This window comes from Desmodus rotundus, chromosome 13 (assembly GCF_022682495.2).
Source record: "Desmodus rotundus isolate HL8 chromosome 13, HLdesRot8A.1, whole genome shotgun sequence".
NCBI lineage: Eukaryota > Metazoa > Chordata > Mammalia > Chiroptera > Phyllostomidae > Desmodus > Desmodus rotundus.
The window spans coordinates 50,143,975-50,216,063 of NC_071399.1; the positions used below are offsets into that span (position 1 = coordinate 50,143,975).

General features: G+C 40.6%; 1 protein-coding gene across 4 annotated transcripts; it reads right to left on the reverse strand.

The window, feature by feature from the left end:
• Positions 1 to 863: 863 nt before the first annotated feature.
• On the reverse strand, positions 864 to 22,483 carry SERP2 (stress associated endoplasmic reticulum protein family member 2). 4 transcript variants are annotated; one of them, XR_008425959.1, is made up of 5 exons: positions 22,428 to 22,483; positions 22,013 to 22,130; positions 17,131 to 17,203; positions 7,692 to 7,935; positions 864 to 1,370 (listed from the first exon to the last, which is right to left on the reverse strand). XR_008425959.1 is itself a non-coding variant. In XM_024567458.4 (3 exons), exons 1-3 carry the CDS (start codon positions 22,295 to 22,297, stop codon positions 1,330 to 1,332), a joined length of 399 nt encoding a protein of 132 aa, XP_024423226.3. In that variant the 5' UTR covers positions 22,298 to 22,386; the 3' UTR covers positions 871 to 1,329. The 4 variants fall into 4 exon arrangements, 1 of the variants encoding a protein (XP_024423226.3); XR_006656650.2 differs by lacking the exon at positions 22,428 to 22,483 and having other exon boundaries at positions 22,013 to 22,386; XR_008425958.2 differs by lacking the exons at positions 7,692 to 7,935; positions 22,428 to 22,483 and adding an exon at positions 3,683 to 3,831 and having other exon boundaries at positions 866 to 1,370; positions 22,013 to 22,386.
• Positions 22,484 to 72,089: the final 49,606 nt, after the last annotated feature.

Sequence of the window (72,089 nt, forward strand, 5' to 3'; positions counted from 1 at the left end):
CCTACTTAAATGTGAAGGTGAGTACCTTTAATCCTGTCAGAGATCTCTGCAGCTGTCTGTGACTCCCTTAGGTGACATCAGAAGTCTCATTGAAAATCCTGTTCCTGTCCCTTCAAGAATAATACACTTTGCTTACGAACAAGTTTTGGGTGCCTTCACTGCTTGGAAATGGGACGAGACCTCTAGCTGAGCTTTCTAAAGATTGTGTCCCTCAAGAGTTAGGGTACAGAAGCCTTACGCAGGCTTGTAGCGAACATTTATTCTCAGCCCCACCTGCAGCAATTAGGAATTGGCAGGTTTGAGGTGGAACCCAAGAACCTGCAGTTTGAGATGCTTCTCCCCCATGCCCAACGTGCTGAGATGCCAAGATGCAGGTAGACCACACTTGGAGAGGCTGTGTGGAAGACTGGGCAGGCAGAGGTGGTCTCACCCACCAGCCCTGGGCGTCACCCCCCGTCCTCCCAGCTGACCACCCAGAGCAAAGCACACTTCTGCCTGCTCCATGCTCTGTGTCAGGGCAGGGCTGGACCCCAGGTTGGACAGTTTTCACAAAGAGGCCTGTGATATCTGCTTCCTGGCAAACTCTGAGGCAGGCCACAGGGAGAGTGGCAAATCAGGACCTTAACACACATTGTAGGTGCTTTTTGTGGACTAAGAAAAAGAACAATAAGAAAAAAAGAGAGAGAGAATGAGAGAGAGAATTGTCAAATGTGTGGAAAACTCAAGGTCATTAGAGCCATGGGGTTTGGGGGCTTCCTTTCAGGCAAAGACCTTGAGGTTCACCCAGCACCCTGCTGGGTAAATCTAGATCTGGCTCCAGGCCACAGATTTCCTGACTGCATCATCAAGTTCCCCACCTCCAGCCCCTAACCCTCCTGGAGCTATCCTGACATCTTTTTACTTCAGTTTTCTCACTGTAATCCACACATGATATACAGTTGAACAAACACATTTATTTGTAAAACCAGTTCCCAGTGGAGAGATTGTATCCATAGATTGCGAAGTGGTGATCATTCAGAGGGCCACATGCATACATTCCTGAAACCAAAGGAAAAACCAAGCAGAGCACTTTGCAGACACTGGGGAGCTACCAATCCTACCAACAGAAAAGCAAAATGTCTTTTCCGCTCCAGAATACGGATGTACCAAGATGTCCTATGAAAAGGCAATTTGGTCTGACATCCACGATGAAGTGATCAGGGAACAATTGCAGGAGCCTTTTGTTTTTTCTACTTTGTGTGGCCCGTTTGCTTCCCACAGATACCCGGCTAAGAGCTTAAGTGGTCCTCCACCCTCCAGCAGGAGGGGCAGTGTCAAATCCCGGCCTTCTCACATGCCCATCCTTATGCTCTGAATGATCTGAAAGATAGCTGAAAGAGGAAAACAAAACAGCTCAGACACCAGACAGCACACAGCTGGAAACCCAACCCCACAGGAGCCATGCTTCAGCTGACCCTGGGCCCTTGACACATTAGCACACAACTGATTAGATATTTCCTAACATGGAGTTAAGTTAACAAAAGGTCAGTGAACTTCTCTAAAAAGGCGGTAGTGCTGTGTCTGCTGATGGATGCCTCAGGGATTTATAGATAACTCCTGCTAAGTCCACCAGGAGGAAAGGCCAGAAGTCCCTCAGGGGCTGAGAGATTTGGTGCCCTTCCCTACAACATTCTGCTCCTGCTGGGGACACAGCTTTTGCGCAGGCGCTGTGCTTGTTTAACAGGGCAGTGAGGCCGCCTTTGCAACAAGGCTCTGACCTGGAAAACAAGCAGTCCCAGAGCTGGGCAGAGGGCGGGTGCTTATAGAGCAGATGCACGAAGCTGAGCACCTGATGCAAGGGACTCTTCTGGCCACTTGTAACTTTCTGAAATGTGCTTTCTGCCATTGGAGCAATGCTGACTCATTCAAGGCTCAGTCTTCACCAGACCACCTCCTTCACCTGACACTGAGGGGTGGGCAGCCTGTAAACCCCACAGAGAATTCCTGAGGCCTGCACTTATTTCTGTAAGAGCTGTTTACATAGCTCCCAAGATGGTTCTAGCTGTTGGGTTTAAATGTGTCCCAGGAGAAGACGGCCCCGATTGCTTTTGTAAACCCTCCCCAGTGGGCAATACTGGTCAGTCTGGATGAAGACAGCGATAATAGCAACTACCACCCAGTGAGGTGATTTTTATTTTTGAGGGGAGACTAGGTATCATCTCATTTAATGTGTAAAAACAATAAACACTGAGCGCCCTGGGGTCTTGCCCCTTGTCTCCTTCATAAAGTCATCCTGGAATATACCTGGGAGCGCAGCTTCCTAAGCGACAACAGTAAAACAGTTTACCCAGAACCCTCAGGGAAAAAAGGCATTTGACATTTCATCACCTAATGTTAGTGAGTGCATGCTGTCTGCCAGGCACTGTGCTTGGGGATCCGCAGGCAAATAATGCTGAGGCCCCATAATCTCAAGGCAGTGAGATTTGAAGGCTAGGTCAAACACTAATGCATTTTTTGCTTAAAAATAAAAAAAATAAAGAACCCTGCACACATCATCACTACTTTCCTAAACTGGATATATGACATAAACTAAACATGACCTAACGTTAACTTCTCATGAATGCTCAGTGTGGCCATGATGTAAAGCAGTAGTCAATCCGACTCCACGGTAACGATGCTGTGGAGAGCGCACAAAATACCCTGGTCAGCTGTACTTCTGGGTCCTTGTTTCTGCTTCTTACTGTTTTTTTGTCTCAATTATTAATATCTCTGAAGTTACTACACTAATCTGCAGTAGGCTTTCTTCTATTATGTCACTGTGGACTAAGATGAAAACAAAGATTATTAGAATTATGTGTAAAATTAGAGCAAACCTATTCTGTGTGACCATGGGAGGGGCTCTTCTTTAGGTCCAGCACATGAGTTAATTCACCAACTTGTGACATTTAATTCTGGTGGCACTAGAGGTTTTCTTGGCCTAGTCTGGGGTTTGTGGAGGGTCTTGAAAGAGGAAGTTGCTACATGCATGAGAAAGAACCTTAACACAATGAATAAGCTCATAGAAATAGCTGATGTTTCTGTCCTTCCCTCCCAAGGCTGACCGGAATAAAAATTAAATAAACTTTTGGTATTCAGGCTCAAGAGAAATGCTGGGAGGCAGCTGTACAGTCAACAGTAGGGAAAAAAATATTTGTATCTACCATGCCTCAGGCTTTGTTTTAGAGATCAGGAAAACACCCCTAGTCTTGACAAAGTTACTGTAGAGTGAAATGTCAGGGCCAGGTGAAACTGGGTTTGAATTCCAGTTCTTCACTGGACAGATAATTTAATCTCATTGAGCCTGTTTCCTCTTCTGCACAATGAGGACCACGGTACTTGCAGGATTGTTCCAGGAAGAGATGATATGACGTATGGGATCTGTCCAGAAGGTATCCAGCCATGTGATATGAAAAATAGAGACATTTATTGAAGAAGATACAAGAAACATTGTACATAGGACAATGATGCCTCAGTCCCCTTCAAAGTGGGCACCTAGGGACCTCATGCAGTTCTCCCAATCGCCATCAGCTGCCCCATTGTATTTTCCTGAATCTCATTGATGGTCTAAAATATCTTCTCTTTCAAAGGTGGTTTTAGTTTTTAGGTTTGGGGAAAATCAGAAGTTGCAGGGTACCAAATTTGGGCTGTAGGAGGGCTGAGTTACCTGGGTGATTTGATGTTTCACCAAAAAACTCTGCATAAGACACGATGAATGGAGCAGGTGCATTGTCCTGATGAAGCTGCCAATCACCAGTTGCCCATAGCTATGGTCTTCTGAATCATCCGAATAGTTTCCATGGGGGAATGTTCAAGCTTAATGGAAAATTTGGTGCAGATTCATTGCTCTACTCACTCATTTTGAATGCAATGGCCACACAGTACACATGCTCACTCAACAGCATCTCCTGCCCCCACTGACTAGTACGTTGAAGTCATCATTATTCATGCATGCACATTCCAGTCCACTCTGCTTGGCTGCCAGGTTACATCAATGTCAGGCAAACCGTTGTGCTTGTCATATTAACAATGGCTGGAAGTTTTCTGGACAGACCTTTTATATGAAGCCTCCTTGTACATCCAGGATTGGATGATTGGGACTTAGTACTATTATTCCTACTATTACTATTACTTCAACAATGACTGCCACTTGTCCATGTATGAATATGAAGACCAGAGGTCCAGAGCTACCTGACACTCTCCAGAGGTGGGCACTTGGGGAATTTACTGAACACTTTTGAGCCCTGGTTTCTTTTTTAAAAATTATTTTATGGTTGTTCAATTATAGTTGTCTGCATTTACCCCCCACGACTACCCCCCGTACCCCAGCCATCATCCCTGATTTCTGTATTTGAAAAATCTATAGACCGTATGTACCTCAAAGGATTGCAAGGAATCAGTATAATGACTGACATAAGTGAAACATGTGCTTATAAAAGATGCTCAAAAATGTTCTTTCTCCCTTAATTTTATCTTTAGATAAGAAATCATTTCAGCAGGATGTAGATCAACAAATAGAAAACGGTATGTGCCTTTAGTCCATCTTACTCCACTACATTAACTCATGACTTCAAAAGTGCTAGGTAGTGATAAAACCACTCAATTCTTCTTAAGGAACTGGAGCAAATTTCTCTAAAGAATCTTATACAAAATTTGCTTGTCTTAGAGTAGTAGCAACACATATTAAAACAACCTATCTCTTTCTGAGTCTGCTTTAAAAACTAAAGATTATTCCCAACCTTAACTGAGTCCATGTAAAAATCTGATAGTCCTTAGTATGTTTATATGTGATCCTTTAAAATTAAACCCTCTTAGATAAATTATTTTGAATAGTGTATTTTAAATTTACCATTTGCCTCCACATCTAAGCTAATGGAGAGATGATTGTGTTTATTATTCCTTTTTCAGTTGTGTCAATGTGTTTAAGAAGCCTTCAACATCCTATACCAATTATATTAATTGTAATTCTGTGTGCCTGCCAATAAGGACCCACAAAGTAACCCCAGCATTCCAAATGCTGACTTTCTGAGGCAGCGAACAGGAAGGGAGCCAACAGTGCTTTCAAAGTGGGAAAGGAAGTGGGGAGTCTAGACCCTGACAAGTTAATAACTTAACAGTGGGTGACCAAAACTGAGAAAACAGCTGAGCAGGCTGCAGGAAAGGAGCTCTGGGCAGACAGGACAGCAGGGAGGAGAGATGCCAAGGAAAGGAGGGACAGCAGGCATTCCATGTCAGGGGCTCTGGCCTTGGGTGGGTCATGGAGGTACAGAGAAATTAGGCTAGAGCAGAATCTAGCCTCTCACTTTCCCACCTATGTTTAGGATCCTGGTCCTCAGTAACCTGCGAAGGTCACATCCTTCTTTTGTTCACCATCCCCTTTCAATGAAATCCTTAGGCTTTAACATGCAAGAATCACTCACACTCAAAAATCAAATGACCTAGAACAATCCTCCTGACTCCACATTCCTTCTCTAGTCACCATTGCCAAGCACTCCCTCCTTGAAACTCTTTCTTCCCTTGGCCTCTGTGACATTGTCTTCTCCTAGTTTCTCTTTTCCTCATTCTCTTTGGCTCTATACACTAAAGGTGTTTTATGGGTTCATCCTAACTCCACCTTACCAGTAAACAAGAATGGTAAAGTTTCTCAATGAGCATTCTGACTTTCTTCTCTTCATTACATTCTTTCTCTCAGGATGACCTCATCCTGGCCCATGATTTCAGTTGTCACTTAGCTTTTGATGACTCACTCACCCATATGTATTGCCAGCCCAGATGTCTCCTCCAAGCTCTAGAGCCAGACCTTCAACCATCTTAGGTAGCTCAAAGGCCCGTCAAACTCAACAGGACCTTCTCATGATCTGTTCCCACTGTCAAACTGGGCATCATTATCCTCCATCTTGCATGTAAAACAAAACACTAGAGTCATCCTTCACACCTCCAATTGATAACTGAGACCTGTGGGCTTTACCTAAGAATCTTGTGAATAGGCACCTTCTCTCCGTTCCCCCCAGAAACCCCCCCTCATCCAAGGGACCATCATCTTCCTTCAGGTGCCTGTGGTGATCTCCAAAGCTGCTCTACTCTTACAACCCTTCAATCTTTTCACCATCTTACAGGTAGATTTGTTCTTTAAGTAAAAACAAATAAGATTGTGTCATCCCTGTGTTTAAAGCTCATCCAAAGCTTCCTTTTGCCTAGTCCTGGATGAGGCCTCCATGACCTGTGTACCCTGTATCCTGTCAACTTGTCCAGACTCATCTTTTATCACTCTTCTCCTCTCTTGGGTAATCCCTCCTGTTTTCAAAAGCTCTCTGCTCTTCCTACAGGGCTTTTACACATGCCATTTTTTCCCTGTGCGTAATGCTTTCCCCAGCCCACCGTATTCCTTCATAATTCAAAAGTTATATCTTCAGAGAAGGCTTATTTGACCATCTGGAGCAAGAGTTTTCAAACTTGAGTGTGTATCCCAATCACCTGAGGACATATGAAAACATATATGCTAGACCCTACCCCCAGTGTGTCTAATTCAATGGGTCTGGGGTGGGAAATGAGAATGTGTATTTTTAACTAGTTCCCAGGTGATGCTAAGGCTGCTGATTCAGGGACCACACTTTGAGAACCACTTACCCAGAGTATCCCAGCCTTTTGTATTATATGCTTTCACATCCCTATATGCCTCTCCTCACACACTTTAATGTCTGAAATTTTACATGTTTTAGCATAATTACTTGATTACCTCACCTTGCTTCCCTAACCAGACTATAAGCTACAGGTGCCTTGGACGATTTTGCTCATGACCATACCCCCAGGCCTGGCTCAGCTCTGGGCACATGGTAAATATTTACTGAAGGAATGAAAAGTGAATAATTACAAAGGTTATGGAGGAAAATACATATTAAAAACTTCAAATGCTTAATTTGCAAGCCAAGAGTCAGCATCAAGTAGATACCTTTAGATTAAATGTCCCAAGAGCTCAGTCCCTAGAGGGGAAGCTACGTCATGACAGACCAACAATTCCTTAAGGCCTGGGACTGTGTCATCCTAACTCACTCTTACCCTGGGGACTGACCTACTCCAGTTAACTAGGAGTGAGAGGACATAGGAAATTGTCATAAAGCTGGACAATAGGAAGGGCTGCCAGAAAGCTGTCCTGTCAGAAAATAGGAAGCTTCAGAAAGCCACTTTTATTTAAAATAAATACTTGATAGGAGAGATCAGGAAGTTCCCGAGAGATTGAGACAGACCTTTAGGAGGATAAGACAACTCTAGAAATTACACAACTTGATCTTTTTTTTTTCATTTAAAAAAAAGAAAGAAGAGCTGGTAAGAAAAGTATGAACCCTGTAAGGTACAAATAGAAATATTAGGAGATGAGACATTGCAAAGATGGGTCATTATGCTCTCTCAAAGAATCAGTACACAGAAAGTCAAAAGCAAGGTACCATTTTCTGGTAAGGTTTCCTGGTGGCTTCTCCAGAGATAGTAAAGAGGGCTAAGAGACAGATGCTAGGGACAGGTAAAGGCAGGAAGATGCTGTTAAAAGAAAGGATATTATTATTAAAGAAGGTGATGCAGACAGCAGAAACACTCTTCTGAGAAGGAGACCACACACAAACCCAAATGCTCCATGGGCACAGGGCAGATAGTGGCACATGACAAGGGAGGTCACAAGTCACCTTGTGGGAGCCAGTGGCTGGTGAGTGCTTCTCCAGATTGTCCACATCAGATCTCCAGGTAGGAGTTCCAGAGTAGACATGCGTCTTCATCTTTCCTTGGTGGTGAAACAGAAGGGTTTTTCTAGGGCTGCTCTGTTCCTCAAACATCACACTGGCCAGTCTTGGGGGATGACTCCCTCTGCATGTCACAATTCTAGGAATGTGCTGGTCGTCTCCAGCAAAGGCCAGTGTCTATGTGGTTGACCTGCAAACATGGTAAATTTGAATCTGTCCTGCAGCACGTGTCCAGGAAAAAATAAGGTGATGGGTGCCTGGTGGCCCAATCAAAAAGCAGCCCTGACTTGGTGAAGGCTTTATCTATCTGAAAGCAGACCCAGGATGGCTGCCCATCTGGTATCTCTGGACAATGCACCTTTGCTGGCCGGGAAAATAGGAGATGTCTTAACAGAAATTCTTTTCAAGACACAGTCATATGCTAAAGGCTGAAAGTTGGTAGAGATTTGTGGACACTATTTGCAAGAAAATGTAAGAAGGAGGGAACGCAGGGTAACAGAAAGCATTTGGGTTTGGAGTTCAGGTTTGGGTACTAGTTTTCTCATTTCTTAGCATGGGATGCTGGCTGATTTCCTCTCTGAGCCTCAGTTTTGTGTGAGTAGAAGGAAAATGTATGTGTAGGGCCTGGCATGAAGAAATGGCAGCCAAAGTAGCTATGTGGACAGATCCTGCTCACCTGCATGGTCTAGTTTATAAAGAGTTCTTTCTAGAAATAGAGAAGAGGCTCCAGCCGCTCCTGCAGAAGTGATGCTACTGACCTCTGGCTGACACACCCTGCTCTCTACTTGTCCAGGTATGGCTGGAGTTCATGCAGCTGTCTCGGTATCAAAGAACTATGCCCCTCCACCCCAGGTGTTCTCATGGTCACCAAGCAATGCCACAGAAAAGTCACAATGGTATCTCTCTTTCCTTGTAAGCATTCAGAATCTTGGTCAGAATCTTGCCAAGGAAGTTAAGAGCTGGGGAGATGGTGTGACTAAGGACCATCAACAACATAATGACAATAACAACAAACATTTACAAAACCATTAACATGACCCCACTAAACATTAGACATGCATTAACCCTTAGGATTAGTTTTCATGAGGATCCTAGGAGTCAGAAACCAGTACTAACCCTTTTAAGAGTGGGAGAACTGAGGCTTAAAGTGGGCATGAGTAACTTGGACAAGGCCACACAGCCAGCAGGTGGCAAAGCTTGGTTTCAAACCCAGGGAGGCTGGCCCTGGAGATAGCACACATGTGAGTTAGTCCTTTTCTTCCTCCACATTATCCTTAACAAAAACACTGAATCCTACCAAGGGTGGGTGTTAGCTCTTCCAGAAATGGAAAGGCCCCAAACCCATGTAGAGAGGGGGACAGATGGGTGATTTGAAACATGAGGCTGAGAGAATGGGAGAAGTTGAGGCCCATCTGAGAATATCTCAGGTAATCACTTCTTCATACCTCTCTGAATAGGTTATCCTGAAAAACACCTATCTGTGACATTATCGCTCTTCCCACCCCACCCCCACAGGTAGAGTCCCTGGAGGATACAGGAGACTAGTACAGTCTGTGAAGTGATGGACAAAAGGAATGTCCCTGCCCAGAAACAGTGTAGCTGCTCACAACTGACGGAGCCAAATGAACCTGGCTGGTTCCTGAAGGGTGTGAAGTGCAATAGCGGGGGCCTGCTCGGGGCCACACAGTTTCCTATCTGAAGGGCAAAGAGGGTACAGATGGATATTCACTTCTGCGGATGAAAACATCAGAATATCCAGCAACACAGGGTGTACCCCATACACAAAGACACACATATGCACACTACTCACACTCACACACAGATCGCACTTCAACCAGAACAGCTGCTCTTTCATTTTTTTCTCTCTAGGATTCGAACAAAGAGTTTTGCTGTTTTTTTTTTTTTTTTTTTTTTTTTAAAGGCTACAAACCACGAGGCTAGAAGTTTTGTTGTTAAATTACACTTAATTTTTTTCGAGTATAAAAGTGACTATGCTCATTGATGAAACTGGAAAATATAGAAAATTATGAAAAAAGTAACAGTTGCTAGTTAATTCGGTTACCCTGGAGGTTTCCCTTTGATGGGAGATATAAGCTTCTCAGTTTCGGGAACACCCAGGCTTCAGTAACCACTGAAATTCTCATAACTACTAACTAGGAAATGAAGATCAAGGTTGGTCAGAGAGAGAGAAAAATAAAACTGAAATCAGGAATACATGAGGGAGAAACAGTCCAAGGGAGGGCACTTGGGAGCGGCTGGTACAAAAGAGTCCCCATCAGAATCAGAGGATGGTGACTCTATTAATCCCAGCTGAGGCCTCAATGAGAGAATGGAAAAGGATACAACCACGTTGCAAAGAGTCACGTCTAAGATTGCTGCTTCCTGTCACCGCACAGTGTCACACGAGGACTTGGAAAAGGTAAATAATACTACAGGATCACAAGAAGCATGGATATGCTGACTAAATGACCAAACTGTCGGAACAACTGGCATGGTAAGGAAAGGACCTAGTTTCATAGAGTCCAGGAGGCATTCTAGTCAAAGAGGTAAGTTGAAAATGCAGAAGACGGTTGTCCTGTGATTGCTGTGGCACTTACATTGTGAAAAGGTTAGACCAGGGGCAGCAAAGATGAGCATGGGACCTTTGCTGTTAATACCGCAGTCATGACAGACATGAGTAATCAATTGCAGCACATTTTCACATAAAGTTTTGGTGTGGCCTCTGTATCTTTCTCACTAAGACTTTTAGTAAAAGGCGAAAGATTTCTACGATCTTCTCACTAAGGCTTTTAAAAGAGCTGAGGATAAGAGGGGAGAAAAGCCAGGGCTCTGAGCACAAACAGTGGTAACTGGTGTCGTTAGTAGTCTGGGGAAGGGCATCACGACTGCTAGTGTCTTGTGAAGACAGCAGTCTTTCCTGTCTCAGGCAGACACTCCGGGTCACACTTGTCTCTGAGTCTCAAGATAAAAACAAGAGCTCTTCAGAAAATATTAAACAGTTCTCCCCAAAAGGCAGGTTTTGAAACCAAGGACTGAGAGAGCTGGGATGAGCTGCTTATCTGGAGAGATGCCCCATTACTAGCAGAAATGAAAGATAATGTTTTTATAAAAAGGGGGGTGTTTAGATCCTTTGGGCTTCAATGTGGATCTGGGGTGCTAGAAGATCAAATGCAGGTAAATGTAACCAGTTAAAAAGGTTCCAGCAACACAAAGTCCCAGGCAAGACTTGAACAAGACAATTTTCTGGCTTATTTGGAATAATCACCTGAGGGGGCCCCCAAACAGGGGTTTGAGAAGAAGGTCTTGGATTTCTGACAGAAGGTATATAATATTAATACCAATAAAGCTGTTTACTAATTGAGAAAAACACAGCACAAGATGGCCCTGGGATGTCCTGTGTGGATAACATTGTGTCTCAAAAGAACACACGGTCCCCAAGCCTTTCTATCTCACAAAGAGAACTTTTATAATAAAACAGTGGTGTATGTAGGTTGTGTTAAGGAAATGAAACACACATTTCACTTCTGATATTCAACTTAAAATACAAACCCCTAGTCATTGATTTTAGTCTGCATGCGGGTGCTTCCTTTTTCTTGCATGGGGAGGTCTAAAAGATTTTGATGGTTTATCTTGGGAAAATAGTCTCATGTACCCAGAGTGTTACCACTTAAAATTGTTCACACTTATCCTTGGAGTGAAGAGGCAGGGCCTACTGCTTTCTGAAAGGTCCAGAAAAATGTGATGGCTGAGCCTGCCAATTAAAGGCTCAGCCTGGGAGGATGAGAGGCGCCTGCCGCACGGCCCACCATCCATTCTTGGGGCCACTCTTTTCCATGAGGACTACAGGGGCAGAGGTAGTGGACGCTGAAGCTGCAGGTTTCAAGCATGTTGCAGGTCAGCACTTATATCCCTGGAAACATTCAATACCAGGACCACCTGTGGAGGTGCTCCTGTATCCCTACTTGATCAGTAAAGGAATCAATACAGAGAGAGTAAATAACGTGTCCAAGGTTATTCAGCTGATAAATAACAAATCTAGTCTTTGAACCCACATCTGTCAGATTCCAAAATTCTCCCCTCCTATGAGGCCTCTTATTCTACAACTGCCAACTAGTCAGTTTTCAAAGAAGTGTTTTGCCTAAGAGACCTTTTGCAATAGTGGAATGTGGAAATTTACTTCCGGTGAGGGGTCAATTTAGGTAAACCTTCTTCAACTGCCTCTTAACAGGGCAGGGTATTAGAGATCACCACCATACACTTGCACTTGGATCTTGGGGTCCTTGGCACAGCCCCAGTGCTCTTATCCAATTTCTTGGTGAGGTGGTGGGTGTTCCCTTGGTGCATGCTTGGGCTGGGGGTCTCTGGGTCCCTTGCCCCTGTACCCTCACTGTTCTCCAGGTTTCTCTTCCTTTGCTTTCATTATCTTGCTCTTTATCAGCACTGTAGATATTAGAGGCAGAAAGGAGAATATAGGGAAGAGACTGAAAAGTAAGGGGTCAAAGTTTGCTGGGACACATCACTCCCCATAATAAAGGGATCCTGCAGCCTCTTGCAGGTTTGTTAACTCATTTTTCCACATAAAATAGAGTAAGGGTAAGCAGTAAGGGAGCATGTGCTTAAATACCAATATTTAACCAGCTTTAATTCTTTCTCGGAATATAGCTAGGAAGACAGATAAGGTATGCGTCTCTTATTCCTTGCCTGACCTGATTATTTATTTACCCTAGGTATACCAACACTACTTTTAAAAAGAGCACTTTGCCCAACCAATCATCAATTAGAAATGTGGGTTAGTAGAGTAAGGTAATGAAAGCAAGGGGGTCTTTCAAGAGAATCGATCAACATCTTCATTAATATTAGAAGGTCTCATATTTTCCCTGTCTGTATAAAATACACAAAATGGGAATAACCAATGACGTGATCTCCGAGAGGACAAATGACCTTAAAGGTATCACTGGGACTCGGTGAATTGGAACTTTACCCTGGCACATGGGAATATCTTGTTCAAAGGAAAGAGACCCTAGGGACGTGAAGGGGTGTGTGTCTGTAGAGGTATGGAAACTCCACCAGAAACTACAGTGCATTTTGTGTGAGTGTCACAGGAAAGAGCGGAAGTGAGGGTGTGCATGGCACAGGAGGGTGATTGGTTGTGAGGTGTGGATGATCTCTCCTACTTTGGATCACAGAAATGGGATAGAGGTGAGAAAGAACAGTACTAATGGGCTTCAATCACCCTCTGACCAACAAGGCTTACTACATAAAGCAGAGGAACTGGTAAAGGGAATGGCTGGACTTGAGGAAATCATATTCCTTTAAATGTAGAGAGAAGATAGGTGGGAACCTGTGGCCTGTGACCCTAAGAAGGGAGAAACTCAAGAGTGATAGTGGGCTCTGCAAAATGAACTGAATTGTGGTTAATCCCAGGCAGGGGGGAATGGGAACACATCTCAAGGTGCTGTTGTGTTTTTCATGACGTTTGGTTTAGAAAAGGACACATACAAAGATAAAAGGAAGGACATAGTACCAAGGACAAATGGAGAAGAGTCACACATTTCTGTGAGTAGTGCCCAACTTGAGCTGACACTTGCAAAAAATTGCTGAAGTTGAAAACAAAACAAAATGAAACAAAAACCAAAACAAAACAAAAAGCATGGTGGTAGTGGATTATTCTTAGTTATGATTAAAAAAGGGATGAGGCCCAGGACTTAGGGATCATGGCAGCATGTAAACAGGGTAGAGAAAGTAAGATGACCTGACTCCCTTTCTATGTCTCGCCTCTCCATAAAAACACAATAGTCTGAACTGGGAAGATGTAAAGAAGCAGCATAGGGGAGAGTACAGGACACGAAGGCAGGGGGATGTGGCATGCCAACGAGTGCTGTTTTTTCTTAGTCACATTAAGTCCAAATCTCCAGGCCCTGTGGTCCCCCCTCCAGGCCTCTGAACAATCCTACAGAACGAATAACAGAGCCAATGTGCTTGATCCCTCAAAAGACTCCTGCAGACTGGGAGGGTTCCAAAAGAGTGTCCCAATTTAGCCAAGGGAGAAAGATACAGTTCCTATTATATGTAAAAATGTAATTTAGAGAAGATTTTTTAAGCCCTTTCAAAAGGATGACAATTGAGAACTAGCACAGGTTTGAGAAAAACAAGCCAGACCAAGTAACTCCATTGGCTCCCCTCCCTCCCACGCAAGGGCACAGGCCGGGGAGGGCTGTGTGATGACCCGGCTTTGGCCATTCCTGAGCCTGGGGCACTATCTCAAGCCTCTGTGCCTTTGTTACATAGTGTTCCTTCAAGTGGAATAACCTTCCCTTCGTCTGGCTGTTTGTTTTTCAAAACTCAGCGGCATCTCCTCTGGGAAACTTCCTCTTCTGCCCAGTATGATTTAGAAGTCCCTCCTGTAGTCTGATTGATTGTGTTCTCCCAAATCCACACGTTGAAATCTCCAATGTGATTGGTAGAAGGTTGGGCCTCTGGGAGGTGATAAGGTCCTGAGGGTGGAGGCCTCAGGAATGGAATTAATGCTTTTAAAAAAAGAGGCCCAGAGAGTTCCCTATCCCCTTCTGTAATACGTAAAGGTACCATATGAAGATACAAGGAAAAATCTGTGACCAGAAAGAGGGCTCTCACCTGACCATGTTAGCACCTAAATCTGACTTCTAATCTCCAGAACTGTGAGCAATACATTTCTGCTGCTTATAAGCCCTTCAGACTGTAGTATTTTGTTACAGCAGCATGATTGGACTGAGACAACCCCTTATCCGTGCTCTCCAAGCACTCTGGGCACTCTACTATCACAGTGCTCTCTCGCCGGGTCACAACAGACAGCTTCCTTATCTGCCTCCTCCAGTGTCTGCAGGTCCTGAAGAAGGTTGTAGTTTCAAAGCCTGGCACAGGGCCAGGCACACAGGGGACCCTCAAGACATGGTGATTGTTGGCAAGAGTTCTGTTGAGAGGTTCAAAGTCAGCCTGAAGGGAGTTGTCTCTAACTGTGTTCCAGGGACTTCTGCAGGTTCAGACTTTTACCGGTGACTTGGAGAAATAATATGCTTTCAGAGACCATAAAGCTGGGACAGAAAGATAATTAGATAAAAGGCTCAAGGTTCAAGATCTAACAATCTACAGTCTGGCCATAAAACTTGAAAACATAGACAAGTTTTTTATACTGATTGATTTTTTATTTTTCTGTGGCATGCTAAGGCACAGGTGTTTTTGTTTGTCTTGTTTTGGGGTAAAAATCAGAGACAGATCATCTGAGGCACTGCGTCACAGATGAATATGCAGACACTGATGAAAATGTTGCACCCGTGCACCCAAGTCACTGAACTGTGCTCTGAACTGTGCATTGCTGAAGAAGGGCAATACATTGAATATATTGTGTGATGTCACTGACCAGATTGCACATTATAATGTAATACTGGTCAGCCATTTATTATGCATGTTATTCTGTGTTTCCAGAATTTATGGCTTCTCTGTGCAAAGACAACTGAAACCAACAATAAAATTTTAACACAAATATTCATGAAGCTTTATGTTAGGTTTCAAAAAAGTTAATTGGATATCTACGGTATGCAGAATATCTGGCTTTATTCATATGTCCATTGATTGATCCATCTATCCATTCATCCATCCATCCATCCATCCAACCATACTGAGCACTCACAATATGTAAAATACTGTAATAGGATCTACAAATTTAGTGAAAAATAAACATTGCTTTCTCTGAGCTTATATCCTAGTAGAGGGAAATGGATAACAAGTAAGCAAACAAAATAATTTTAAATGTTAATGAGAGCTATGAATAAAATAAAACAATGTAGGACGGGGTTAGGAAGCTGCGTCTCTGGAGCGTGCAGGAAGTTTATGTAAAGAAGATCTTGGTGGGTCTGGCTGGCACCCTGATGTGATTCTAGAATGTGTTGTGACTGTTCAAATAAACTGCAAGCTGGGTCATAGTAATAGAAGGAGAGCACTGAGGTTAAGGGCAGTGACAATCCTACTGCCTCTGTAGCATCTACACCACTTCTAGACCAACTTCTGCAGTAGCAAATGCTATTGTTTAGAAGAGTCATGGCATGTATCTAAAAACCATATCTTATGAGGCCAGGTTGAGAGAACTATGGAAATTTAGGTAGCAGAAGGAACCACTAGGTAGTCAACTTCAAAACATCCAAAGATTCAAGATGTTCAGAAGAGAACAAGTCCATGCTATGTGACTTCAGGAGTCTACCCCTGATTACTGAGAAAACAGTAGTGTAGTTCAAAAGAGGGGAGACACTTCTAATGGAATTAGACCTATACAGAAATGAGATAGGCTTTTGCGGAAATATTCCAGCAGAGGATGGGTAAACTCTTTTAAAGATGAGGGATCCATATTGGGCAAAAGATCCCCTTTGAGGACACAGCTTCGGGAAAGGGGCACAGTTTTGTTTCTTTGAGTGGAAGATCTTTTCATCTTGGAATGCCAAATCATCTTTAAAATATCTGAGTCTCAACAACAATCACACCAAATCTTTTGGATCTTTCCTTCCTCCTAAAAGCTTTTGTTTCCTTGGAAGAGTGGTTGCTTGAAGAACAGAGACATTGATCTGCCCTTAGTTATGGGTGTCTCTTGCCATTGGAGCAGAATGATGTCTTTGTGGGAGGCCTGGGTCCTTGCAGAAAGATGTGGACTCCTAGCCTTCCTTGCCTCAGCAACAGTGAGGTGGTAGAGAGGGGACTCTCTGATGGCCTACCTTATGATTAATATTAAGAAGTAACCTCCACTCACCAATACTTCAGAGACTCAACACCTGGGGACCAGAAATGATGTCAAGACTTCCAACTAGAATTCAACTGGAAATGACTGCTTGATCCTTTTTCTCAAGTCTCCTCATTGTATGTGTATTTGCATGTCAGTGTAAGTGAAGCTCTCTAAACTTGTCACCTTCCAGTATGAGCTGACTGTACCTTGAGGCTCAGGTAAAAGGCTCAGTTCTACGTAGAAGCACTATCAAGCTTCCTTTTACGCAGAACACCTTCCCTTTCTCTGGAGTATGGATTTATCTCAGTCAGAGAGGTGCTCTACTTTCTGTTTTAAATGCTGTTAGACTGTGTCTTCATAAAAAGGTTCAACTGAACTCTAAAGTGTATATAGAGCCAATTTAATTGCTATGTGTAATCATTTTATGATCATAATTTGATGGTATATCAATTTTATCTCTACTTATATTTGGTTTGCTATAATAGAAACTAAGTCAAAGCCTATTAAGATCAAGGCCTCAGGCAGAAATTAACTTGAATCTCAGACTAATTTATTTTTGTCTATTTACCTTGTGAATAAAACATGTGTTCTGAAGGACAGAGGAGAATATGGGATACAAGGTCAGTGAAAAACCCATACCTGAGCCACAGACAACAAAAACAAACAGTGCCAACAGCCATGGTCCCACAGGGTATTTTTCTTCTTGCGGTCTCTAAAACAGAATGGGAGAAAGTAAGATTAGAGTCATTAATTCAGGGAACATTGAGTACTGCTAGTTATTGTACTAGGAACTGGGGCTTCCACTGTGGATAAGACAGACTCAGTGTCAATGCCCAATGAGCAGATAGAGATGAATACAGTCAGTTGTAAAGGATCAAGGTTTAAAAATATTCATCAATAACCTTACTTACATTCCTGTAAGTCAGTGAAGTTGGTGGTCTTAAGTATTCTGGGGACAGGATATAAATACATAAAACCAATACAGTGATTTGGGAGCCAAAAATGATATTACTAGTAATTACTTCCATTTGTTGAAAGCACTCTCTATGGCAGATGCTTACTAAGAAGTCTACATCTACTATTTCCAGCACTCACAACTCCATGTAACTCCGTTGTGTACTTGAGAACTGAGGCTCAAATTTGTTAGCTTGAGCAAGAGCTGGGATTCAAATTTAGGTCTGCCTCATTACAGAGCCTGGGTGTCCTGATATATTCATTAAAATTAAAAAAAATTATTAATTTGAGAAAGAGAGAAATATCGCTTTGTTGTTCCACTTTTTAATGCATTCATGGGTTGCTTTGCATTCGTGCCCTGACCAGATACGGAACCTGCAACCTTGGCGCATCTGGACAACACTCCCACCAGCTGAGCTAGCCAGCCAGGGCCAACATAGTCATTTTTACCTCTTGCATCTGGAATTCCAAGTAGGGTCACAGAGCACTGCCATGTTCTCAAAACCTTCTATGTGCTAAAAAATTTGGGAAGGCAGTGCAGTGGAAATCCTTGGAATTGCACAAGTACCACAGCAACTGTGAATGGATTTCAGGGAAGCAGCATTTTGTAATAAAATTACTAATATTTGTGAAGCTTACATTTTGGAGAAATTTCTGTAGTCCCTGGAATGCAGAGGGGTACTATTGGACCCATGCCAATCTACCCCACCATACCTCCTGCTCTTCTCAAACCTGAAGCACAAATGTGATAAGAACTTCCCTCTGCAGCCCCTCTAGGTCTACTGCAGGTAGGACTTGGTCCTTAAAAATCAAATCAAATGATGTAAAAATAAGATTTTCTGACAGGCTTCTGAAAACACAGTGAATTTCTCAAATAAAAAGGGAGAAGGTAGAGTGAAAAAAGTAGTACTCACTGTTTGCTCATTAGTGTGAGCCCAAAATAGGCCATAGCCAATATAAGTTAAAGAACTAATTTTATTATAGATAAGGCAACAATTCTTTGGCTCACAACTTACTCATTAACTTTCTTAGAGAGTCTTCTGTCTTCTACCCCAGTTGGTTCACTTTTCATTTATGTCGCCATGTACTTTTTCTGGATATTTATCACAATTTGTATCTCTGTTTATTTTTGTGATAATGTGTTTAATGTCTGGCTCTCCACTAGACTGTGGGTCCCACAAGGGCAGGCACTTTCTCTTTCATGTATCACTGTATAGCAATGCCTAATATAGAACTTAAACATAGTAGATGTTTAATAAGTATTAATTAAAGAAGGAATAAGCATACAAGCTTCATTAAACATGATTTCTTAGGTTGGGTATAGACAGAGTCTAGGAAGGATATTGTCTTTTTTAATATACTTCCTAATTGGTGATATGGTTATCCCTGCTTTTTCTTTTTTTTAACTAGAGAAGTATGGATTCAAGTGTCAGTGGCAGGGAGACTCTAAGGACTGAAACCACTCCCTTCTCTGTCCTTGACAGGCTCATATCTACCACCGCTCTTGTATGAGGGCAAATCACACTGCAAGGAAAGAAGTGGTTGCTCTTGACTAGACAAGGACAAAATTTGCCTTAAATAATTGCATAAGATAACATTAACTAGCATTTTTATCGTGTCATGCTTTAGCACTAAAGACCAGGTCAAGGTGAGGTCAAGTAAATAGTAGCTATATTAAATAAAGTTACCTGAACAAAGTGTGACATTTACCCCTTCCCACCCTCTTTCATTAACTTCCTAACAATTTGTCATGGTTGACCAGAAACCAACTCTGTTGCTGTCATCCTACTAAAGTTATATAAAAATTCATTTTGCTCCATCTCCAGCAAAGCCAACAAGGGAATTCAGAAGCCTGTAAATGAATTATTGGTCTAGTCATGTACCAAATGAAGTCCTTTATATTTTCCTTGCAGAAAAACACAAATTATTAACATGCAGAGCTTGGAGCAAAAAACCTTTTTGATGACATTTCCCAGTGAAGCAATATTATTTGGGGACTTCAGAGCTCAAGAAACACCCCGGTGATCATAATACGTATATATCCTTTTTGAGAGTCTACGTTACTTTTTTGGGGGAAGTGATGCCCAGCACAGTCCCATTGGGACAATTCACCTAACCTTGAATCTATTTCTGGGAAAGGTAAGAAAAGCAGTAGAATCTCACAAATGACATGGCTCATTTCAAATAGGAGTTGCTACTTCCTGAGGCTTCAAAATGTCAGGGGATGGCTTTCCCTGTGATAACAGGAGGGTAACTCAGAACTCTAAAACTTAAATTCCCTCTTCATCTTGAAGAAGTTACTACTGTATAATCATGAAATGATTATTGCATTTCTCTGTTTCTTGGCTTTATCTGCTATCTGCGAGAATAATATTGATTTACTTCATACCTATTAGCTAGTAATAAAATAATGAAGCATCTGCATACAATTAAAGGGCTTTATTTCTGAATTAGTCCAAGTTTTCAGTTAGATTCTGTTTATCTGTCCCCATTTATTGAATTTCATCTAAACAAGTTATCCCTTGCAAGTTAATTCTTTCAAAGTCTAATCATTTTGGCCTATAATTAGGAAAATAAAATTTAGGATTTAAAATGTTGCTTTTTAAAAGACAATTTCATTTTTCTTTTTGGATGTTGATCCATTTATAATAAGGTTAACCAAAAGCCCTCCTAACCAAAGGAAAATAAACACACATCGTGGCTTGGTTTGGGAATCTTTCATTACAAAATTAGTAGGGCCACTCAAAAATACTCACAGGCACTAGGCACTTTTGAAGGGCCTACTCCATGCTATATCAGAACTTATTAAAATGCACACATACCATAGATTAAGCACAATTTGAATGCAGTTCTGAAAGTTGGGTTGAGTTGAACTGTAGGTGACTACATTTTCTAGATAGTTAAACAGTTTTTCTCCAATTTTTTCCATTTTCTTTTATTTTGGAGCCAATCATTTTTGTTTCAGGTCCCAAACAAAACTTAAGTGGTCCTGAAAAGCTGGAAGTGGCAGATACTGAGTTTACAAAGCCCAACGGATAAAACAGCTCTGCAAATTAGTTCCTGTTTTGTTGCTACTTTTACAGTCAGATAAGTTGTCAATCAAGTTCAGTTAACAACTGAACGCTGGTTCTTTAGTTCATGAAAAAGAATCACACAACTAGAGATTTTCAGTATTATCAGTTAGTCTATATGATATCCTAGGAAGAGTTGATATCCTAAGGATATAAAATCTTGAATAGTTAACATCAATTAGAAATTGTCAATGTTAATTTGAACAGCAATTTCTTTATGAATAAAAATAAATAGGGAAAACATAGACCTATGTGATAGATGGTTCTAATTCAAAGGCACATTGGTATTTTGCTGGCCACTCATAACTAAATGATCTAACTTCCAAGTGAGAGAATTTCAAGCATGACTTAAACCTGGAGCTGTGCATAAAGGCCTGAGTACAGCTGAGTGTGATCCTAAGCTTTCCCTGCCGTAGAACTGCTTAGTTCTGCAAGAATTCTGGCCTAATGATTGTAGATTGCTCAGTTAATCAAAGCGGCATCACTTCTTTGGCTAAAAGGACTTGTCTCATCAAGTCTGCAAGCTTTTCCAGCCAAACCCCAAGCTTCAGTTGAATTTTCATTTAAGTGCCTTTGCTCATCGTCTTGGAGACTCACACTGCTCAACAACTCATCTGAGGCATGCTTCTGAATGTCCAAAATCATAGGCCTAGCATTTTCTGTTGAAGATAATTTGCATTGCTAAAAGAAACGCCAGTGCATAAGGCACACTTTTACTTAAAACTTGCTATAAAGCTTTAATCTACAGTTTTGAGGGCACAGAATGCCTGGCAATAAACCACTCTCTAAAGTTCTGGATCATACCATCAGAATGAGCCTGAATTCACAGGGTGAACAAGAGGAAAGTTGCATTTAAACTTAAGCCCAGACTTAAGAGGCATTACTAGAGAAAAGGCAAAATAGGAGAATGGAGGGAAATATGGGTCAGAATCTCATGCCGCTTTTCCAACTTACACAGGGAGAACATTATAAAGGGACTGGAAAGAAAAACCTTGGCGTGTGTTGGTTGGGTATGTGCAAGGGGTGAAGCCTGAGAGCGGGTGATGATAAACAGCATTCATTCTTTCATTCACTCATTCACTCACTCACTCACATATTCATCACTTATTTAACAAACTTTCTAGCACCTAATAAGTTCAGGACCCCGTGTCAAGCAGTTGCCTTAACAGTTCCTGTAACTGTGCTTGCCATCTTCCCTAGAGACAAAGGCTGAATTCTAGCTCCCGTGGTAGCCCCATCAGCCATCCCCAGAACGGTCACGACCAACCAGGGTCCTCTCAGTTCTTGCCCAAGACGACACCGAGGAGTCCCGCGCCTCCCAGAGCCCAGCTCTCCGAACCCACTCTGCCCGCCAGTCAGGAGGGGCGGGCCGGGCGCTGAGGAGCTGGGAGAACCGGTCCTGAGCCGACAGCCCGCCAGCCTGGCCCCGCCCCGCCCCACTCGGCTCTACTCCCCGCCCTGCCCGCTCGGCTGGCTCTGCACCGCCTCCGCCTTACCAGGGTTTTGGCTACGTTCCCCCTCTGGGTGATGTTTTTGCTGTGCTTCTCATTAGCCATCCGGATCCGCTGTTTGGCCACCATGGCTTGGGCTCTTGGAAGTGCTCTCGACTCCCACCTGCAAGGATGCCCCGCGTGAGCCCCAGACCCGGCCGAGAGCGTCCGGTCGGCCCGGGCGCTGCAGGTGGCAAGGCGCGGTCCCCGAGCTTCGTGTAGCCCGTTCCCCAACCCCCAACGAGCCCGCTCCAGAGAGAGGCCGGAGCTCGGACGGAAGTAATCTTTCATCTCAGGAAACCCTCTCCTACTTCCTCGCCATCCTTCCGGTCCCCCCAACTACCTAACCAGCGCGGCCGAAGGCTGCGCCGCGGCGCGTGCTCCCCGCACCCAGTGGCCAGAGAGCCCCGCGCCAACGCACTGGGGCACGGGCCGGCCCCCGGCAGTGTCGCGGTCTCGCTGGGAAATGCGGCGGGATCGAGGGTTCAGCGGCTGCGGGCTTTGTGTGCGCCTAAGGGATGCGGTCTCAGACGCCTGTGGGTTCCTCGGTCAGGGATCCGCTAAGTCCTGGGGAAAGGATTGGGGTGTGGATGCACCTGCACCGCTGTCCCCCTGGCAAAGGGCTGGACCAAAGGCCATGGCCGGGGCGGGGGGCGAGGGCATCCTCAAAAGACAAGTAGAACCAGCACAGGGCTGAGCCTCATGCTGTTGTGGATTAGTCCATAGGAACCTCTCCTTTAAGTGTCTGGGGAAGGCCCCTGCGCTAGGGAAGCCCACTGCAGGATCTTTCTCAAATGCTGCAGAAAGGGCCAGAACTCCCCAGGGATGGGAATAAGGGGGAGTGAGGATGGAGGTTGGACAGGTCTTCTTGCCTTGGTTGGTATGAGGGTTACATGGAAGACAGGCCTGCAACACATCTGAGTGAAACTTGGAGAAAGGATGAGGAGGTCATGGGCCTGTAGCCCAGGTCAGATTGGGTGGTCACTGCCCAAATGTGGGTAGCTGTGACTAGCTTTGGCTCCCTACCTGCCTCAAGCAGCCAGGATTTCCTCCCGCCGCTCCCAAGGGGACTGAACTGGGAAATTCCCTGCGGTACAGCAATACATCTCAAAGATCTATGTGACTCACAGACATTCCTATTAGGGCCTTACAGATTGCCTAGTTGGGTAGGGATGGGGGGTTGGGTTCAGTCCTTTACTTTTCTTCGCTATACAGACTAGAGTTAGCTCTTAGAAGCTTAGAAGAGTTGAGAAGAGGTGAGAAGAGGTGAAACTTCAGCCTGGAAGATTTGGGGCAGTGGGAAGTGGTAGGGAAGAGCAGCTGTGGCTTTAGACCAGATTTGGGTAATGTGCCCCCGCCCTTCCCTTGCAGGCGTTTGTGGCTATGGTTCTATAGGGTTTGTGTGTGGGTAAAATTCCTCTGTGTCAGTGGGACGTTAAGGAGAGCTCCTTTTTTTTTTTTTTTCTTTCAGGGCCCTTTACTAAGCTCATCCCCATTTCTCTTGCCACTTCTTATCATTCAAGCTTTAATACAAAATGTTCTGGGGCTGCTTTTGGTAACTTAGAAGACAGAATTTCTCTCAGGTTATTAGTAATGTCTGATCATTCTTTTTTCTACTCTAGAATTCAATTAAGTTTCCAGACTGGCTTCTATCAGCTTCTTAACCATGACCACCAACATTACCAACAGTATCACAGGACTACAAAGTAGGCCCAACTCTAGTTCCATGATTTCAGTAACAATTGACTTTGGTGGGGGTGGGAGTAGAGGGATGGAGGGGGCACCACTACCTCAGTGACTCTTGCTGACCCTGGCTATGTGTGAGGGCCAGCAAAGACCTGGGCAGGAGGCAGATGGTAGGTCTTCACCTGGGTGGAGTACAGACCTGGCTCTGAGGTGTTCCTGACATTAAAAAAAAGATACAGAGATGGTTTTCCCCTTGGTCCTGCAAGAGGGAAAGCTTTCTTAAATGAGACAACTGCCCTGCCACAGGCCCTGGTGAGCTGCCTTATTTGGGGAAAAAAAAATTATCTTAACCCCTGATTCCTGCTTGTTAATGACCAATTTTACTCCTTTGCCTCCCATACTTCACTTTGATAACACTAAGTTAGTTTAGTTATAAATGCACCACAGGTGACAAACACAAGGCCCTTGGGCCGCATCTGGTCCTCCACCTTGTTTTATCCGGCCGGCACCTTGTTTCTACCTGGCGGCAGCACCAAGCTCTGGCTTAACTGTTCAGGAGTAGTTACATTTATACAGTCCTAAAGTTACATTTGGCCCTTTGAAGGCAACTGCGAGGCTGATGTGGCCCCCAGTGAAAATGAGTTTGACACCCCTGAAATATGCTGTATTCCCACAGTAAACATTCAAACAGAAAAAGGATATAAAGTGAAAAGTAAAGGTCTCCTCTTCCCTGCCTCCCAGCCACTAATTCCAAAAGTCTATATGCTCCCCTTACAGTATTTTTATTCATACACAAGCCTTCCTACACAGTCCTTTATTAAAAAAACAAACAAAATCATACTATACAGTTTTGCCACTTGAATTTCTTACTTAATTTATTGGCAATCTTATAATATCTCATGTCACTCTTTTTTAATGTAGGTGCATAGGCCCTCATAATATGATTCTACAGTAACATGTTCAACTAATTTTGGATGGTTATTTCCAGTTTTTTTGTTTGTTTGTTCTTGTGGTTGCTGACAATGCCTTAGTGAATACCTCTGTATGTGTATCTTTATGCACTCGTGCAAGTATGTATGTGGAACAGATTGCTGGAAGTGAGATTGCCGCACCTTTGCGTGTCCTTTGGTAGACTGCTGCTGGTTTTGGATGAGGCAGCCTCCTGCTGTGGCCTCCACTCTACCCACCCATCCCCAGCTTTTGCCCTCTGCAACCAGGCCTGCTCCTCTGCAGGTCTTGGTTTTATTTGTTGCCTTGGGGATCACCATTCCTGATGAAGAAAAGTTTTCCTTCCAAGCATGAATACTGTCCCTTCCTCTGCACAGCTAGATATTGAGCTGCTCATCCCAGAGGCCCTTCTGCAGGGGAGCTGGGGCCTAGGTGTGAAGCAGTGTCGCTGGAGTTCCAGAGGAACCACATGGTTAAGAATGAGGAAGGCCTGGGGTCATCTTGCTTTTATGAGGTGGGGAGGACTTCTGGCTGAATAAGAGGGGAATGGAAACTTGATCAAGAGTTAAACTTCCTTTGTGGCAGCAGTATTTTATGACATACCATATATTTCAGACTATAAGATGCACCCAGGTTTTAGAGGAGGAAAATAGGAAAAAAATTTTGAAGCAAAAAATGTGATAAAATATTTAATAACATCCTTCAAAGCAGAAATCCTTTTCTGCTTCGACATCTTTCCACAATTACGGTAGATTCAACAGGAGACTATAGCACCCTATCGTATCTTTCCACAATAAAATACCGTAATGACAGAACTATCAGCACTGTGTCCTTCGTAGTTATGGGGGCACTGTAGCTGAGAACATCAGTGGATGACACACTGTTATGGGGGGATCTGCTGCTGACACTGTTATGGGGGAATCTGCTGCTGGAGGGCCACAGGTTGCGCAACACTCTTGTATGGGGACAGCAGTTTTGCACAACCTGTGTGGCTCTGCAGCCGTTGCCAAATTATAGCTCCCATCATCCCAACCTGTCCAAGCATGATGGGAGTTGTAGTTTTGCAACAGCTGTAGGGCCACATTGACAGGTGACCCTGCAGTGGAATTTGCCTATGTTAATGTTAATGGGGGACACACTGGTCACATGATGGAGGCACGTTTGGGCACTGCAGGCTTTCTTCTCCTAACGTGCCTGCACTGCCTGTACCCTCCTCCCTAGCACTATTGTGTGCTGGAGTGGAGACTCTGCTCCTGCCTCCTTTGCTTCGCACTGCGGGGACACCCCCTCTTCCCAGCCCAGGGCCTGCAGCACCGACCTACTCCTGCTGCCGCAGGCTTCCTGCAGCGCCAACCCTGCTCCTGCCTCCTGTGACCCCGCTCCACCGCCACCACCTACCCCTACCAGGAGCCAAGTAAGCTACATTTGGACTATAAGATGCATCCCCATTTTCCTCCCAAATTTGGGGGTAGGGAAAGTGCATTTTATAGTCTGAAAAATACGGTAACCAATAGCCTGCAGTGCTCATCTGCAACTTCTAAAATTGCGTGAGTAAAGTAGCAGGAACTGCTATGATTAAAATTTAATTTTGGTGGTAATTTTTTCAATCGTTAGAGCAAAAATTCCTAACAAGCCTGTGTATATTAATCATGAGTCTGCCCCAGTTAGGGCACTGGGCCTATGACTGTAGAGACTGAATTTTACCCATCTTTACAAACTATGTATCATCAAAGCAAACAGATGCCACTGAGCTGTGATACAGTGGGCACTTGTCATTTTCCTGTGGCTAACCAGGCTGCAAACTTCCTTTCTATTTGGGTCGCCTCCCTGTGTGAGAGTCAGGACCTTCTTTCCCAGTTGGGTTGGTGGAACTGGTGGCAGTGGAACAGGTTTGGGTATCCTGCTTATTCTGTGGTACCTAAAATCCTTAAAACAAATTCTCTCCTGTTTCTATTGTCCAGAGTTTGTTTGTGTTGTTTATACCCAAGAATCCTGGCTAATGTACATGAAAATAAAAAAACCAGAATGTCCTTCTTGGTCATTTCCCCTTTCAGATCTGGAATGACTTCCATGTCACTTGAAGGTTTCGGATATTGTTGGCTAGTGGCCTCTCCAGCTTATCTCACCAAGGGGAACTGAGTACAGAGGCCTTGGTGACAGGTGCTATGGGGAGCCAGTTCTCCATAATGGATGAGAGTGATTGACAGGCACAGCCTGCTAAAACCAGCAGATCACTTAACCTTCAAATTAATACTTTCAGTTTCTTCCTCATCCAAACCATTTTCAATACTGATAAAGAGGAAAATGTGGCAGATCTCAACATCATCTCCTTTTGTACATATTACTTATATTTCAGTGGAAATGTTCGTGAAGGTGTCTCAATAGTGGGCAGAGAAGAGTGCTGACAGCCAGCCAGTGTTATCTGCTGCATGTGCTGGAATCAGCTCAATGCACTAGATTAAGATTTCATGGAACCATGCCGTACTGTAGCTGGAAGGAAACTTCAGTGTTTATTGAGTGTGTGCTATATGCCAGACATTCTTCGAGACATTGAGAATTCAATGATTGATACAAAAGTTTCTGCCTTTAGGGAGCTCTCAGTTGTGTGGGGAGATGAAGAAGTAAATAAACATTGGGAGACTGCCCTAATTTACCAAATGAGCAAAAGCCTAGGAATTGCAAAGGGAGTTAATTGTAGCAGAGCTGAAAGCGGAATTGAAGCCCCTTGGCTTCCTGTTTTCTCTAAAGAAACATCAGGTAAGCTAGAGTGGGAGTCCAGGTGACAGGGCCCCCTGGCTGAGCTTTGGAGAAAATAATGAATCACAGGTACGCACGCACACACATGCATGCGTGCTCGCTCCTGCATTGCACACGTGAATACTGCCGAACAAAGATAAACTACATCCCAGGCCTCTCAGGCTTGAACTATGGCCCATAAATGGTGACACGAGAAAGACTTTGACCGTTAAGAAAACTCTAAGTCCTTGACTCTAGAGGTGATGAGATTAAGCTTTAAAATGTAAATTGTGATTACCCATCTCCAGTCTGTACTTTCTGGGCCACATCTCTCATTAACAGTGGTAAACCATCATATCCCGAGATGGGAAAGAACACACCCTGCCAAAGTGCTTTCCCTGAGGACCTCTCAGGGCAAACCTCTTCATGGCTGAGGAGATGGGAGGTGCCTCCACATGTTCAAGCTCAAGTTATGGCTGTGTATTACTCATGACCATGTCCCTGCTAATTTCAAGTGATTTCAGGACAAAGCCAACCTTGTTTCTGTTCAATTTGGTGCATGTTTCTAATGGCTGGGAGTTTCCTGGCAGAGAAGTAGTCATAATATCTAACATTTCCTAAGCACTTCGAGAGGGCCAGACATTGCTATATACTTCATCTGCTCTTCCTCCCTTCTTCTTACACAACCCTATAAGTAGAAGGATTCTGGAAACTGACAAATCCTGGTCCTTCCACTTATTAGTCTGGTGATATATCTTTTTTCTCATCTATAAAATGGGGATAAAGCAATAATGCTTATTAGACAGGTTTTGTTTGAGATTAGATTAAATAATCTATGTTAAAAGTACTGAGCACAGAGGATGGACCCATGGTCATAACTTAATGTCAGCTGCTACTATTACTTCCCCGTATACCACTGAGGAAACATTTACAAAAGTTGAGTGGTTTGCCCAAGGAAGATCATTTCTTTTTTAAAAATTATTTTTAAAATATGAAAAAAATTTAAACATTACCATTTTAAAGGTAAATAGAGAAAAGTAGGTCTTTCTGATCCCTGACCCAAAGTTTAAAACAACCATTGTATGTCTTCCTATGTATATTCAAGCATGTATGAATAATAAGTTTTTAATATATACACACATATGCTTCTTTATGTATACTATATTTAAATAAGCTCTATATAAAATACTTTTAATCCCACTTTAAAAATCTCAAATAATATTACATTATTCAATATGACCTGTACCTTATTTTTGTTTTTCTCACTTGATCATTATATCTAGATCTATTGTATTCTTTTAAAATGGCTGCAGGATATTTCATTGTGGAGAGATACCATAATTGATTTAACAAATCCCTGTTGATGGATATTTAATTGTTTCCACTTTTTTGCTATTGTGAATCAATGAATAGCCTAGTATATGTGTTTTTGCAAATTTGCATGCATGCATTTGTTGGAGAACTCCCTAGAAATAGAATTGCTGGACTAAAATTTATATGCATTAGTGTCATGGATATTGCCAAATTATCCTCCAGAGAGGCTGTATCAATTTATACACCCTCCATAATGTATATGATTGTGTTCAGACTATTTTTTTTAGTTGTATGGCATTGTGCAAGCAATCCTGGGTAAGTAACATTGCTCCTTTATGTTTTTTTTAATAATATTTACTAATTAAATTGAGTGCTATGGTAATGAATTTGTTCTCTAATAGCCAATTTGCTTTGCAGTCTACTTAATTAAGGTTAGTTCTTTCCATGGTCTGTGAGTCACAGTAGGGACTAGAGGAAAAATGGAAAGGTAGGCAATATTTCTGACTATTTCTGAATTTACTTGAAGATTCTGCCTTTCTAATAACATTAAATTATCAAAATATTTATATTTTTAAAAATGTGATAATAGTATTGCTCTGTTTTTAAAGCTTCGTTATTGAAGCAAGACATTTATATCTATTATAGAGCTCTGAACAATTTAGAGAGAGAGGGCTTATATTTATGAACAATCCTTATTGTACAGAAACTGCTTTTGATATACTGCTAGCTCCTTCGAGGTATAGAAAATAGATGTTCATCACAGTATTCTCAGAGGCTGTCTGAAGACATATATCAGGTATTAAGTGAATATTGAATGAACAAAAAGTGGAAAACTGAAAGGATTTCAGGGATTTAGTTATTAATTACAGCAAATATCTATTTAGTACCTTATATAATTTGCATTTCATTCATTCAAATGACATGTCAAGTTGTGTTAGGTACACAAAGCAGGTTCATACTCCAAGTTGTCACTCAGGCATCTGAAACAAATAACAATTTAAGCCCTCATTTAATTGTCTGTGTTATTTTCCTCTGATGTAAATTAAAAGTTAAATTGCCATTTTAAATAATGTAACATTCATGTTTTACTAATCCAATTCACTTATTTCTCATTACTGTTGTTATGTTTATCTCTATCATGTCAAATTTAAAGATAAATCCAGTCTCCTTAGTGAGTTTGACATGGATTGCCTGAAAGGAGCGTTGTGGACGACCAGGAATGCTATTGGCCTTTCGAGATGTCAGCACAATAAATCAAGGATCCAAGCTTCTGGAAACCTGTCACATCTGATATACTTTAAAAGGATTTCTAAAGAGCTTATTGGAAGTGACATGTATGGATTGGGAAACTCTCTGCAGAAAGCTCAGACATTTGCATGGAACTGTTTTCACAGAAACCACAGCAGCTTTTTAATCACACAGCATCCCTGAATGATGTCGTGTACGGAAAGCTCTGTAGCACTCTGGCTTCCCAGTTTTAAAATGAAATCTGAGCCAAAATTAGGAAATAGGCATGGGAATGGGAAGAGGAAGCTTGGAAGGGAGTCCTTATTCAGGTCACTGTAGAAGCCTCTAGTACCTCCATGTCACTGGGAAATGTAAGCCTGAGGCCAGAGGCATTGTGCCTCAGCCACACCCCCATGCGCATCTATTTCATGTAGGAACAGAAACCAGGAGAAGGCCAATCTGTGGGGAGAAAGGGAGTGATTCAGAGCAGCTGGCAATCATCAACGCTAAACTGATTCTCAGGAATTCCTCTGAGCATGATATTGGGTGTGTGGTTAAAGCTGCCCTTTGACTCCAGAGCCCTTTGTCCAAGTGACAAAATACCAGCAGAGTGAGGAGTGCTGTGGCATCCACCCATGGGTCAGGCCTAGGGGAATGGTGTGAATTCTTTGTGACAGACAGGCAGATAGTTCTCTTGTCCATTTTTCAAGACATTTTACAGGGCTTAGTCAATCCCCACGCCACTGCTGGGGGATGAGTCAATCTCATTATTATTCCAGGTTTACAGCTGAGAAACAAGCACATAGATGGTGTACAGAATTTTTATATAGGAGGACCTTTAGGTCTACAATCTTGTCAGAAGGAGGGGTGGAGGGGACAATGGTAGGACTATATAAAGTTGAGAGAAGTTCATACACACCCAGCCTCTACCACCAGCACTATCTCTTTGGCACCACCATTGCCCGCAGTGACAACCATCACTTTGCTGGGGGGTTCTCACATATATGCAGTGGTGGCATCCAGTGAGCGTTCAGGTTCAGGTTGCCTGAACCCCCTTCTCTTTATTAGAGCTCCTCATTTAACAATCCATCATCCCGCCTTCTTCATAGATTCATGGGACTTCAGGGTTAAAAAGGATCTTGGAGGCTATCCAGTCCAACTCCGCATTTAAAGGTGATACAAAGCTAACATCCAAAGATAGAAAACAATCATGATGGTTGCTTGGTAACTGAGTGATAATTTTTATATGCAAAACTATACTCAATGAATTTCAGTGTGTGTGTGAATGTGTGTGCTGTGGCGGGGGGGGGCTCATTTTCTGCTGCTTTACCATTTTGATAACATGTAGGACAGGTAGTTAAAATAAAGGTTTTCATTATAACACAACTAATTATCATTCTCTAGTAAAAGTCATAAATACTATGACTTTTAAAGGAACAAAGTCAAGAAGGAAGAAAATATAACTTGTTTGACTAAGGGTTGTTTGTTCCTTTGCTGTGAAGAAACAAAAATGTTTCTTTCAGATTAATTGTGATTAATGTCACTGTTTTAATAATAAATGTTCACAATTTTACTGGCAAGCCTGGCTCTCCAGGAAGCTCCCATGATTGATTCTATCTAAATGTTGTTTTCTCTGGTTGTTTAGCGCCGTGGTGCTTCTGTGATGTATTCCTTTGTCACAATTGCTATGTATGCCATGTGTGTACTCACTTGGTCTGTATCTGCATGACCTGTTTCTTCTTTTTTCTGATCATCTTCCCTACAGTGCTTTTCACAGTGTTGTGCACAGTAGACATTTCAAAGGCACTGGTGTTCAGGCATGTGGACTTCATATTGAAGGTTTTCCTGTGTTAAATATGGCATTACCTGAGTGCACATACAACAGTTTGACTCCATGCATTAGGAAAAGCTGGATTTTATACTGCTGTCTCTCAAAAGGGTAGGCTCGATTTACAAACAGTGTGCCTAGCTCATTCTGAAACTCTATTAATCTGACTGAGAAAACAGGCCTTGATCAACTTTGTCTACAGAAAACCCCACAGATTGTTTTTAGGGCTCTAGGTGCCTTTGTCTTTGTTCATGGCTCTGTGAGGAGCTCATGGAAAGGTAAGGTCCATCTGGGCCCCTCTCTATCTCTCAATAGCTAAGTGTGCTAGAGGCAGAGTCTGTGCACTGGCCCATGATTCATATCTCCTCCTGCTTCTTCATCCTTCTTGCTGAGATGCTCATACCTGGCAGCCCATGGGAACCTTGCTGTGGGTGTCCATACGGCTCTGTGGTCTCTGTGCTTGGTTTGGTCCAATTCTTTCTGTTCTGTTCTGTTCTATTCCAGTGAAAATCAGGGAGAAGGTGTCAAGTCATGACTGGTATTTTATTCTTTTTCCTCCCCTGCTCAAACCCACAGAGTCTAAACAGTACCCAGCGAGCTTTATTACAGACTTGGCTTTCTCAGTGACAACTTACTGAAAAGGGACCTTAACTCCCTTTCTTGTTTCTCTCCATGCATTCCCTTGACTCTGACTCCACCCATGTGAGCTCACTTCAATAGATGGTATGGTTTGCTCTCTTCCATCCCTGGCCTGTTGAGATCTGGAAATAATTGACTCCTCTGATGCTTATTTCCGTAGCTGAACATGTCTAAGTCAAATTGTGGTCTACTGCTTCATTGGCTATTTGTTTTCTTAACTCTGAAATGAGCTTCCTCCTCACAATCCCCCTCCATCCTGTGTACTTTGTTTATCCAACATGGGATGTTCCCAATATAAAAGAGAGAAAATAACTGGTTAGGGTTCTGAATAGTTTAGGAGGAAGGGGAGGAAGGGGACAGGAGGCCAGAGAGAGGGGGACTGGGTCACTTGGAGAATTCCTGGTTGAATAGGACCTTCCCAGCCAAAGACCAGGGATGAATGTCTGCAGAGTAGATTGGCTAAATGTTGCCTCATGTTGATAACAGCCCTTTTTGTGAAATATAATCCCCCCTAAGCACCCCTCTGCCCCAGTATCTACCAATTCTTTCTTAGTCTTGTCCTTTAGGATTCAATCTCCTGCCCTCCGCCTCCCAGAGAATATCTTTATTTCATTGTTATTTCCAATGGCTGAAATAGTCTACCTTGAAAAATTTTTAAATTTTTGTATTGTGTTAAAATATATGTAACATAAAATGCAATCATTTTAAGACGTATAGCTCAGTGCCATTAACCATTACCACTATTTCCAGAATTTTCCTCATCATCCTAAACACAGTCTTTATACCTGCTAAACAGTAACTCCCAATTCCTCTTCCCTGCCCCTTCCCAGGACCTCCCCAGCCTCTGGTAACCTCTATTCTATATTTGTCTCTATGCATTTGCCTATTGTAGCTACTGAAAACCAGTTTTGAGATCTTAGTTTCCAAAAGTGGATAATAATTCAAAACCTCAATGCACTTGCATTAGATTGCTGAACGCTTGTCCGGAAAGAATCCAGGAAACAACCATGGTTCACCTGAATGACTCATACTGTGACTCCTAGCAAATGATTGGGCTTTTCTTCATATTATGCCCTTCAAAAGCCTTATTTTCTCCCTTCCCTTCATTTATGTTATTTTTCAAATAGTTTACTAAAACTGCTGTTATAAAAAGGCAGCAATTACCCTGATCAATGCCATTAAGAAGATGATTCTAATACCCAGTTTTGAAACAAATTCCCTTTACTCTTTTTTTAAATACGGTAAAATATACAGCACATAAAATTCAGCATTTTAACATTTTTAAGTGTATAGTTCTGTGGCATTAAGTGCATTCACTTTGTTGTGTAACCATCATCACTATCCATCTCGAGAATATTCCCATCATCCCAAACTGAAACTCTGTACTCATTAAACACTAACTCTCCAATTCCCCCTCCCCCAGCCCCAGGCAACCACCATTCTACTTTGTCTTTATGAATTTGCCTATTCTGGGTACCCCATAATTTCCTTTATCTGACTCAATATCTATAAATCCCATTCAACAGCAGAGATGGGATTCCACATCAAGAGAAAACAGAGTTGTTAAACTTCTAGCCTTTATTTCAGGCATCTCTTTTGACATGGCTGGACTTGGAGAGATTTACAACTCCAGGTTCCTAGTTGGAGATCAGCTTTTTGAGATTCTTTCACTATGCTAAGGAAGCCACTTTAACAAATGTGTGTATTAAGTTAGTTTCTTCTTAGGAAACAGGAATCATATGGGCTAAATTTTGTTTTTTAAAAATTTTTATTTTATTTTTTAAATTGCATTTTATTGTTTATGCTATTACAATTGTCCCAACTATTCCCCCCTTTGCCTGCCTCTACCCAGCCCTGCTCACCAAGCAATCCCCACACCACTGTCTGTGTCATTGGGTCATACATATATGTTTTTTGTCTACTCCCTTCACTTTCTTTCATGCAGTCCCTCCCTTGTCCCTCCTCTCTGGCAGCTGTCAGTCCATTCCATGTACCTATGTCTCTGTTTCTACTTCATTTGTTAGTTTATTTTGTTTATTAGATTCTACATATAAGTGAGATCATAGGGTATTTTTCTTTCACTGACTGGCTTATTTCAGTTAGCATAATAGTCTCCAGTTCCATTCACGCTGTCTCAAAAGGTAAGAGTTCTTTCTTTCTGCTGCATAGTATTTCATGTGTAAATGTACCACAGCTTTTTTATCTACTCAACTACTGATGGGTAGTTAGGTTTTTCCATATCTTGGATATTATAATAATGCTGCTATGAACATAGGGGTGCATATATTTTTTTGAAGTGGTGTTTCAGTATTCTTAGGATATATTTCTAGAAGTGGGATTGCTGGGTCAAAAGGCAGATCCATTTTTAACTTTTTGAGGAAATTCTGTACTGCTTTCCACAGTGGTTGCACCAGTCTGCATTCCCACCAGCAGTGTACTAGGTTCCCTTTTCTCCACATTCTTGACAGCGTTTGTTGTTTGTTGATTTATTCATGGTAGACAGTCTGGCAGGTGTGAGGTGATATTTCACTGTGGTTTTAATTTGCATCTCTCTGATGATTAGTGTTGTTGGGCATTTTTTTCATGGGCTGTTTCTTTAACTATAGGCAGGGCTTGCTCATTTCTAAAAGGGAGATTAATCCCTTGAGGGACTGTTGACTTACTTATTAACAGTTGGAGGGTGGATCCTTGGGTGCATTTCTGAACACCTTTGGGATGAGAGTGTAAATAAAATTTATTTTTGTGACATGGGAAGAACAGCTCCTAGAGCTAAAATAAGCTACTCAAGTACATTGTCTCAATGTTGTGTATAGAGAAGTTGTCATTATTTTTTACAATTTGTAGAGTGAGAGGTAGGAGAGAGGAAAGGATTTGTTGTTTCCCATGTCAGTACTGAAGGATCAAGATAAACATGTTGATGTACACAAAAATGAAGTGTTGTAAGAGCACAAAATGACTCTCTTAGTGTTATACTCAGGACCCATCTGCCCTCAGAAAGCACTTTCTGACAATTCAACCTGTAACCTTTGCCTGTAACTGTAATGCTATTACAGTTGTCCTGACTTTTCCCTCTTTGCCCTCCTCCACCCAGTGCTCCCTACTCCCTCACACAATCCCCCCACCATTGTTCGTGTCCATGGGTCATGCATATAAGTTCTTTGGCTACTCCATCTCCTATACTGTACTTTACATCCCCATGGCTATTCTGTAACTACCTATTTGTTATGTTTTAATCCCCTCACCTCTTCACCCATTCTCCCCCACCACCGTCCCATCTGTCAACCTTCCAGCAACTACTTTTCTCTTGCTTTTAAGAGTCTCTCTTTATGTTTAACATTTGGCCTTTTAGTAATGATGTGTCTTGGAGTGGGCCTGTTTGTATCCATCATAATTGGGACTCTCTTTACTTCTTGGACTTGCATGTCTCTTTCCTTCACCAAATTAGGGAAGTTTTCTTTCACTATTTTTTCAAATGGATTTCCAATGTCTTGCTCTTTCTGTTCTCCATCTGGCACCCCTATGAGATGAATGTTGGACCACTTAAAGTTGTCCCAGAGGCTGTTTATTCTATCCTCATTTTTTTTGATTCCTTTTTCTTCTTGTTGTTCTGCATGGTTGTTTTTTGCTTCCTTATGTTCCAAATCATTGATCTGATTCTCAGCTTCATCCATTTTACTGTTGTTTCCCTGTAAATTGTTCTTTATTTTAATTAGTGTATCCTTTGTTACTGACTGGATTTTTGTTATGCTGCTGAGGTCCTCATTAAGTTCCTTGAGCATGCTTGTAACCAGGGTTTTGAACTCTGCATCTAATAGATTGCTTATCTCAATTTCATTTAGCTCTTATTCTGGAGTTTTGATCCTTTCTTTCATTTGGGCCATGATTCTTTGTCTCCTCATTTTGTCAGTCTCCTTGTGTTTGTTTCTATGTATTAGGTAGAGCTGCTTTGACTCCATGTCTTGGTAGTGAGGCCTAATGTAGTAGGTGTCCGGTAGGGTCCAGCGGCGTAGCTGCTCCTATCAACACCCTTTGTGTGGACTGAGTACACCCTCCTCTTGTTGTTGAGACTTGATTGCTGTTGGCAGATGAATGGGAGGGATTTTCCCAGGCCAGTCAGCTGCAAAGACTGACCGACCACTGACCACCAACCACCAACCTCCGCCCTTCATGGAGGATCAGCTCTGCAGGGGCAGGGTGGTAATGCTCTGATGCTGTTTGTAGCTGTCCACTGGGTACATTAGCCCTGGCATTTCCCACGTTGTACGGGTCAAGGTCAGCCCCCATTTGTGTTCTGCTTGGGACATGCTGCCTGAGCTGTAAAGCAATCTGAGATGGCTGCTATTTGTGCTGGGCTTAGAGATTCTCAGGTGAAGCCAAGCTGTGACTCTAATCTGGCTGCTGCTAAGGCTCACTGAAGCTAGCCATTTCTCATTTGATAAGATTGAGGAGCCAAGACCAGCCATTCTTACTGAAAAGCAGTTTGGGTGAGCCCGTAATTTGGGTGTGGTAGAGCCTCTGTGTATCTTCAAAGTGGGTCTCTCAGTGTTAGCCAGGTTGATGGAGCCTCAGATATGGCACTAACCTATAGGCTCTGTGGAGGGGAGGGCTCAGCAAAGGGACAATGGCCTCTGCTCACCCCAATGCCAGACACTTCAGCCTCTCCCTGTATACCACTGGTGCCCTTCAAGTCACTAACCCAGTGCTGGAGCTCAGAGGGAGGGAGTCTGAGTAGATGAGTCCATATGTGGGTTTCCCAAGAGGAGCTTCTTAGGGCTTTAGCAGCCTACTTCACCAACTCAATCTCACCGGTTTTCACAGCCAGAAGTTGTGGGGACTTATTTTCCTGTCACTGGAATCCATCTTCCTGTTACTGGGACCCTGGGCTGGGGGTCCTGGTGTGGGTCTGGGATTCTTCGCTCCCAAGATATCCCTCCTGAATTTCATCCATGTGGGTGTGGGGCCAACTCATTCTGTGTCTGTGCCCTCCTCCTACTAGTCTGTGGGGATGTGGTTTCTTCAATTCCGTAGTCGTCAGACTTGAATTCAACTCAAGGTATGAAGTTCCTGAGTGATGGTTGTTCTATATTTTAGTTGTAATTTTGATGTGGTTTTGTGAAGAGGTGAGCCATATCTGCCTAAGTCGCCATCTTGACAGGAAGCACCCCTGCCCTGAAAGTTGTTTGTCTGTATTTAATGTCTGACTTACTCCCCAACAAGAGTATAAACTCATCAAGGACAATAATCAGGTCTTCTATGAGATATTTACCATTGCCCTTGGGCTACCTTTTATTAAACACCAAGCCTAGCACTTTCCCCACAGAAGCTGGCCAATAATAATTTGATGAGATTGCTACTAGAAGGGAAATTATCTAGTTTTGGCTTTCTGGGATTTTTTGGTTTTATTTTTCTGACTTTTTATTCTTTACGTTCACCTTCCCATCTTTTCTTCTCAACACCTGTGGAAATTCTCTACTTTCTCTGTGCTACATATAGCAGGGACTTATGGGCTTTCGGGGACAGCTATGATAAAGTAGAAGATATAAGTTTGAGTTCTGGAACTCTATGACCTGGGCAGGTCTTTGTGTTCTCATCTGAGAACATAAAAATTAGCATAACAGAACTTCCTCTGTTGAGTTGCTATGGGGATTAAGTGAGGAGTAGGACTTTCAAGTGCATTGTAAACTGTGATGCTGTGAAGGGAGGCCTTCAGAGTGGTTAGGAATGTGGCCTTGGAAGCCAGCTTGTCTGTGTTTGAACTTGACTTAGCATTATTACTTTGGCCATGTTACTTAAACTCTTTGTGTATCCACCTTAGAACTTGTTCTGTGACTTCTTCAGTGGTTAATATGTGTGTAGACACATAGAACCATATGAAATTTTAATGATTATTGTGTAATTTAAAGAGTTATTTTTACTTAATGCAGATAAATTCTAGTCATAGTCCCAGTTTTATATTTTGTTCTTACCATTTTTTTTCTCCCTGTCCACAAGGTGTTTCCACTTGGATATTTTACTGTTACTTAAATATCCATGTCTAAAATCAAATATATTATAACTCAGGTGTTCCCCAAACTTTCACTGCTGTTCAACTCTACCACTGCTGGTGAAGGAAAGTGCTCAGTTCTTAGTTACCCACAATTATGTTCTCATAGTCATCCTTGATTCTGTTCCTGCTACCATCCTCTATGTCAGAGTCAATCACAGGATGTATTATTTCAACATACTTAGGTTTAGACAAAAGAGCTGGAGACATGTCCTAGAGTTGGTCTAAGAGAATACTTTGGGACCAAGTCAGCTGAGGACATACTAGATTTAATTCAAAACATGGACCATCAAATGCAGTTGGAAGTTCTAATTGTTATTACTATAGTTTCCTCAGGTTTTAAAGCAACAACCAAGTTTTGTGCTTCGTGGATTATAAACTTCAACATTTCCTACTCTGAAACCTCTGGGACTATGTGTTTATTTATTTATGTAATTATTTGATTAACACTGGTGTTCCTTCTGCTCTGTAAACTTCATGAGGGCTGATACCATATCTGCTATTACCATTTTATCCTTAGGACCAAGAAGAATAAAGAAAAATGGTATCAGTTTACTGAATATATGAAAACCAAAATATGCTAATATTAGTAGAATTATGTCAGAGCTATTCCATATGCAGTGGAAATTCCAGATCCCCAAATCTTCAAATCCCATTTTAAAGACAAAACTTCAGGTCAAATTAGACTCGTATATCAGAGTGGTTAAGAGCATAGGCTTTAGTTCAAATCCTGGCTTTCCACTGATGAGCTGAGCTACCTAAGGTAAGTTATTTAACTTTTCTAAACTTTAAGTTCATCACTTGTAAAACATTTTAATAATACTTAATCCCCTCAAGGAGTGTATAACACAGCATGCGGTAGGCATCCAGTGAAAGTTGATAACTATTTGGCTGGAGTTTCCATAGAAGACAAATTAACCTTCTTGTGTCATTCCTGCACATGAAAATGATGGTTGATTGACCAGCAAAGGGCATAACATCAAACTTGTTGAAGATCAGAATCACTACTTCAAGAAACTCTGGGATCTCACTCTTCTGGCTTGAAAATAAAAACACAGAGACCTTCTTGATCATGTATATCCTAATCCTATCTGGACTATATTAAAGAAATCTAACACATGATAAACTGCACACACGGGTATGACCACAAATGAGTGATGTTCATTTCAATGTGTCCTCTCACAGATTGTGTTGCTAGTGAGTTAGACAAGATAGAAAATGAGATATCAATTTGACATCTCGGATAGATGAACCTACAGATTAATGGTGCAGAGAAATGCACTCAGGCCTATGAGCTGAGCAGTAGTTTCACCAGAATATGCCAGGACACACAGGCAAATTGCCAGGCTGGGGTGTGACAGCAGTTAGTGCATTGACTTCTGCTGCACAACAGATTGTCAAATGTTTTTATGTATAAATTCATAAGATGGAAGGAAAGAAAAAGAAGAGTAATTCATCTACTGTCACTTATGAAATAGGTTGAAAAGGTAATCAGAGAGCAAGAAATCTAATAAATTATTTGATATGTGATTTACTCGTAAGAGACCACAGAATAAAATCTTTGTAATTGTTTTTTTCTGTGTTGCTCTTATAGTAGAGTGAAAGTTAGATTGAGAATTTGAACATCTGGGTTCTACTTCTGTGTTTACTAGTTCTACTGTGTGATCTTAACAAAGCATTTATTTCCAGGCCCCATTTATCTGATTTGTAAAATGAGAATTATATAATAATATTTGTTCTCTTAATTCATGATGTTGTGATGATCACATTAAATAAAATAGGTGAAAATCTTTGAAAAATATAAAATTATAAATAATATGTGTTCTTAATGATATATGTTTTCCCAAGATTTACACCTTTTTCCCCACTATATTTTTCTATGTTTCAAAAGTTGTGCAAATTTCCCCTTATCTCTCAGACATTTGTAGCAAATACTTCTATTGCATATTAAGAAGATGAGCTTGGGCTTGTTTACAGCTGTTTCTGTGCATTTACTACATTCTTTAGAAATGCCTGTCTTTCCTCCAGGCTGTCATTCAGGAAGAACCATAAAGCATATTGAAGGTATAGTGATTGATTTTAGAGATATGTTTTGTCTACGGCCAGGAGGGAACCCCATTTTTTCTTCCTAAGGAGGCTGGGATGACTAATTAGAATGAGGTACATTCTTAATAGCAATTTTCTTAGGGTTGGGAATATAGATTAGGTACTAGGCTAGTAGTGTTTGCGATTTATCTTAATTTACACATCGCTACTATTTAAAACAGCAAGAGCAGGAACTACTTCTACGGGATGGGGCAAAAGTAGGTTTACAGTTTTGAGTATAAAAAACAGTTTATTCTTGTATTGTTGTTTATTAATTATTGTATTTTCCATAAGAATAATTGTAAACCTACTTTTGCCTAGCTCTGTATTTCATAGAATCTAAAACACCATTTCCTATAAGACATATCTTTATATGGTTTCCTGTGAGAAATAACAAAAAACATACCACCAGTTATAATTTTAAGGTATTAGTGATATTAAGCAGGCCCTGATGTAAGAGATATTGAAATGGGGGAAACTGTATAACTTGAGTGGATGAACTATGGTAATGGTTACAGTGTCTGTTGTGCCCAAGGAATGAATAGGGACATGCCTTATTCATTTATTCATTTCCCTCTACTGACCCATGAGGAAGGTTTTCTTTCTCACACGTTATAGATAAGGAGAGTGAGAGGCAGATAAATTACTCTGCCAAATAATTCAAAAGAGAGGCAATTAATGATCCTGGTACTTAGATCCAGAGCTGTCTGATTCCAAAGTCTATTATGTCTTGTTGGGTTTTGTTGTATACTGACCTGTCAAGAAGTGTGACTCTTTTTCTGACAGTATTGTAGGACTAGAAAATGATTGGCTGGCAGTGTTGTGTGTTTGTTTTAAAGCAAGTCACATTTGACGTTCACAAGATAACTGACCCCAGGATTGTACTAGAGTGTTCCATAGTGTGAATGTAGCATAAAATCTATTATATCCCCTACTTTTGTCAATCAAATAGAATCTTATAGTAAACCTTCTTGCATATAGCTCCTTGTACACATAAAGGGTGTTTCTTTTAAGGGTAGATGTCTAGAATGGTATAGTAGGGTTGTAGGCTGTGTTCATTTCTAACATTTCCAGATGTTCTTCAATGTTTGAATTGATTTATACTTTTATAAGCTGTGTATGAGAATTCTCATTTCCCCTACATTTTTGACACTATTTGGCATTGGTCAAACTTTTCAAATTTTGCAAATCTGATGAGTGGGAAATGGTGACTGTTGCTTTAATTTACTGGTGATATTTTATTTTTGACATGTATTAAGGCTCAATGAAGTGTGGACTGTGCCCACAGCACACCAAATTTCTGTCTCTCAGGAGCTGCACCATACCATCCACCCTCTGTCCTTACCTGAGTGTCTGAAGCAGTCACAGGGGTGGGCAGGCCAGGGGCCAGGGTGTGGGAGATGTGTCATATTCCAGGGCTGGTGACTCCCTCTGTACCCACATCCTGTTAGTCTGAAAGACTGCAAAGCCATAACAAATATTGACCCCAATTTTCTTAAGTGTAGGCTTCTTTCTGTTTATTGGTTGGGTACATTTAGGAGCCACTCTTCTTGATGAGCTTGTGGAGTAGAAAATGCCTCCAGCCAAAGGTCCTTGGCAGAAAACATTCTGCTTCTGATGTCTGTTAAGAATCTATGCCAAGTAGACATGGTGACTAAGTAGACATGGTACCCAAGTAGACATGCTGGCGTTAACTTGTTGATTCTCCTTGGGCCTGTCTCCCTTAACTCTCCAAGTTCATTTTGGCATTAGATTTAGGGTAAGGTTGAGGAAACCAGAATCTGGAGTACAAATAAACTGATCTCAGTCCTGCCTCTTAACAAATAGGTGATCTTGGGAAAGCTATCTTTAAGCCACAGCTTTTTCATCTGCAAAATGGTGATCATAACAATATCTGCCCTGTGGGATTGTAAGGATTAGATAGGGTAATGCAGGCACACAGTAAGAGCTCATTAAATATTAGCTCTCTGTGGTAATAACTATCTGATTTATATATGGGGATTACAGGTCACAGTAAATGATACAAGTGCCACAGGATTTGTATTGGTCTCCAAGTTCAGCCCACTATATAATGTATTGTACCATTTGTTTGCATTTTACCTTGTATAGAGATTGCAGACTGGAGGCTAATGGGAATGTATTTTATTTGACCTGCAAAATATTGTTATTTATTTAAATTTGAACTTTTAAAAACTGGGAACTCTCAAATAGATATCTTGAGTTTTTGCTTCTCTTTAAAAATTGAAGCTTTGGTAACACTAGGTCAGAGGCTATGTATTTAAGATAATCCCAAGGGGTCCCTCTCAGTGAGCATGCTTTCTCCTGTTTGTCATAGTCCCCATGCCCACACACTGGATGTATTTACTTACATCTCCCATCTGACCCTAATGGGAATCTGAATGCACAGCTCCTGCTCTTGTGATTGCCAGTCTGCATGGTTCCTTCATGATGGTTAAGCTGTCCTTCTCTGAGCAGGGCCCTGTGATCCCTATCTACAGCTTTCAGGGACACAAGGGAAAGAAGGATGAAACTTGTGTTTGGTGTTGGGTTAGCTCCGTGCCAGATATTTGTGCTCTGCTCTTTACACACCCTGTGTTATTTAATTTTCACAATAGCTGTGAGGTAAATACTATTATCCTCAAGTACAAGTTACAAAATACATATTATAAGTGGTGAAGCAAGTTTGGTAAATTGAATGACTTGCTCCAGGTCTCACTGCTACAAAAAGGCAGTGCTGGGACATGTGGGCTCCCAATCTACTTTCTATTCATTAGGTTGTGCTAAAGGATAGAAAATGAGCTTTTAGGAGATTTTGGTGTCCATCACTGTTAAGGCTCCACCTAAATGTTCTGGCAGTCGTTATTCTGTCTGCTCCTGGAACCTGGAACCTGGAAAGTGGGGGCCTAGAACCTGGAGGAGGAAGTGCGCATGTGTGAGCCTCAGGGTATTAGTTACCTTGCTGGGACTGCTGCCACCTCTTCCTCCTTCCATAGCCATCTGCCTGAAGAGCCAAGGTGAAGTGAGCATCCAGTCTTCAGAAATGGCTTGTGGTTTAGCTGTGCCCCAACATGCTATGGGACAGGAATTTTGAGCGTAGTCAGTCATGCCTCCTCTTTACTTGTCTGACTGAGACGTCCCAGCCCAGTTCTGAGAGAAAATGTCACTCTGAGAGTCTGAGCAAGCGGAAACAGGATGTGTTCCATACTTAAGGTAACAATTGCACAGTCCGTGTAATAACTGGTAATGAGGTAGGAGAAGTCACACAACAGAGATGCCTCTGATTGGTTGAGGAATGTTTCTCTTACTTGGATAAATATTTTGCAGCAGCTACCTGGGTGAAAACCAGCTTCTTGTATAGGGTTGGTTTAAAAAAAAGAAAGAAAAAGACTCTTGTGTGTTGAGTGCTCTGTACTATGTAATTATTTCCTAACTAATGATGCCAACTCAATTGTATGTGAAGGGAAGTCTCAAAAACAATTATCATTGGCCAAGGAATATGCCAAAGTGTTGGAATAACTATTGCTCCATAGCTTCAAAGGTGAGAATCACTTGATTCCTTGTTCTTCAAACACAATTCACGGCTCTAGAAACCTCCTTAAATTAAAAAAAAAAAAGTGTGCCATTTAACACTCACAGTTTAGTAGAAAGTTCCATGTAGCCTTAGGAGCCAGAAGACTTTATTTAGATCCTTGGACAGGGAACTTAGCTTCTTTAAGCTTTTGTTTTCAACTACATAAATAAGATATGTCAATTTCTACTTGGTGCTGTGAATTCAAGTGGGATGATGTTCAATTCAGGCAACCAACATTTACTGAGTGTTGATGATGTGACAGGCATTATACCAGATGCTAGAAACAAAAGATAAAAGGGTTCTTGGACCTCAAACACTCCCATTTTACAGAGACAGGCCCTTTAATGAGTGACCTGTTCCTTACTGAAGAATGCCATGGACACACAAGCTCATTCTGTGTGTGCAACAGGAGCCCAGGGAAGGCCTTGGTCCCACTCTGGGATGGTGGTGGGTAGGCATGGTACATGTTGGGTCTTTAAGGTGTATAGGGGTCCACTAGAAACAGAAAGGGTATGACAAGAAGGGGAGTAACATGTGAGCATGAGACAACATGGGGAGCATCTGGAAGCCCTCTAGTGTTCCTCAGAGTAAAGTGGGACACTAGGAAGGGGTGGGGGCAGGGAGCTGAGGCTGGGGAAATGAGAGTGCAGGGCTGGGCTGGAATGGGTGATCCTGGCTGCAGGGTGAGCAGCTTGGGCTTCCTGTTGGAGGTGAAGGGCTACTTTTGGAAGAAGGGATTATTGGCAAATGTTAGCAGCAGGAGGAGACAATGGAGTGTCATAGATAGTTTTGGCATCATCAGGTCAGTGAATGGCTACCTAGTTAATATGTAAAGCAAATATTTTCTGTTCTTTTATCATTCCAAAGTCTGCTCTTTTATGCAGTTGTGTACCTATTTAAAGTGGTTTCTTCAGCTTTCCATCTGTCCTTCCAGTCACATACCCTTGTCCGGCCTTGGACTTGTCATCAACCAGGATTCCTGCATATGCCAGACCTCACCATCCTCATTGCAGGTGTGCCATGTGTATATTTTTCTCTACATGTTCCCGGAAGAGATTGGTTTTTATGTCCGATAAAAACCACAGCTGATGCCTGTCCCTATGAGCATCCAAGGAGCCAACTGGCTCTGTTCCTGAGATTCTGTTGTTGCCTCCACATTAGACACTCATCCTGATTTTGCTTCTTCAGCACAAACTTAGGGGGCCTTTTTCTCATCAAGGGCTAGGACCCAGACTTCCCCAGCAATAAACTGCAGAAAGAGCTGCTGGACTTTCTCTCTTCCACTCCCTTCGTGAGCAAGAGAGCATGGTGTCCACCACCTTTGCCTGCTTTGGTTATTGGGACTGCATAGGCAGGCCGGCCCTGCAAGCACCCGCCCAGAGCAAGAGCTCTGCCAGAGAACCACAGCCCAAACCTCTCAGTGTTGAAAACCCATCCATAGAGTTAACATGCTAGTAAATAAATACATTATATTTGTCTACAATGCAAAACAGCAATGCAATTTAAAAATACATATGCTATAGTTTTTACTTGACTAGTAGCTGGCAAAATATTAACAATGACAATTTAATTATCATTGTACATGTTTGGATGATCTTTTCATGACCTGGCAAGTTTTGAAAAAATAACACAGATCTAAGTAATAATAAATTATTATATAATTGGATTGGGAAGATGGCGGCGAGATAGGTGGGAACAGAGTCCACTTCCCCTCCGCACCAGTGAAACACCTAGCTGATCTGAGGAACAGAGCGAACAGCCAACGGTATTTCAGCATATATGAAGACCGGAGACCAAAGATAGAGAACATTGAAAGATCAGATGGTAAGAAGAGTGCTTAAGGACAATAAGGTCCCTGGGACCAGCACGGGGACCAGGGCGGCTGAAAAACCCGGCCCAAGCGCAGGGTCTGCTGTAGAATTCTTGGGAGAGAGCTAGGCTGGGCTGTGTGAGAGGTCAGGTGCTTGTTTGGACCAGGGGGGCTTGAATAGGAAGAATTTCTTGAAAAGAAAAAGAGAAAATAGAGGCACTCAGCAGCTATTAAGAGAACTCTCTGCAGCCTCTTGCACTCCCATCCCCTCAGCCTCTGGACTGTGAATGCAGGATAAGCAGCCACAACACACACCTGAAGCCTGCTTGGCAGGCACACAGATCAGCGGACTGGGCGCCCACAAATGAAACCCTGGGTGGGCGAGCAACCTGATAAGCGGCCTGGCTGCCTGGGCGCACAGACCCAAAGCACCTGGGTGGGTGCGCATCTCGATTAGCGGCCTGGGCGCCCACACCTGAAAACTCGGGTGGGTGCACGCCTGGATCAGTGGCTGGCTGCCCGGTGCACAGGCCCAAAGCTGGGGATTGGCTGTGCAACCCGATCAATGACCTGGCTGCCCACAGGTGACCACACCTAAAAGCACTGGTTCCAAACAACTCCCACCTACCCCTGTGCACAGACCCCTGCAGGGTCTAATGGCTCTCTAGGAGGAAAGCAGAACATCCAGCAGAGGAGAACTGCAGGGCTAGGGGAGACTGCAGTCCCCGGAAACACTTCAACCAGTGAGAGGCTGAACTACCCCAAAGGAGCACTGAGAGCTTCTAGCATCTAAGACAGCAAAGAGCAAGAAGGTGGAGTGTGAGTTGCCCCTAATTGGTGCAACTCAAGGACAGCACAACTGGTGAACTAAAGGCCTAGTGGGGAGCAGAAGGACCCTGAGGAACTGGACTGGAGGCTGAAAAACAGCGAAGAGTGTGGCTCAGGATGGGACAAAAGCGAAACCAATCCTTCCAACCACGCCCTCCCATTTCACAGACAGGAAGACCAGCAGAACTAACCTGACCAGTTTAAAGTCAGCAGAAGACTTTCTCTCTCTCTCTCTCTCTCTCTCTTTCTCTCTTTTCTCCTTTCCCCCTAAATTCCTTTTTCCTTTCTGTCCTTCTTTCTTTTTTTATTCCTTCTTCCTTCCATCCTTTACCTTTTATATGCCTCCTTCTTTTATTTATTTTTTGTTTTAATTTCTGTTAAAATTCCTTCTTCCTATCTTTCCTCCGATCTTTTTATTCCTTCTTCCTTCCTCCCTTCCATTCCTTTTCTATTCCCTTTTTACCCCCTTCCCTTCTCCCCTTTTTTCCCTTCTTTCTCCTTTTCCCACAGGTGACAAAATAAAACCGGGAGCGCTGACAAGACCAGAGTTGTACCGTGTTAGACCCATAAACGTCATCTCAAGACCAGTGAGCACGGGAGATTAAGGATATGGCACCACTGAATCCCACTGGCATTCTACCATAGAAGTTCATATCATAAACCCAGGGAGTCAGAACAGATCAATTTAAGAAGCAGAGGCTAACAAGAAGAGTCTTACAAACAATGGGAAGACAAAGAAACAATCCCCAAATGAAAGGAAAGGAGGAAGCCTCAGACAGAATGCTAACTGAAAAAGAGGCAAGTCAACTATCAGATACTGAGTTCAAACCAATGGTTATCAGGAAGCTCACTGAGCTCACAGAGAACTACCAGCAACTACAGGGAAACTACAATGAACTCACTGAAAATTATATCAACATGAAAAAGGAAATAGAAATTATCAACAAGGGTCAAGAGGAAATGAAGAATACAATTTCTGGACTGAAGAACACAGTAGAAGGAATGAAAAGCAGACTTGATGAAGCAGAGGATCATATCAGTGAGCTGAGGACAAAGGAGAAAAAAAGACCCAGAAAGAGCAAGAAAAGGAAAAGAGGCTCAGAAAAAATGAAGAGAGATTAAGGGAAATGCAGGACAACATGAAATGTAATAATATCCGTATAATAGGAATACTAGAAGGAGAAGAAGAAGAACAAGGAATAGAAAACCTGTTTGAAAAAGTAATGATGGAAAATTTCCCTAATTCAATGAGAGAAAAAGTCACACAAATGCAGGAAACAAAGAGAGTCCCAAGCAAGAGGAACCCAAAGAGGCCCACTCCAAGACACATCATCATTAAAATGGCAAAATTCCAAGACAAAGAGATAATCTTAAGGCAGCAAGGGAGAAACAGGAAGTAACATACAAGGGAGCCCCAATAAGGCTAGCAACTGACTTCTCAATGGAAACGCTCCAAGCCAGAAGAGAATGGCAAAAAATATTCCAAGTAATGTGAACCAGAGGCCTGCAACCAAGACTACTTTACCCAACAAGGCTCTCAATCAAGATAGAAGGCCAAATAAAGAGTTTCCCAGACAAAAGAAGTCTAAAAGAATACACTTCCACCAAACCAACTCTGCAAGAGATGCTAAAGGCACTGCTTTAAGGAAAGGAAGGAAAAGAGAAAGAGAGAGGAACACAGGTAGGACAAAATGGCAATGAGTAACTACCTATCGATAATAACCTTAAACATAAATGGATTAAATGCTACAATCAAAAGACATAGACTAGCTGAATGGATAAGAAAACATGACCCACCCATATGCTGCCTACAAGAGACCCATCTCAGGACAAAAGACCTACACAGACTGAAAGTGAAGGGCTGGAAACAAGTTTTCCAATCAAACGGACAGAAAAAAATAGCAGGGATAGCAATACTCATATCAGACAAAATAGACTTCCAAAGAAGGGCCATAAAGAGAGACCCAGAAGGTCACTTCATAATACTCAAAGGAAGAATCCACCAAGAAGACATCAACATTGTAAATATATATGCACCCAACATAGGAGCAACCCAAATACATAAAGAAAATCTTGGAGGACTTCAAGAAAGATATTGACAGCAACACAATTATAGTAGGGGACTTTAACACCCCACTGTCAAAAATGGACAGGTCTTCCAAACAAAATATCAGGAAGGATATTGTGTCACTGAACAATACCCTAGATGAAATGGCTTAACTGATATATATATAGAGAGAGAGCTTTTCATCCCAAAGAAGCAAAATGCACATTCTTTTCAAGTGTACATGGAACATTTTCAAAGATAGACTACATGATAGGACACAAAGCAAGCCTCAACAAATTCAAGAAAATTGAAATCATATCAAGCATTTTCTCTGACCACAAGGGGCTGAAACTAGAAACCAACCCCAAAGGACAAAACCCAAAACACTCAAAATCATGGAGACTGAATAGCATGCTATTAAACAATGAATGGGTCAAGAACGAGATTAGGGAAGAAATAAAAAACTTTCTTGAAACAAATGAAAATGAACTCACAACAACCCAAAACCTATGGGACACAGCAAAGGCAGTCCTGAGAGGGAAGTTCACAGCAATACAGGCCTACCTTAAAAAGATAGAAACATTTCAAACAAACAACCTAACCCTATGCCTACAAGAACTCGAGGAACAACAACAAAGACAGCCCAGAGCAAGCAGAAGGAAGGAAATAACCAAGATCAGAGCAGAGTTAAATGACATAGAGACTAAAAGCACAATTCTAAGGATCAATGAATCCAGGAACTGGTTCTTTGAAAAGATAAACAAAATCGACAAGCCTTTAAGTAGGCTTATCAAGAAAAAAAGAGAGAGGGTCCAAATAAACACAATTAGAAATGAAAGAGGAGAGATTACAACTGATACCACAGAAATACAAAGGATTGTAAGAAATTACTATGAAGAACTATATGCCAAGAAATTCGAAAACCCAGGTGAAATGGACACATTTCTAGAAAAATATAATCTTCCAAAACTGAATGAAGAAGAAGCAGAAAACCTGAATAGATCAATAACAGCAGATGAAATTGAAGCAGTCATCAAAAAACTCCCAACACCCAAAACCCCTGGACCAGATGGTTTCCCAGGAGAACTCTACAAAGCATTTGAGGAAGAGCTAACCCCTATCCTTCACAGACTATTCGAAAAAATGCAAAATGATGGAAGACTCCGAAACTCTTTATGAAGCCAGCATCATCCTAATCCCAAAACCAGATAAAGACACAACGAAGAAAGAAAACTTCAGGCCAATATCGCTGACGAACATAGATGCTAAAATTCTCAACAAAATATTGGCAAACCGCATTCAGCAATACATTAAAAAGATCATACGCCATGACCAAGTGGGATTCATCCCAGGGATGCAAGGATGGTACAATATTCCCAAATCAATAAACATAATACATCACATCAATAACTGCAAAGACAAAAATCACATGATCATATCAATAGATGTGGAAAAAGCACTTGATAAGATACAGCACCCATTTCTGATAGAAACACTCAGCAAAATGGGAATAGAGGGAGCATTCCTCAACATACTAAAGGCCATATATGAGAGACCTACAGCCAACATCACACTCAATGGACAAAAACTTAGAGCTTTCCCACTAAGATCAGGAACAAGACAAGGATGCCCTCTCTCGCCACTCTTATTCATCATAGTATTGGAAGTTCTAGCCACAGCAATCAGAAAAGAAAAAGCAATAAAAGGCATCCAAATTGGAAAGGAGGAAATGAAAGTGTCACTGTTTGCAGATGACATGATAGTGTACATGGAAAATCCTATAGACTCCACCAAAAAACTACTCAACCTAATTAATGAATTTGGCAAAACAGCTGGATACAAAGTCAATACTCAGAAATCAAAGGCATTCCTGTATACCAACAATGAACCTGCAGAAACAAAAATCAGGAAAAAAATCCCATTTGATATAGCAACAAGAAAAATAAAGTACCTAGGAATCAACCTAGGAGGTAAAAGACCTGTACTCAGAAAACTACACAACACTGAAGAAAGAAATTAAGGAAGACACAAACAAATGAAAGCATGTACCATGCTCACGGATTGGAAGAATTAACATCATCAAAATGGCCATACTACCCAAAGCGATTTATAGATTCAATGCAATCCCTATTAAAGTACTCATGACATATTTCACAGATATAGAACAAACATTTCAGAAATTCTTATGGAACCATAAATGACCCCGAATAGCTGCAGCAATTTTGAGAAAGAAGAACAATGCAGGAAGGATCACAATACCTGATATCCACCTGTATTACAAGGCCACTGTCATCAAAACAGCCTGGTACTGGCATAAAAAGAGGCACATAGAGCAATGGAACAGAACAGAGAACCCAGAAAAAAACTCAAGTCTTTATGGTCAATTAATATTTGACAAAGGAGGCAGGAGCATAAAATGGATCAAAAATAGACTCTTCAACAGATGGTGTTGGGAGATCTGGACAGCTACGTGCAAAAAAATGAAACTCAATCACCAACTTACGCCATACACAAAAATAAATTCAAGATGGTTAAAAGACTTAGAAATAAGTTGTAACACCATGAAAGTCCTAGAGGAAAACATTGGCAGGAAAATCTCAGACATTCCATGCAGCAACATCCTCACAGACACATCCCCTAAAGCAAGGGACATAAAGGAAAGAATAAACAATTGGGACCTCATCAAAATAAAAACCTTCCGCATGGCTAAATAAAAAGCGTTAAAATAGAAAGAGAACCAACAGTATGGGAAAACATATTTGCCAATGATACCTCAGACAAGGGCCTGATCTCCAAAATATATAAAGAACTCACAGGACTCCACTTCAGGAAGACAAACAACCCAATTATAAAATGGGCAAAGGACTGGAAGAAACACTTCTCTAAGGATGACATACAGAGGGCTCAGAGACATATGGAAAGATGCTCAGCATCACTAGCCATCAGAGAGATGCAAATTAAAACCACAATGATGTACCATCTCACACCAGTCAGAGTGGCCATCATAAACAAATTAACAAACAAATGTTGGAGAGGATGTGGAGAAAAGGGCACTCTAGTGCACTGTTGGTGCGAATGCAGACTGGTGAGGCCACTGTGGAAAACAGTATGGAATTTCCTCAGAAAACTAAAAATGGAAGTGCCCTTTGACCCAGTAATTCCGCTGCTGGGATTATACCCTAAGAACCCTGAAACACCAATCCAAAAGAACCTATGCACCTCAATGTTCATAGCAGCACAACTTACAATAGCCAGGTACTGGAAGCAACCTAAGTGCCCATCAGCAAATGAGTGGATCCAAAAACTATGGTATATTTACACAATGGAATTCTATGCAGCAGAGAGAAAGAAGGAGCTTATACCCTTTGCAACAGCATGGATGGACTGGAGAGCATTATGCTAAGTGAAATAATCCAGATGGTGAGGGACAAATACCATATGATCTCATCTTTAAGTGGAACATAATCAACAGAAGAAAAAGGAAACCAAATATAACCAGAGACATTGAAGTTAAGAACAATCTAACAATAGCCAGGGGGGAGTGGGGTGGGGACAGTGGGAAGAGGGGATTACAGGAACTACTATAAAGGACACATGGACAAAATCAAGGGGGAGGGTGGAGGTGGGAGAGGGAGTTGGGTTCAGCTGGGGTGGGGTGGAGGGATGGGGATAAAAGCCATACAACTGTAATTGAATAACAATAAAAATTGAAAAAAAATTTTAAAAATTATATAATTATTGCATATATTTTTTCTTGCTTTATTTCAGCTCAATTACTAATTATGTTATATTCAGGATTTTCATGTTATTTATGCTTGATAATTATATAAAGGATTAGAATACATTGTAATGAATTATATATATATTTAAAAAGCAAATTAAATTAAATGTGAAATTTTATTATTTTTATATGTACATTTAAATAGTTGTTTTCCTCCTAAAATAGTCAAAATTACCTCTTAAAATTAAGAAGCAAATTATAGATTATAATTAAACTTAAAATTTATTTTCTTTTATTGATTCTAGAGAGAGTAGAAGGGAGGGAGAAAGAGAAGGAGAGGAACATCAATATGAGAGAGAAATATTGATCAATTGACTCTTTTATAGATTCCAACTGGGGACAGAACCCACAGCCCAGGCATGTGACTTTAACAGGAATCAAACCTGTGACCTTTCAGTTTGTGGGACTATGCTGAACCAACTGAGCCACACTGTCCAGGGCTGTAATCAAGAAACTTTTAAATCAAAATGATGTAAGCAGAGTATTTGAATTCTATTTAATAATTCATAAAAATAAATCTATTTGCATTTCTAGTATTAAATGTCTCTTTAGTTGCCAACAAGGAATTGCTATCATGTTTTATGCATGTCATGTGTATACTTATAAATACACAAATTTAAGAGTAATATGACTTAATTTTGCAAAATGTTTTTCTGTCCCTGTGTTGTGATTGCCCTGCTAATTTTTGAGTACCTCCAGAATCACACACTGAAGCACAAATTAGTCCTCTGGCACTACTGGGAACCAGTATTAAATTTTGCAAGAATCTATGTATTCCATGCTATCTGTCTGAATGGAAGGTCTTGAGAAGCTAATTTATTTGTCTTTTACCTTTGTGCTTCTGTCACTAAAACATTTCTGGCACTTTAGTGACATTTTCTGTCACTAAAACATTTCTGGTCAAGGTTCACTTGTGACCTTGGCAGTGGTCCGACCTACCTTCACTGCACTTGGATGCAACTGTATTTCATTTTAAGGACAAATGAACAAGAGGAGTGGACAAGTGATTCCCTGGGACCTGAGTGGTATTTGCTATGTGAACAGTTTGACATTGAGAGAGAATGTTAATAGTACAGGTTAAGCTGTTCTGCTAATGAACAATCTGCATAACAAATGGTAGAGGAACCCATGTATTTCTTTACTACACTTTTTGTTTGTGTTAAGTATGTTGATATTATGTAAAGTCCTCTAAAGCATAGGACAAATAAAATACAGGACATACAATTAAATTTAAATTTTAGACAAACAATGACTAATTTTTTAGTATAAGTATGTTCCCCAAATTGTATGATACATAGTCACATTAAAAAATTGTTTATTATTTCTCTGAATTCAAAGTTAACTGAACATCCTGTGTTTTTATTTGTTAAATCTGGCAATCCTAGGGGCCAACAGCCTACTGTTTCATGCCCAGGACTCAAGGTGGTACTGAACTATTAGGGCATTATATGAAACACAAAAATGAGAAAAGCAAATCACTGAATTCTAAAAGTCTTAGCCAGGACTCTTGTGGGAGAGATGTTAAATATATTTTCTACCTATTGTCAAAAATAGGCAGAATTGGGGAGGTTAATTTCCTACCAGGAATGTTTGTGGGAAACTAGGAGGTGAGTTCTCATCCCCCATATTTTTCTTTAATCATGAAGCCAGGGAGCATTGTTAGTTCATTCCGTCATAAAGCTTTAATAATCACCAACTCTTCATTTATTTATTCATCCATAAATATTTGTTAAACTTTTTTAGGTACCTGGTACATTACATTTAATAGAACAACCCTATGAGGTAGATATTATCTTTATTTTACAGATACAGAAATTAAGCCCAGCAAAGTTCAATTAATTGCCCAAGATTACCCACTTTGTAAATTACAGAGGCAAAACCTAAACCTATGTTCCGACTTCCAACTTCTAGAGGAAGTACAAGCTGAGGTAAGCAAGGAGAGGAGAGCTAATATTTCTTCGGTGCTGATTTTAGTCTAGATGTAGCCTTTAAACTATTTATACACTTTAAACTATCGACAATCTTTTTTGTTCACCTCAGATTGAATTCTGATCTCTCAAAAAGAACAAACAAACAAACAAACATGGAAGAAATATAGAATTACTTTCATGAGATAAAAACTGTAGCACTAAAAAAATGTGTCTGATCTTCCTAAAACTTATTTGGAAATGTAAAGGACTATTAAAAAAAAAAAACAACTAAGTTGGAGGACTTACTCTACCTGATTTCAAAACTTGTTAGAAAGCTATGGTAATCACATACCTGTGGTATTTGCATAAGAATAGACATAAGTCAATAGCAGACAGTAGAGTCCAGAAATAAACCCACACATTTGTGGTCATTTGGTTTTTGAAAAGGGCACAAAGGATGAAAAGGTAGTCTTGTTGACAATGGGGTTAAGAAAAGTCTTTTAAATAATCATACTGGAAAATTGAATATCCATATACAAAAATAAAGAGTAACAACAATAAAATACTTGGACCCTTATCTCACATATATACAAAATTATCTCAAACTGGATCAGAAATCTAAGTATAAGAACCCAAACTATAAAAATCCCAGAAAAAAATCACAGGAGAAAAACTGTGTGATGTTGGATTAGGCAGAAGCCTCAAATAAGACATCAAAAGCATGATGTATAAAGGAAAAAATTAATACAATGGACTTGATCAGAATTAAGAACTTTTGCTTTTTGAAAGACAATGTTAGGAGAACAAAAAGATAAGCCACAGACTGGGAGAAAATATTTGCAAACCATGTATCTTTAGATAGAAACATGTACTTAGAACAGTTAAAGAACTCTTGCAACTCAACAATAAGACAAACTGTTCAATCAATAAGTGGTAAAAATATTTAAATAGACACTTCACCAAAGAAGATATATGAATGGCCAAAAAATAAAAATAAAAAGAAGAAGCAGCTCATGAAACATTGCTTGTCACTAATCATTAATGAAATAGAAATAAAAATACAATTAAAACCCAATACATACCCACTAGAAAGTCTATAATCATATAGACAGATGACAATATCAATGTTGAAGAGAATGTGGACAAACTAGAACTCTCATACATTTCTAGTGGCAATGTAAAATGTAATAATGTAAAGTCACTTTGGGAATGAGTTTGGCAGTTTTAAAAAACTTAAAACATAAATATATCATACAACCCAGCAATTCTACTTCTAGGTATCTACTCAAGAAAAATAAACATATCTATCCACATATAGACTTGATATGAATGCTTATCTCATTATTATTCTGAATAACCCCAAAATTCATCTATCAACTAATAAATAGACAAAATGCGATATATTCATACCATGGAATACTACTTATCAATAAAAAGAAATAATCTACTAGAACATGTAACAACATGGATGAAACTCAAAAACATTATACCAAGTGAAAGAATTCAGGCACAAAAGACTACATATTGTATAACACAATTTATATGAAATCTCTAGAAAAGGTAATTGGTAGACTAAAGTGGAGAATGAGGCTGGGTATTGACTACAAATAAGTAAGGAAACTTTAAGGTGATGGAAGTGTGCTAAACTTGAATTGAGGTGATGGAGATGTAACTGTAAATGTTTATTAAAATTAATCATACTGTATACTTAAAATGGGTGACATTATGTGTCTAAGTTATATCTCAATAAATCTTTTAGCCAGTCATTTTACTCTTCTTTCCCTTCAGTACCTAACATGCTAGGGGCTTTTGACATTTTGGATTAGTAGCCCAGTAGAAATTTATCTGCAAGTGGGTTGGCCTGATTGTTGCATGTCTTCCAGTTGTCCTAAGGGATGTTCTGAACTACTGAAGGAAAAGGTGTACACAGTATTCCACAGTTCTACAGAGGATGGTTTCTTAAGATGCCAAATTCGGATAAGAGGAGGAGAAATCACTCAAGGAATCACTAAATTTTTAAATTTTTATTTATGTAACTGAAAATAATTCTATTAGGTTCAAATTTTCCAGGATTGAGTTATTGCTATTTGCACTTTTCAGGGTCTATTGACACCAGTAGAGAAGACTGCTCTTTGCACCTCTGACTCAGGGCGTAAAGACCTGCTTCCTACCAAGTGTTATGGAAGAAGTTTTACTAACAGGAATGCGGAGTGTTCATGGTGCAGGCAGATTATAAAGAAACTATTAAGTCCCAGCAGAACTAAATGACATAGAGACTAAAAGCACAATTGTAAGGATCAATGAATCCAGGAGCTGGTTCTTTGAAAAGATAAACAAAATCGACAAGCCTTTAAGTAGGCTCATCAAGAAAAAAAGAGAGAGGATCCAAATAAACAGAATTAGAAATGAAAGTGGAGAGATTACAACTGATACCACAGAAATACAAAGGATCGTAAGAAATTACTATGAAGACCTGTATGCTAAGAAATTTGAAAACCTAGATGAAATGGACACATTTCTAGAAAAATATAATCTTCCAAAACTGAATGAAGAAGAAGCAGAAAACCTGAACAGACCAATATCAGCAAAGGAAATTGAAGCAGTCATCAAGAAACTCCCATCACACAAAAGCCCTGGACCAGATGGTTTCACAGGAGATTTCTACAAAGCATTTAAGGAAGAACTAACCCCTATCCTTCACAGACTATTCGAAAAAATCCAAACTGATGGAAGACTCCCAAACTCTTTTTATGAAGCCAACATCATCCTAATCCCAAAACCAGATAAAGACACAACGAAGAAAGAAAACTTCAGGCCAATATCGCTGATGAACATAGACGCTAAAATTCTCAACAAAATATTAGCAAACCGCATCCAGCAATATATTAAAAAGATCATCCACCATGACCAAGTGGGATTCATCCCAGGGATGCAAGGATGGTACAATATTCGCAAATCAATAAACATAATACATCACATCAACAACAGCAAAGACAAAAATCACATGATCATATCAATAGATGCGGAAAAAGCATTTGATAAGATACAGCACCCATTTCTGAAAAAAACACTCAGCAAAGTGGGAATAAAGGGAGCAGTCCTCAACATAATTAAGGCCATATATGAGAGACCTACAGCCAACATCACACTCAATGGACAAAAACTTAGAGCTTTCCCACTAAGATCAGGAACTAGACAAGGATGCCCTCTCTCACCACTCCTATTCAACATAGTATTGGAAGTCCTAGCCACAGCAATCAGACAAGAAAAAGCAATAAAAGGCATCCAAATTGGAAAGGAGGAAATGAAACTGTCACTGTTTGCAGACGACATGATAGTGTACATGGAAAACCCTATAGACTCCACTCAAAAACTACTCGACCTAATAAATGAATTTGGCAAAACAGCGGGATACAGAGTCAATACCCAGAAATCAAAGGCATTCCTGTACACCAGCAACGAAACTGCAGAAAGAGAAATCAGGAAAAAAATCCCATTCGATATAGCAACAAGAAAAATAAAGTACCTAGGAATAAACCTAACCAAGGAGGTAAAAGACCTGTACTCAGAAAACTACACAACACTGAAGAAAGAAATTAAGGAAGATACAAACAAATGGAAGCATGTACCATGTTCATGGATTGGAAGAATCAACATTATCAAAATGGCCATACTACCCAAAGCAATTTATAGATTCAATGCAATCCCTATTAGAGTACCCATGACATATTTCACAGATATAGAACAAACATTGCAGAAATTCATATGGAACCATAAACGACCTCGAATAGCTGCAGCAATTTTGAGAAAGAAAAACAAAGCAGGAGGGATCACAATACCTGATATCAAACTGTATTACAAGGCCACTGTAATCAAAACAGCCTGGTACTGGCATAAAAACAGGCACATAGACCAATGGAACAGAATAGAGAGCCCAGAAATAAACTCAAGTCTATATGATCAATTAATATTTGACAAAGGAGGCAGGAGCATAAAATGGAGCAAAAACAGCCTCTTCAACAAATGGTGTTGGGAGATCTGGACAGCTACGTGCAAAAAAATGAAACTCGATCACCAACTTACGCCATACACGAAAATAAACTCAAGATGGATAAAAGACTTAAATATAAGCCGTAACACCATAAAAGTCCTTGAGGAAAACATTGGCAGGAAAATCTCAGACATTCCACGCAGCAACATCCTCACAGACACATCCCCTAAAGCAAGGGACATAAAGGAAAGAATAAACAAATGGGACCTCATCAAAATAAAAAGCTTCTGCATGGCTAAAGAAAACAGCACCAAATTACAAAGAGTACCAACAGTATGGGAAAACATATTTGCCAACGATACCTCAGACAAGGGCCTGATCTCCAAAATATATAAAGAACTCACTCAACTCCACTCCAGGAAGACAAACAACCCAATTAAAAAATGGGCAAAGGACTTGAACAGACACTTCTCCAAGGAAGACATACGGAGGGCCCAGAGACATATGAAAAGATGCTCAGCATCACTAGCCATCAGAGAGATGCAAATTAAAACCACAATGAGGTATCATCTCACACCAGTCAGAATGGCCAACATAAACAAATCCACAAACAAATGTTGGAGAGGATGCGGAGAAAAGGGAACCCTTGTGCACTGTTGGTGGGAATGCAGACTGGTGAGGCCACTGTGGAAAACAATATGGAATTTCCTCAGAAAACTAAAAATGGAACTGCCCTTTGACCCAGTAATTCCGCTGCTGGGATTATACCCTAAGAACACTGAAACACCAATCCAAAAGAATCTGTGCACCCCAATGTTCATAGCAGCACAATTTACAATAGCCAAGTACTGGAAGCAACCGAAGTGCCCATCAGCAAATGAGTGGATCCAAAAACTATGGTATATTTACACAATGGAATTCTATGCAGCAGAGAGAAAGAAGGAGCTTATACCCTTTGCAACAGCATGGATGGACTGGAGAGCATTATGCTAAGTGAAATAAGCCAGGAAGTGAGGGACAAGTACCATATGATCTCACCTTTAACTGGAACATAAGCAATAGAAGAAAAAAGCAAACAAAATATAACCAGAGACATTGAAGTTAAGAACAATCTAACAATAGCCAGGGCGGGGGTGGGGGGTGGGGGCGGGGATAGTGGGAAGAGGGTATTACAGGAACTACTATAAAGGACACATGGACAAAACCAAGGGGGAGGGTGGAGAGGGGGGAGGGAGGTGGGTTCACCTGGGGTGGGGTAGAGGGATGGGGAGAAAAGGCATACAACTGTAATTGCATAACAATAAAAAAAAAAAAAAAAAAGAAACTATTAAGTTCGTTAACAACAACAAAACAAAAAAACACCCCATTTGCTGAGGCCGTACCTCTGTTAGGGTTCTCACTGCCATCATTCTTGCTCCCCCTTTACAGTCCTCTTCTGTAGGTAAAATAATTATCCCAGGGGCAAATTTGATCCTGCCATTCCTCTGTTTAAGCCTTTCCAGACACCCCATTCAATAAGCTAGAGCAGTTTCCCAAACTTCAGTCAAAATAAGATTTTTTTGCCTTCTCCCAGTGCCAACACTGCCCTTGCTACTTAACGTGTGGTTTGTGGACCATCAGCAGAAGCATCACATGTAAGCTTGCTAGAAATACAGAATCTCAGGCTTCACCCCAGACCTCCTTAGTAAGACTCTGCATTGAAACAAGATTCCCAGGTGATTCATGTGGATGGTAAAGATTGAGGTTCATGGGTCTATATTTTCATAATATGTATATTTTTAAATGAATAGTCTTCTAAAAATGCAAGTAAATTTGTGTTTAAAGAAAACTGTATCATTAATATAAATGAGAAACCACTACCATTTCATATAAATAGGATATCCTCTGTAAAACTGAATGTAATAAAAAATTTAAAATATCAGATAAAGTTGTGAAAACCTTTAAAATGGCAAAAATGTTTATTTGGTGTCTTGTCTACTGCACCATTGTGTACTTTTCATTGTCTTTGAGCATTTTCCAACACTGTAAGTTGTAGAAAACTTACGTATAAAAAATGTACATGGTACACGTAATTCTTGTCAATATAAAGGCAAAATAATTTTATCTGATGGAATGGATTTGATTATTGCCCTATTGATATGGACCAGTTTTATATCTATCTATAAATTCATCTGGGTATTACTTTCCTATGTATGTAATTTGAGTTCTCCTTTGAGCTGGTTATAACATCTTACTGGTTCTCTCACGAATTAGTTAAGTAAAATCTTTGACACCTGTTCATTTTATATGTGGATGATAGTCATAATTTCATGTTTTAAAAAATTATCAGTGACACATACAATTTCCCACTTGAAGTAGATATTGTTGCCTTCCAACATTTCTAATCCTGATGACAGTCCTCTGATAAAAATAGAGATGAACACATTTCAGATAGGTGTTCATTCATTCATTCATCCATCCATCCATTCATTCATTCATCAAATAGTTTTTGAATACCTGTTGTTCATTTTTAAGAGCTGGGAATTAGGTAGTGAACAAAATGTCAAGCATCCCTGCTATTGATGAACTTACATGCTAGTGGGGATACATGTGTGCCAAACAAAATAAGTTTTAAAATTATACAGTATCAGAGCCTTGGCCAGTGTGGCTCAGTAGGTTGGAGAGTCATCCTGTAAACTGAAAGGTGGAGGGTTCGATTCCCAGTCAGGGAACATGACTAAGTTGTGAGTTCAGTCCCTAGTAGGTGGTGTGTGTGAGAGGCAACCAATCAATGTTTCTTTCTCACATTGATGTTTCTCTCCCTCTCTCTCTCACCCTCCCCCTCTCTCTAAAATCAATAAGCATGTCCTTGAGTGAGGACAAAAATAAGTAAATAAATTTATGTAGATGGTGTCAGGAAGGGCATCACTGGTAAGATGAAACATGCACAATTACTTGAAGGAAGTGGGAGAGTGAATGAACCACAAGGTATCCTGTGAAGAGCATTCCAGGCAGTGAGAATGGAGAATGCAAATGTCTTGGGGTTCAAGGAACATCAAAGAGGCTAGTGTGGCTCCAGGAAAGTGCACGACATAAAAGGACTAAATGAGCTCAAGTTGTTGTAGGCCTTGCAAGCCCCTGGGCTGTTACTTCAAGTGAGACAAAGAGCATCACACTGAGACTTCCTCCTTGATAGCATTAGAAATTTTAAGAGAAAAAATGTAAGAGAATAATGTTTTTCAGTATATAATTAGACATTATTTCCTCTGTCAGAGAACCACTCAAAGAGCCTTGACATAAGCACGTTGGTCCTAAGTCACTCTTTGAAACAGTAGTTTGTAGGAATCAGTCCAAACTCCTTTCCTTGGTGTCACCTTCAATGCTCTTGATCCTGAATCTCTTTAGAAATTAAAATTTCTCACATTGTATACATATATATACAACAGCCTGCTTGCCATCCCCAGGCCCTCTCATTTAGTTCGTGTCACCTCCACTGTGAACGTTTCTTCCTTTTCATCAAGTTCCCTCTCTACTCTCAAAGCACTTAGTAGCTATCTGAATTAGTCAGAATAGGTGGATAACAAAGACTTCCTAAATCTTATAGGTCTAGAACAACAAAGATGTATTTCTTGTTGATGCAAACTTTATTGTGGTTTTCAGAGGCTGACCTCATGTGTTGGCTCAGTGTTGATCTTCATTTCAGCTCATACTTCCACAATCACCAACATAGCTGAAAAGTCTGGAGTCTCACACTGGCAGTGAAATGCTTCTGCCTGTATCATTTTCTGTAACATTCAATGACCAAAGAAATTTGTCCCTGCCTGGAAGGGGAACTGGAAATATTGATAGATGGTATTCTTGTTACTGCAGTACCCTCTCTGTAGGAGGGCTTGCCATGGTTATTGGGGTGATTTGTTTCTACCTGTGTCTCCCCACCCCATCACACTGTGAGTGTCTCTAGAGAAGGTTACAGATCATCATCTTCATCTATCTTGGCCTCATCCAGCACTGTGCTTGGCACTTAGGTGTTGAAGGGTTTTTTTAAACAAATAAATGTTCACCATTGAAAGCTCAAAGGTGTGGCTCAGAGAAACTGTGTTCTGTATTTTTGCATTTCACTTTCTTTCTAGTAAAAAAGGAGCCAAAAATCCTAGAGTTTCCATTTGTTATTCCATAAGATGATTAGCTGCATTTCTCACAACTTGGCTGGGTCAAATCACGAGGGACATTCTTACAACTTGGCTGGGTCAAATCACAAGTTTTATGATTTTTTAAAAAATACAAAAAAATCATTAGTTTCTTACTGTTGGAATATTTGCAACAGTATAATTTTTGCTCATACATTCTCTCTAGGGAGCGGAGTCTAGTTACAGGCATTACCTAATGCAGTCAGGTCTGGGGAGGGGAATGGAGGTATAATAACCTCCATTGTCTGGGAGGAAAACTCAGGAAGAGTCAGTGGTTTGCACAAGTACACATGGGAGCCTAAAGGCCTTGATTTCCTGACTTTGGGTCATACATCTTTCCACTCCCTCTATTCCGTCTTAATGTTCAAATCCAAAAAATGTATTAAAGTGGCCAATTTTAATTGGTTTTTTCAAGCTGAATATTTTTCCTTTCCAGTATTTTTTCATGCTCTAAACAACTTGTGTTTAAAGTAATTAATATAATCATAAAATCCACTGAAATAGCAACAATATTGCTCTGAAGCTAAGCTCATTTCTCAGGTTGGGCTAAATCCGCTTCTAGGATTTCATGACTCTAGATTTGAGAACATCTCTGAAGGAAATGTATCCTGATTTAGACAAATATATCCAACCCACTTTCCAGCAGCTGTCTCAGGATGTTCGCCCAGTATACTAATGGCCTTGGGTGGTCAGTCAGCCACTCTGGCTTCTATTCTTTTTGGAAGAAGTGGTTCAGAAGTTAAAATCCCACCATATAATGTTATATGTCATCTGCCTTCCTCAAAACCTTTTCCCTTACACATTGTTGGTTCATTCATTAATTTTTTAACTCATCCTTCAAGCATTTGCTGAGTTCCTGCTCTGTGCTGGACACTGAACTTACTGTAGGGCATGGAAAAGCACCTGGTCTCTGCCCTCTGGGATCTAACCATTCAGTGGTTGTATGGACAATTACAATCCAAAATGGTAAGTGTAACAATATGCACAGAATATTTAATAGCTCTATTGAGAAGCACCTCATTCAGTGTTGAGGTGGCCAGGGAAGGGGTCAGGAGGGCTTCCTGTAAGAGGTGATGGCTCAAGGTCAGTGTTCATGTATGAAATATGCATTCAGGAGAAAGACAGAGTGATGGAGGAGAATGTGGTGGGATTGCTTGGCAACACTGAGGATCCTCTTGAGATTATTAGTAACAAATTTAAACTGAGACTGAGGAGCCTGCAGAATGTTTTCCTCCAGCTATGGTCAGATGCTCAGGTAAAAAGTTTGGAGTGAGGTGGAATGTTCAATTTTTCTGGGGCATGGTTTTTCCACATGAGTGTGAAGGAGGGAAAGAGTAAGGCATGATTATATTCATGGCCAATGACATCTCAACTGGGAAGGGTATGAGGGTAAGAGAAAGTGCAGCTGAAGGACTTCTGGAGCCTGGGTTCAGGACCTAAGGAAGAGAGATGGAAAGATAAGAGCTGTAGACACTGGAGAGTGTGATGCTTGAGAGTGAGATTATGGAAAGGTTACAGTCAGAGGCAATGACAAGGTCATGGGAATGGGGCCTGAGAGAGGAGGGAACAGAATAGCATCTTTGGAGGAGAGAAACTAAAGGAAGAGAAGGAATGGAAGATATTGGGTGGATTGTCTACTCTTTCTAGACATCAACATCTCCCAGGCTTATGACACGAGTTGTATCAATTTCCTATTCTTGCTGTGACAAATTACCACAAATTTAGTGGTTTAAATAACACAGACTGATTATCTTTCTATTCTGTAGAATAGAAGACAAGCCCAGGTTTCATGGGCCAAAATCAAGGTGTCAGCAGGGCTGTGTTCTTTTCTGGAAACTCTAAGAGAGAATCAGGTTCCTTGACCTTCCCAGCTTCTGGAGGTCATGTGCATTCCTTGGCTTATGGCTCCTTCCCCCAACTTCAAAGCCAGCGACAGTGGGTCTAGTTTTTCTCTCATCATATCACTCTAACCTCTCTGCTTTCCTCTTCTACTTTTAAGTAGAAGACCCTTATTAAGGACCCTTATTATTACATTATTACCTACCTGGATAATCCAGGATAATCTGTCTGTTTTAAGGTCAGTTCATTAACAACCTTGATTTCATCTGCAATCTTTCCTTCTGACATGTGTATTAGTCTGCTTGGGCTGCCATAACATAATACTATGACTGGGTAGCATAAACAACAGAAATTTATTTCTCAGTTCTGGAGGCTAAACGTCTAAACTCAAAGTATCAGCTCAAATTTGGTTTCTCCTGAGGTCTCTCTCCTTCCCTTGCAGGTGGCCACCTCCCCTTCTCACTGTGTCCTCCCACAGTCTTTGTTCTGTGCGTGCGCACACCTCCTGTCTCTCTGTCTGTCCACATTTCCACTTTTTATAAGGACACAGTTTCACTGGATTAGAGTCTACCCTAATGGCCTCATTTTAACTTAATCACTCCTTTAAAGTCCTGATCTCCAAATACAGTCACAGTCTGAGGTACTGGGGATTAGGGCTTCAATACATGAATTTGGAGGAGGGGACACAATTCAGCCCATATCACCATGTAATGTTCACAGGTTGCAAGGCTTAGGACATGGATGGGGGTGGGTTTGGTGGAGAATATTGTTCTATCATGGAAGGAATGTTGATGAGTGTAACAATCAGCTCAGGGCTAAACTCTTCAAGAGGTGGAGATGGGCCCCAGATATGGGTAGGTGTCACCAACAAGGAGTTCTGGTTTGAGAGTCTGTGCTTTAAAATTGCTGGCGGTTTGGGAGGAGACACTGGAAGAAGCAGTGTGGAGCCTGGCCTGGTGTGTAGCTAGGGTGTGTGTGCAACAAAGAGCTGCTGCTTGAGAGGTTGTAGGAGAGTTTGCTTCCTTTGGGTGGAAGAAGGTGTGGTGAGGGCAAGAAGGTGGAAAGGACTCTCAGAGATGCGGGTTAGGAGATTTCAGTGTTTCAGATTATGAGATTAGAAGGCAGAGGGCAAGGATTTGGTGGGTTAAGAAAAGGGTAGTTTGAGTGGGTGTGGAGGTACACAGAACTATACAGGGGGTGGGACATAGTGTGGGAGACTTGAGTGTCTCTGGTGACTGATGTAAACAGAGAGATGTGAAGCATCTTAACTCTACTCAAACCATCCTCCAACCCGACTTCCTTCAGAATACTTTTCTCAAGCTCACACTGTCTCATTCCTCTCATTCTTTCTTCATGAAGTTATCATTTGGTTTTATACTTAATTTTCTTTGTCTATACAATTAGACAATTGTATAGTTTGTCTGTACAATTTGATTATAACCTCTTCTAGGACAGGAGCCATATTTTATATCTCCAATAATGCTAAGGAGAATCCTTGGTATGTAGCTCAGATGCTCAAAAAATAATGAGGTTCCCTACACATTTTTTTTTTTTGGACGAGATAACAGGCTGCTTCTACCACGTTCTATGCCTCCATTTTCTTTCTTACAATTACCAACTTTCCAATGACTTGAGAATTTTGCTTAAAGTGTAGCATGGTCTTGTTTCCTTACAGACGCTCCCCCCAAAATGCTGACACTTTTTTTGTGTGGGTGTCAGGTTCCAACCATGGTGTCATTGAGTTTAATCCTCCCAGCAAACTGATAAGATGGATACTTTTACTCTCCTACTTTTACAGATGAGGAAACTAATGTTTGGACAAGTTAAACAACTTTTTCTGCAGCCAAACACCTGGAAGGTGGTGAAACCAGGTCTCAAACTCAGCTTCATGTGAATTCCAAATTAATCCCTTCTACATTTTGATGGGAAGCTTTCTGTTTCTCAGTCTTTCTCCTCTAGTTGTGAAAGAGCACATGATAATGATTATAAAAATGTTACTTGTAGATGATGACTGCTTTTAGACTTTGTTTTATTTTTGCTGGGCAAAATTTAAATCTCCATTGTCCAGTTTCTTGCTAAGATGTCAGTATGGGTTTGCAGCCAAGGGGCTTCTGAATATGAAGAAATGAAGTCTAGAGTATTCTCTCAATAGACTTGCCAGGAACTTTAGCATTCTTTTTTGTCTCCTCTATAGAATTCTGTTTCCTGTGATTTGTGAAGAAGTCAGTAGCTACTGATAGATGGTTTACTGGGAAATGAGCCTTGTGGCAAGTATCTGCTTCATGGGTCTTTCCAACTGAAGGAAGGATGATACCTGCTTTCTAAGTACCTCATTTAAAAACATAGTTTAGTAAACATTTTTTTAAGCAAAAAAGATTTTATTTGTTTTCTCTTTGTGTTGGGGGTAGAGGGAGAGATTATCTTGGGAGCTGAAATCCTGTCAATGTCCAGAGTATTTTCTGCCTTCAGTGTCTTTCTCCATATTTCCTATTCCTTCTTGTGTGTCTCTGGAGAAGTTCCATCTCAATTGTGTAGACCTGTTTAACCCGGTGCCACATACAGGATGGAGAAAATGTTCTAGGCCATTCTGGGAAGCACACCAATTCTCTCTGAAGGTCACAGAATTTTGAGTCACATATGTGTAACCAGATCTGTCCTTTAACTGCTCCAGAGAGAGGGCTCTCTGAATTTCTACAGTCTCCATGGGAGAAAATGCCACACCAACATTTATTACAGTGAACTCCAGTGTCTCACAACTTTGTGATTGTAGAGTGAGTCTCATTAACTAACTGAAATCCCAGTTTTGGAGAAAGTGAGACTCAGACCTTGTTTTCCCCTTGGCGGGGCTTGGTTTTCTCTCTCTGATATTCATCTTCCCATAGAATGAGTGTTCTGGAACCCAAACATTATCACCAGAGCCCATCTGTATATGGTACACAGATCCATGACCCGATTCTGGCCCTCTACGAGCCTGTTTGCATCTGGGTCTGTGGTTGTAATTAAGCATTGGAGAAATCTCCTTAGTGCTACTTGTGAAAACACAGGCATTAATCTGGTTTTGATTGGCATCAGCAGGTGGACACCTGAGAACTTTGGGCTCAGGTTATTCTGTAGCAAGTGGATGCAGGGCGTGGTCATGGTTCTCCAACATTGGTGTATTAGAAAGGAGTGTAGAGACTTGGGCTCTTTGAAATAGGAAGTTTCCCAGGTGTGTCTGATGCATACCAAAGTTTGAGAACCACTGTGGGGAACACAACACTAATTATACATCTTCAAATTTAGTTACATGCTAGTGAGATAAATGAAAGCATGTATTTCTTGAGGGTAACCTTTTACAAAATAGTTTCTTATTACATTTGGAAGGGAAGAAATAGAAGGTACCAAAGGTACTATCTTTTTACAAGGCAGTCAGGAGAAAACCTGAATCATTGATAAGGAGGGTTACTAAGCAACCACTTGCCCAGCTAGGATAATAAAAGCACTTCAAATGAGAATTCCTTGGCCTACGGGGAGAGACCTTTGTGTGCCACTTAAAGAACTGTTAGTCACTTGATTTTGCTCTATTATTATTTCTGGTAAACACACCCAAACACAGTATTTTTATCGAATATTTAAATAAATTCAAAATGATATTTCAAATGAAAGCTAAGTAATTTATTTAAGAAAGTAAAAACAGAAGACAAGTAAATAATATTTTGTAAAGGATAACTGAGTAAAGTAATGTGTACTTGTGTGTGAAGTTTTGCCAGTAAAGAACTGAAGTTTGCACAGGGAGCTCTCTCTTCGGTGGAATGCCACAGCACCTGCTTCTTGTCCCTGCTGTGGGGCTAAGTGTTGTTCAGATCTGCCAGGATTTGAACATTTTGATCTTGATTTCTCAGAGTGTAGAGGGGTTTCCATGCTGCTATTTGGCTGAAGTACACCCTCATCGCCTCTCTCTTATTCCCATGATAGGACCCAACAGACTGGGTATGGGAACTAAAAACAAAGAAAGAAACAAACAAACCATCAAAACCAGGAGGAAAACTGCTACTAAATGTTCCAAGAGACTTACTCCTTTGTTAGAAAATTTTTTCAGGGACCCAGTAAATACTGACATTCCCATAGACAGCATGTGTATTTTTAAAAAGTCCTGGGCTTACAGTTCTGTTAAGAAAGTAACGCCTTCAAAAGTAAATAGTTAAAGGGGCTTCCTATTAGCTCCTGAAGGACACACTCTGAGACTCTACAAGGGTCCTTTCAGGCCCAACCGTGGAGGCAAGGACTGATGGGGCCTTTGAACACAGGCCTATGTACCTATGTTTATCTGGGCACATTCTCTAAATTCAAATTTGTAACTTGGGCAACTATCTGTTCGTGGGACAACAGTACAGAATATTTGAAGTCTGTGGACTGCTGTTAGAAATTGCAGACATACAAATATTTCACCTAATTTCAGTGTTGGGGTTCAACCACCATGTTCTCAAACATGAGGCAAGTGTAAGATTGTCTTGGAAAGTTTTCTCTACAAACGTGTGCCACCTGGGAAGGACTTTGAGGGGCTTATTTGAGGTTATTTATTAATGTTCAGACAAGTCCTATAAAGAAAATGAAAAGGAACCTCTTTTCTCTAAGCAGCCCTATTTCTTCCTATTGAGAAGAGAATACAATTTTTTCTGTATTAAAATGAAATAAATAAACTAAAGTTCATCACCAACTAATCAGTATTACAAGAAATATTAAAGGGCCTTCTTTAAGAAGAGAGAGAGGAAAGAGGAACATAAAGAATAAAATGATGATAAATATGTACCTATCGATAATCACTTTAAATGTAAATGGATTACGTGCTCCAATCAAAAGACAAAGAGTAGCTGAATGGGTAAAAACAAAAAACAAAAAACAGATGCATACATAAACTGTGTTACAAGAGACCCACCTCAGAATGAAAGACACATACAGACTGAAAATAAAGGAATGAACAAAAGACATTTCATGTAAATGGAAACAAATATAAAGCTAGGATAGCAATACTTACATCAGACAAAATAGACTTTAAAAAAAGTCTATAATAAGAGACAAAGACATCAATCTGACAAGAGGAAATAACCCTTGTAAACGTTTATGCACCCAACATAGGAGCATCTAAATAAATAAAGTGAACATTGATAGAGGTAAAGGGAAAAACTGACAGCAATACAGTCATGGTAGGAGAATTTAACATCTCTTTGACATCAACAGATAGATCACCCAGACAGAATATCAACAATAAAACAATGGCCTCAAACAATGCATTAGACAAGGTAGATTTATATATTTTCAGACATTTTATCCTAAACCTAGAGAATATACATTCTTTTCAATTGCACATGGAACATGTTAGGCCACAAAACAGGACTTAATAAATTCAAAAAGATTGAAATCATTTCAAGCATCTTCTCTGACCACAATGGTATGAAACTAGAAATCAATTACAAACCACTCCCCCCGCCCCTGAAAAACACACAAACACATGGAAACTAAATAACATGTTAGTAAACAAGGAATGGGTTAACAATGAGGATAAGGAAAAAGTCAATACCTTGAGAAAAATGAAAATAAAGATACAACAACCCCAAATCTATAGGACACAGAAAAACCAAAGGGAAATTCATAGCAATATAAGCTTACCTTAAAAAACAAGAAAAATCTCAAACAATCTAACCTTATGCCTAAAGGAACTAGGAAAAAAAAAACCAAGCAAAGACCAAAGTGAGCAGAAGGAAAAAATAATGAAGATCAGAGTGGAAATAAACAAAATAGAATCTAAAAAAAGCAATACAAAAGATCAATGAAACCAAGAACTGGTTCTTAATCAGACTCATCAAGAAAAAAGGAGGATTCAAATAAATAAAATCAGAAATGAAAGAGGAGAAGTAACACCTGACACCACAGAAATACAATGCATTGTAAAAACCTATTAGGAACAACTACATGCCAACAAATTGGACAATCTGTAAGAAATGAATAAATTACTAGAAATGTACAATCTCCTAAGATGGAATCAAAAAGAAAATCTGAAAAACACATTTACAACCAATGAAATGAAAGCAGTAATTAATAACCTCCCAACAAATAAAAGTCCAGGACCAGATGGCTTCATAGTTGAATTTTACCAAATATCCAAAAAATTAACATCACAAACTATTTCAAAAAATTCAAGAGGGCAGAAGACACACCAACTCATTTCATGAGTCCAGAATCATCCTAATTCCAAGCCAGATAAAGACACTACAAAAAATTATAGGCCAATATCCCTGTAGAACATAGATGCAAAAATTCTCAACAAAATATTAGCAAGCCAAATTCAGAAATACATTAAAAAAATCACACACTATGATCAAATGGGAGTTGTTCCTGGGATGTAATGATGCAAATCAATTAATGTGATACACCACATAAACAAAATGAAAGATAAAATCATAAGATTATATCAATAGATGCAGAAAAGCATTTGACAAAATTTAATACTGATTTATGATTATGATAAAAAAAACCTCTGAGCAAAGTGGAAACAGAAGAAATATACCTCAACATAGTAAAGGACATATATGACATACCCAAAGCTAACATAATACTCAATGGTAAAGGTAAAAACATTTCCCTTAAGATCTGAAACAAGACAAGGATGTCTACTTTTACCATTCTTATTCAACATAGTACTGGAAGTCCTAGCCCCAGCAATCAGACAAGAAGAAGAAATAAAAGGCATTCAAATTGGAAAAGGAGATGTAAAACTATCATTATTTGCAGATAACATGATTCTATACACAGAGAACTCCAAAGATTCCACCAAATAAAACCCTACTAGAACAGATAAATGAATTCTGTAAAGTAGCAGGATACAAAATAAATAGTAAGAAATAGGTTGCATTTTTACACACCAATAATGCACTATTGGAGATATTTTTTAAAAATCCCTTTTACAACTGCATAAAGAATATGTAGGAATAAATTTAATTAAGGAGGTAAAAGACTCATAGTCAGAAAATTGAGAAATAAATTGAAGAAGATACAAATAAATGCAAGCATATCCCATGCTCATTAATAGGAAGAATTAATATCATTATTAAAATGTCCATACTACTCAAAGCAATCTATAGATTTAATGCAATCCCTGTCAAAATACCAATGGCATTTCTCACAGAACTAGAACAAATAATCCAAAACATTGTATGAAAACACAAGACTACAAATAGCTGCAGTATTCTTGGAAAAGAAGAACAAAGTTGGAGGTAATGTAATACCTGATACCAAACTATACTACAAGGCTATAATAATCAAAATATAATCAATAAACAAAACAAACATAAAAACAGATACATAGATCAATGGAACAGAATAGAGTCCAGAAATAAATCCATGTTTCTTTTGTCAATCTGTCACAAAGGAGGCAAGTACATACAATGAGGTAAAGATAGTCTATTCATTAAATGGTTTGGGTAAAATTGAACAGATACATGCAAAAAAAAAGAAAAAGAAAAAGAAAAAGAAACTGAACCACCTCCTTACACCAATTATCAGCATAAACTCAAAATGGATTAAAGACTTAAATGTAAGACTTGAAACCATAAAAATTCTAGAAGAAAACATAAGCAGTAAAATCTCTGACATTTATC

What these genes read in the sequence shown, in the direction of transcription:
- SERP2 (XM_024567458.4), bottom strand. Translation starts at nt 22,297, where the DNA reads ATGAAAGATTACTTCCGTCCGAGCTCCGGCCTCTCTCTGGAGCGGGCT. An exon ending in GGAACGTAGCCAAAACCCTG is followed by an intron (nt 17,204 to 22,012) that starts GTAAGGCGGAGG and finishes ATTCTGTTTTAG; the next exon opens with AGACCGCAAGAAGAAAAATA. An exon ending in TTTTGTTGTCTGTGGCTCAG is followed by an intron (nt 1,371 to 17,130) that starts GTATGGGTTTTT and finishes TTCCTCTTTCAG; the next exon opens with CTATCTTTCAGATCATTCAG.